Source organism: Jaculus jaculus, chromosome 2, assembly GCF_020740685.1.
Source record: "Jaculus jaculus isolate mJacJac1 chromosome 2, mJacJac1.mat.Y.cur, whole genome shotgun sequence".
Lineage (NCBI taxonomy): Eukaryota > Metazoa > Chordata > Mammalia > Rodentia > Dipodidae > Jaculus > Jaculus jaculus.
Genome location: NC_059103.1, coordinates 105,433,478 through 105,505,566, shown reverse-complemented (window position 1 = coordinate 105,505,566; position 72,089 = coordinate 105,433,478). Strand labels below are relative to the sequence as shown.

Here is a 72,089-nt window from a genome sequence, read left to right as displayed (position 1 = left end):
TGTAAAGAAACTGGGAATAGAAGGAACAAATATCAACATATTATAGACTATGTATGACAAACCTATAGCAATGTTATACTAAATGGAAAATAATTCAAAGTGTTTCCACTAAAATCAGGACCAAGACAAGGGTGTCCATTATCCCCACTTTTTTTTTATTCATTTATTTATTTGACAGAGAAGGAGGGAGGGAGGGAGAGAGAAAGAAAGAGGATGGGTGTGCCACGGCCTTCAGCCACTGCAAACGAATTCCAGATGCTGTGTCCCCTTGTGCATCTGGCTTACATGAATCCTGAAGAATCAAACCTGGATCCTTTGGCTTTGCAGGCAAATGTCTCAACCACTAAGGCATCCCTTCAGCCCCCCAAGTTTATTTGATATAGTACTGGACATCTTACCTATAGCAATAAGACAAGTAACACAAATAAAAGGGATACAAATTGGATAGAAAGAGGTCAAATTTTCACTATTTGCAAAGATATGATTCTGTACATAAGAGACCCTACAGACTCTACCAGCAACCTGTTAGAGCTAATAAACTTTGCACAAAGCAACAGTCTACAAAATTAACACAGAGAAATCAGTAGACTTCCTATATACCAACAACAAGCATGCAGAGGATGAAATCAGGATGCCATTCACAAATGCCTCAATAATAAATAAATAAACAAATAAAGCACATTGGAATAAACGTAACCAAGGCAGTGAAGGATCTCTATAATGAAAACTTTAAAAAAACTCGCCGGGCATGGTGGCGCATGCCTTTAATCCCAGCACTGGGGAGGCAGAGGTAGGAGAATTGCCAAGAGTTTGAGGCCATCCTGAGACTACATAGTTAATTCCAGGTCAGCCTAGACCAGAGTGAGACCCTACCTTGAAAAAAAAAAAAAAAACCTCGAGAGAGAAATTGCAGAAGACACTAAGAAATGGAAAGACAGGGCTGGAGAGATGGCTTAGCAGTTAAGCACTTGCCTGTGAAGCCTAAGGACCCCAGTTCAAGGCTCAGTTCCCCAGGTCCCACGTTAGCCAGATGCACAAGGGGGCACAAGCATCTGGAGTTCGTTTGCAGAGGCTGGAAGCCCTGGCGCGCCCATTCTCTCTCTCCCTCTATCTGTCTTTCTCTCTGTGTCTGTCGCTCCCAAATAAAAATAAAATTAAAAAAAAAAAAAAGAAATGGAAAGACATCCCCTGTTCTTGGATTGGAAGAATCAACATTGTGAAAATGTCAATCTTACCAAAAGAAATCTACACATTTAATGTAATCCCCATTAATATTCCAATGGCATTCTTCAAATAAATGGAAAAAAACAATACTAAATTTCATTTGGAAGCACAAAAAAAACCCCTCAAACAACCAAAACAATTTTGAGCAACAAAAATAAGCCTGGTGGTATCACCATACTCCATTTTCATGAAGCTGTATTACAAAGCCATAGTAACAAAACAAGCATGGTACTGGCACAGAGACAGATATATAGATAGATATATAGACCCAGATGTGACTTTTGACAAAGATGCCAAAAATATTCGTTGAAGACAGCCTTTTCAACAAGTGGTATGGGAATATTGGATATCAATATGTAGAAAGATGAAAATAGATCTTTGTCTTTCTTTATGCATATGAATCAAGTCCAAATGGATCACAGACCTTAATATCAGGCCTGAAACTCTGAAACCATTAGAGGGAAAGGTAGGGGAAACTCTTCAACATACTGGCATAGGTAATGACTTTCTGAATATAGCCCCAATTGCTCAGAAAAATAAAACCACTAATCAACCATTGGGATCTCATAAAATTACAAACTTTTGTACAGCAAAGGACACTGTGAATAGAGCAAAGAGACAACTTACAGAATGAAAGATCTTGCCAACTATACATCTGACAGAATTTTTTAAAAAAAAGAGCCAGTGTGGTGGTACACATCTTTAATACCAGCACCCAGAAGGCAGAAGTAGGAAGATCACCATGAGTTCAAGGCCACCTTGAGACTACATAATTAATTCCAGGTCAGCCTGGGCCAGAGTGAGACCCTACCTCGAAAAACCAAAATAATAATAAGAAGAAATCAAACAACCCAATTAAAAAAATGGGCTGTGGAACTATATAGAGAGTTCTCAAAGGAAGAAATACAGATGGCATATAAACATCTAAAAAAGTATTCTACATCATTAGCCATCAGGAAAATGCAAATTAAAACTACTTTGAGATTCCATCTCAGTCCTGTCAGAGTGGCTACCACTAAGAAAACAAATGACAATAAATGTTTGCCAGGATGTGGAAAAAGGGGAACCCTTCTGCACTGTTGGTGGGAATATAATCTGGTACAGTCATTGTGGAAATCAGTGTGGAGGTTCTTGAGACAGCTAAAAATAGATTTGCCATATGATGCAGCTATAGCACTCCTAGGCAAAAGTCCCTAATGCCTCTTCTCACTTCAAGATATTCTGAATAAGACATATGAAAGCCTACTTATTTAGATAACGGCACATCCAGAAGCCATAGAATGGTACTAGAAAATTTTCAGTACAAGGGATGGGATACCTACCAGTGAGTTATTGGCCAGGGAAGTCCCTGCTGCCTCCAAAACCTTTTGCCAAGGCCCATGGTTTCTGAGGAGGAACAGATGGTAAGACCCTATTGCTGAAGACTTCACATGCGTGGGCAGCAAGATCACAGAAAAATCAAGCTGGTGCTTAGCTGAAAACCTTCTCCCTATAGACCAGCCAAGTGTAAGCTGGAAAAAGGTGCATGGCATGCAGCCCTATGGGAGACATTATCAGCGGGAAAACAGTGGACTGGAAGCCTCAAGTTTGACCAGATAGGTCAAGTGACCAAAAAGGTGCAATAGTGGCATGTCTGCTCTAGGGGAAACCAGCTGTTCTCTAATTGGACTGACGGTCAGCTCGATTGGAGGGAATACATGCCTGGTACTGAAAACCTAATCAAAAGCCTATGGCAGGGGAGGTCATGTGCCTTAGGGGTATAAAGTCTGTTCTTGTCTGGCTAAATGCGTATATTATTCTCACCAAAGTGCCCTGAAAGCACTACACTCATTTGTTCATATTCATGTATTAATGCTACTCTCACCTTTGGTTAGAAAAGCTTCTCTTTTTAGATGGTGGTGGCCACTAGGATGACCCAAAAGACAACATAGTGCTGAAAAATGACATAGGAGTGTTCAGCACTAAAATATCTCTATCACACCCTCCAAGGCTCAGGGTCTGTTGCAGTCTGGTTCACATTGCTGGTAGAAACAAAGGTTTATTTTGGCTTACAAGCTCAAGGGGAAGCTCCATGATGGCAGGGGAAAACGATGGCATGAGCAGAAGGTGGACATCACCCCTGGCCCACAGAAGGTGGACAACAGGAACAGGAGAGTGTGCCAAACACTGGCAAGGTGACACTGGCTATAACACCTATAAGCCCATCCCCCAAAACACACTCTCTCCAGGAAGTTCTAATTCCCAAATCTCCATCAGCTGGGAATTAAGCATTCAGAACACCTAAGTTTATGGGGGGCACCTGAACCAAACCGCCACAGGATCCATTGTGCAAGAGGTGGTGGAAAGAATATGAGTCAAAGGAAGGGCACTATCGCTTACATACAACTGCCCAGACAGAAATTGGCCTCAACATCTATGACTTTGCAGTGTATAGCAAAAATAAAAAATAGGAGAAAAAGGTAATGACATCAAAATAAAAGAGACTAGTGGAAAGAGGGAAGGGATATGATGGAGAGCAGAGTTGTGAAGGGGAAAATGGGGGAGGAGAGGGAAATATCATGAGTTATTTTAAGTATAGAAGTTGTCAATAAAAAAAAATTTAAAGATATGGTATCCACATAGGGGCTGTGGTGGTTTGATTCCGGTGTCCCCCATAAACAGGTATTCTGATGCTAGGTTCCCAGATGATGGAGATTTGGGAATTCACACCTCTTGGAGGTAGTGCATTGTTGGGGCTTCATTTAGCCAGTGTCCCCTTGCTAGTGTCTGGCACACTCTCCTGTTCCTGTTGTACACCTGATGTTGGCCAGGAAGTGATGTCCACTCTCTGCTCATGCCATTGTTTTCCCCTTGAGTCTGTAAGCCAAAATAAACCTTTATTACCCACCCACCCCCCCAAAAAGAATCATTGAGTTAGGGTGTAGTGGTGCATGCCTTTAATCTTAGCACTTGGGAGGCAGTGGTAGAAGGATCGCTGTGAATTTGAGGTCACCCTGAGACTACATAGTGAATTCAAGGTCAGCCTGGGCTAGAACAAGACCCTACCTCAAAAATAGTATTAATAATAATTGACTTAAATTAGGCTGGATTATAAATTTGGGCTTCAGAATGTAGTTGATTCTCTATCACCATGCAATTTGCATAAATTTAGCCTACACTTGACAGGTGTACATGTATTTTGGTGATGACTGAACACAGGGCTTTATGTAGCCCCACTGACATTTTTTTGTTGTGTGTGTGTGTGAGAGAGAGAGAGAGGGGGGGGGGGAGGGAGGGAGGGAGAGGGAATGCATTGGCATACCAGGTCCCCTTGCCTACAAATTCTAGATGCACATGCCACTTTGAGTATGTGGCTTTATGTATATACAGGGAATCAAGCCCAAGCCAACAGGCTTTGCAAGCAAGTGCCTTTAACCACTTAGCTATCTCCTCACCCCATCACCCTTTTTAAAAGCAGGATGTCACTTTAGCCCAGGCTAACCTAGAACTCACTTTGTAACCTAGGATGGCCTCAAACTCCTCACTGGCAATTTTTTTTTTTTAAATTTATCTATTTGAGAGACAGAGGCAGATAGAAGAATGGGCACACCAGAGCCTCTAGCCACTGCAAACAAACTCTAGATGTTTCTGGATACATGTGCCGCCTTGTGCATCTGGCTTACGTAGATACTGGAGAGGTGAACGTGGGTCCTTATGGTTTATAGGTAAGGGACTTAATTGCTAAAGGACCTCTCAGCACCCCCACTGACAACTTTTAAGGCAATATAGTGGAGTCACCTGTAATCCTAGAACTCAGTAGGCTGAGACATGATCACTTAGTCTGAGGCAAGCCTATGCTACAGTGATTATCTTAACAGAAGAAAAAAATACAAGTTAGATGTTAGTAACTACATTACCTCACTAAAGTTTCCTTTTGTTTTTTCTTTTTCAAGGTAGCCCAGCCTGACCTGGAATTCCCTATGTAGTCTCACGATGGCCTTGAACTCACAGCAATCCTCCTACCTCTGCCTCCCAAGTGCTAGGACTAAAGGCGTGTGCCACCACACCTGGCTAAGATGTTTTACTAAACTTATGGAAGGCTACATTAAATGAACATGGGCTATGCACCAGGCAATATGCTATGCTAGCTATGCTAGAACACATTTTAAGTCTCACATCTGCTCTTCAATAGGTTTCACAGAAAGCTGGCAGAAATCTCAACAACCCTAAGTTTGAACAGCTAACAGAACTAGAATTTGAATTCTGTCTGGCTACTTCCAAAGCTTTTAGAGCAAGTGGTTATTTTGTACTTTAATCTTCCGGTTAAGGATCTACTGCATACTCTTCCTCTGGCACAGCTTGCTAGATTCACTTAGAGCAAATACTATGTTCGACAAATGGCAGTTACACAAGCATGCCAATTGCATCTGGGAGAAAATTGCTTTTCCTTTTCATTTGGTCACGAGAATGGGCTTATCGAATGCATTATCCAAGCTAACCTTATTTTACTTCATACCTTCATTTCCTTTTTTCTTTTTAAGTAACTTCTCACAGTAAGGCAAAAAAAAAAAAAAAAAGCCACATACTTCATATTGCTGTAGGCTTAGTAAGACAGGACTGCATAGTGAATTGCTGCATTTGGAACACACTGGAATTTTTTTTGTTTATTTTATTTTATTTGGTTTTTCAAGGTAGGGTCAGGGTCTTGCTCTAGCCCAGGCTGACCTGGAGCTCACTGTGTAGCTGGGATTAAAGGGGGGGGGGGACAACCATAGTTAAGACAAATCTTAAGCCTCTTATTTCCTATGGAGTATCCCCACCAGAACATGTATCATTATGCAAAAACCACCCTAAAATGAAAGGTTGAAAGGGGGAAAAGTAGAGAAAAATACTCTTACAAATTGAGAGCTGGGGAATGGCTCAGTAGTTAAGGAGCTTGCTTGCAAAGCCCGACAACCTGAGTTTGATTCCCCAGTACCCATGTAAAGCCAGATGCACAAAGTGGCATGTGTCTGGAGTACATTTGCAGTTTTAAGAGGCCCTGGCACACCCATTCTCTCTCCTTTACACTCCTTGCAAATAAATAAAATTTATAAAAATAAAAACATTTTTTAAAAGAGTAAAAAACAAAGTGGCCAGGCATGGTGATGCGTGCCTTTAATCTCACTCGAGAAGTAGAGATAGGAGGATGGCTGAAGGCTAACCTGAGACTACATAGTGAATTCCAAGTCAGCCTGTGCTACAGCATCAAGACCCTACCTCAAAAAGCAAATTTGTTACAACCAAGAGATTGTAAAATTCATTTTAAAATCTAAAAATGAAGTGAGGTCCAGTGTAACAGCAATTCAGTACTTTTCAACATTTCCAGATTTCAAATTAAAAGCATATACTAGAGTTCATTACATGTTTTTGAGGGAAAGTGTAATCTAGCAATTAAACTGTCTCACTTAATGCTGGCTCACTGAAAGAAATTAAAGACAATCACAAAATGTGATCAAAACTGAAAAAAACTAAAAGCTGTTTTGTAACACAAGGCAAAACAGATGGAAGGTCCTTACACATGGGACACAATGGTCTGGAGGTCAAACAGGTAGTGTCACTTCAGATAGATAAACACAAACCGCCTTCACTACATTCAAGATGCAAAGAAAACCTACTACTTTTGTCATCAATTTTTTTTTACTTGAGAGGGACAGGGGGAAAGAGAATGAACAGGCACACCAGGGCTTCTAGCCACTGCAGATGAACTCCAGAGGCTGCATTACATTGTGCATCTGGCTTATGTGGATACTGGGTAATTGAACCTGGATCCTTAGGCTCCACAGGCAAACGCCTTAACAGTTAAGCCATCTCTCCAGGCCTTTTTTTAATTTTGAGGTAGAGTCTCACTTAGGCCAAGCTGACCTGGAATTCATTGCATTCTCAGTGCGGCCTCAAAGTAACCGTAATACCTCACCCTCTTGAGTATTGGGATTAAAGGTGTGTGCCACCATGCCTGGCTGACTGTATCTTAACAGTCTTGAATAGGTCTGTGCAGGCAAGCCAACACAAATATATCCAGGCAGGGCGTATGCATACATGTGCGTGTATATGCATATACATTTTTTCCACATAATCAACTTCTAGGACCAGTAAAAATAATCTTCTGTGAATTATAACAAGTGTCTAAGACGAAACAAAATAGTGCTAATGACTGTGTCCAAAGGAAAAAAATCCACATGTGTACATATATTTAGTTTATGCACAGGAAATGTAGACATTAACAAGAAATCTAAGAAGTACCTTGAAGAATGAGAATTTTGGGACTGCTGAATGGCTCAGCCATCAAGGGACTTGCCTGCAAAGCCTAACAACCAGGTTTCAATTCCCTAGTACCCATGTAAAGCCATCTGCAAAGTGGCATATGCATCTGGGGCTTGTCTGCAGTGGCTAGAGGCCCTGGAGTACCCATTCTGTTTGTCTCTCTGCTTGCAAAATAAATAATATTCAAAAAAAGATAAAGAACTTGTTACCTTCCTAAAAAATTAAGCCTGCTATGTTTAGTAAAACATTAACAAAGAAAAATTAGTATTTTGGGGAGATGGCTAAAGAAAGGTCTGCTACTTCCAAAAGCACATCAATGCAGGCAGGCACAACTGTACTGAAAAATAAAAAATTTAAATACTGAAAACTTTCAATGTGCTTTCACAATTCAAAAAACAGCTTTATGTGGAAGTTTAGTGACATAGAACAGAAACTAGGTCTTCTTAAAGCTAGATGTACACACGTTGGCTTGCTGAATTCTGTACTATGATGCACCTTAGACTTGAGTGTTAAGGGCTCAGTCCTCAGCACATTGGCTTTGAGTTTAGATTTACCTCTGGACCACACTATTCCTAAGAATGCAAATGTTCTATTTCAGCAACAAAAGCCACTTGAACAACCTTATAGATTCAACCACTTATTTTGAACGTTGCTTAAGTTTCTTTACAACAGTGGGCTAGTCCATTTTCTAGCTATATGCATGCAACAAGAGGCATGATAAAGTGTTCAATACAAGTTTTATAGCATTGTTTTGCTTTTGGTAGGAAAAAAGTATGGAAGTCACTTGTGCAAGATGAAAAATTACAAGTTCAGAAGGGAGAAAAAAAAGGAAAAATTGAGGCTGGGGAAATTGCCCAGTGGCTAAAGGTCCACAAAGCTTGCCAGCCTAGGCTTCCATTTCCTAGCATCCACATAAAACCAGTGGCAAAAACATCCATTGGTATCAAGTGGCGAGATACTGGCCCACACAAATATTTTTAAAAGAGGTTAAATTAAAAGGTAAGTAATTCCTATTTTAAATTTCATGGGATCACATGCCTACCATTTATCTGCTTCCCAGAAGTGAAAAAAATAAGAAAGCAGAGGTCTACATTCTTACCCTAGCTACTAAGTTGCCTGATGTATTACTCTGAAATCCACACTAAGCAGGATATGTATGAAGATGCTACAGAACAGGAAATCCATTAGTTACAGACTGCAGACACAAAAGACCTCACTGTTTTAGAAAATGCCAAGCCAATCAGCTAGCCAGTGATACTGGGGAAGGCAACCTGAGAGAAGTGCTTCTCAAACTCTTTGTGATGTAGGGACAGTTTTAACTTCTCATGCTGTCAGACATAACTTTCATAATAAAAGCTTCTTGAAAGAGTAGAAAATGATGACGGGTGTGGTGGCACACGCCTTTAATCCCAGCACTCGGGAGGCAGAGGTAGGAGGGTTGCCATGAGTTCAAGGCCACCCTGTGACTCCATAGTGAATTCCAGGTCAGCCTAGGCTAGAGTGAGACCCTACCTGGGAGTGGGAGAAGGGGAGAAGAGTAGAAAAATGATAATTGCTTTAATGTTGCAGCAATGTAAAATCACTATACAAGGGCTGGAGAGATGGCTCAGTGGTTAAGGTGTTTGCCTCCAGAGCCTAACAACCAGGGTTCAATCACACAATATTCACATAAACTAGATGCACATAATGGCGTATGTATCTGGAGTTTGTTTCAAGTGGCTAAAAGCCCTGGCACATCTGTACTCTCTCCCCACCCTTGGCCTGTATCTCTTTGCTTGCAAATAAACAAAAAATATGTACTTTTAAAAATCACAAATTTCTGAACACCCAAAACTTACATTAGGCATGGTGAATAGGTTTGTTTTATAGTGTCAATCAGACGTAAAATCTTGAATTTATTGTCAAGTGAAAAACTGAAGTCCCTTCAGCCCATTCAATAATGAAGACAATCTATAAACAAACAATAGCATGGAGACATAACATGCCTATTTTTCAGCAATGCTGGAGATCAAACACAGAACACAGAACCATGTACATGCTATGCAAGAACCCTTACCTTTCTGACACAGGGTTTCCCAATATAACCCAGGCTGACTTTCAACCAGTGTTCTTCCTGCTTCAGTACTAAATTACAAGTATGCCCACAATACCTGGATGCTTAGTTAATTTAAGCTTTTAAAAATGCAACTTCAGCATTTAAGAATCTAGACTTCTATCAATTTGGGAATCTTTCTTTTTTATTTTGCCACTTGTGAGACAATAATTTAGAATATAGATTATATAAAACTGTTTATGAAAATATTCACTTACACTACAACTCCTGCATCCTGCTTTCATGCTCTCGGAACTCAAATAACAGCTGGTTGGCAACAGAATGAGCCTAAAAAATTTCCCACTATTAGCCTGATTACCAAAGAAAAAAAGAGAGAGAGAAACATTTGTCTAGATAAAACTGACTACAAGTGGATATAATTTACTAGATAAGCCTTTAGTTCTTCAAAAGTATAATGTCATTTAGGGTCACTGCAACCAAATTCCAGGATTCAAACTCACTCTGAACCTGACAGATGCTACAGTTACTTAAATCTTTATGCTCCTGTTTCATTTGTAAAATGTGACAGCACCAATATATCAAAGGATTGTGCAGGCTACTATGCATTGACTGGAACATTGCCTGATATTAATAGTATTATTTAAGTCCTTCTGTAGAATTGGTATTAAATCCTTAAAACAAAATTTCACTCTTATAATGAACTATTAACTCTCCATTATAGATTATTTCAATTTCCTATTAAGAAAATACATCTATTTGTACTATCTTGTTGGGCAGGGACAGTAAGAGTAAGATAGTAAAGTTATGCAAGTCACTATGATACTTCAGGAGCAATTAGATAATTCTGAGTAATTTATTTTCCTACCTGCCACTGGGGAAAAGATATAAAATTTATAATCAAATGTTATAACTATCTTTTAACTTTAAAACTGTATATATTTAATGTATTATACTTTTTCCAGCCCTATAAGCTGACATTTTTTACAATTAAACTACATCTTACAATTAAAGGAATATGAAAATTCACTTCTAATACAGATAGCTACTCCAATCCCATTCATAGGCAATACATTACCATCACCACCACATTTCAGGAAGTCCTTGAAATACTCATAATTATACATTTTATCAACAAAAATCAGCTAAATGAAACATCCAAGCTTAAACAGTAAACAGTAGATGCAGAATGTTATTACAATCAAGATTGGGAATTTCTAGAATATTTGACAAGAGGTGACTGGGACTAAGCAATCATCATATAGTAATCTGTGGTACTCTAAAAATTTGAATTCTAAAAATGAAAGCAAGGCTATTAACTTCATGTTTATTTTATAAGGATTTTTGTTAAGTTTGAAAAGGATTAATTCATAATCATCACTTAAAGATAACTTTCTCTCAACTAATGATTTCCATTCTGCTACCTACAGTTTGCCCTTTGGTCTACAATAGCCATACTTCATTTCACAGGATCTGAACTATACAATTACAGACAAAATTATTATAAAGTTTGCTTTCAAATGATATTAGCAAAGAGTAGATCAAGTTTTCAAGTTTACAGAACACTATGACAATTGACCAGTATAAATACATTTTAATATTTTAATACTTGTTTACTGTTTCATCTATAGATAGCAACACTAAATAAAATTCTTAACACATATGCCCCCACTACCTGTTTTATCTCTATATTATTTTGAACCTTATGTAAAAACATCTTAGCAACGTTTACAACCACTGTTCCTATCAAATGGTGATGCACCAAAATCCCAATTCTCATGAATTTCAACATATTGAAAATAATTACTTAACCTAAGACTGAAGAACTGTGCCTTAACTTTATTAAAAAAGATAGCCACATCAGTTTTAATTACATATATATATACTACCTATTCAATTTATTAAAAATTGTAATAAACATAATAATAAGCAAACTAGTGCTCCAAACTTAGGTTGTGCCTATGGAAGACACTACAAGAAGACACAAGAGACTGCCTTGCAATAAGTACAGGTTCCTTCTACAGAGATGGAGAAATAAAAGGACAAATCTAGTTGTCTAAAAGACAATTCACTGTACACATTTTATTTACAGTTTTGTACACTGTCTTAATATGAATGGGACCGCTTTTCTACTTGAGCCATTTTAACCAAAGCAAAACAACCTAAGTAATACAAAGTGTTAAAATACAGCATAAAGATACAAAACAGACATACTAATTCTAGTTAGGAATGTAATTATGGTGTTACATTTTTTATAATCCACAATTATGTTTAGGAAATCACACAAACATAGATCACTGATTTGAATGAAATGCATAAATTTGTAGCAAAGCTTTGTAGTTACAAAAAAACCAAAAAATTAGAATGCACAAAATTAATGTTTATTCCACCTTCTGTCATATTCCTGGATCCTTCACCAATGTTACATGAGAAAAAACAAAAGCAGAACAAATGAAAAACTGCAATCAGAATCACTCATGTTATCAAGTAGGGAAACAAATAAATTAAAAACTAGCAGCCATCAGCAAGAGTACAGCAAACATATGCTGTAGAAAGAGAAATTGCTAGAAAACTGTACTCATCATACTCAAACCAGCAATATGCTCCTGCATAAAGTGGAACATAAAGTATTTTTCCTGCTAAGGTATAAAAATGCAAGTTCTTTTTTGAATATGGTGGAAAGGTAAAATGTGTTTATAATTGTAATGGTAATTCAGCTAAGCTATTACAGAGTAGTCCAGGAACACATTTATGGATTCTGGGCATGGTGTATACGGTAATTCTTTGATTGGGAGAGTGGACACTCTAGCAAAAAATTAAAAAAAAAAAAAAAAAAAGAACACAGAAGTACAAGACAAAGGAGAATGACACTTCTCTTATATCTTAGCAACATTTAGATGGAATAAAATTCAAATGCAGTCCACTCTGCTGTGATGAGGCTTTGGTTCAGCTCCCAAATCTCGATTGCTTGACGCAGTCTCCTATGAGAATACTCAGAAGGTGTCTTCTTAAACAACAAACCTATTTTTAGTGGTGGAGCCGCTCTTAGTCGCTGTGTCTGCATGGGACTGATAACCAATCACTATCTTTGGAGAAAGTCCTAATCTTTCCTTGTATACCCTCCTAGAAGACAAATAAGACAATGGTTATTAACTTTTATTTTTAAAAATTCATCATTAGCCATTATATTAAAAAAAAACCCACAGAAAGTAGTAAAAAAATGTTTCTGCCACTGTCATAATCAACAAATGTAACTTAAAAAATATCTGAAATCCAATCACGTCTACATAATGCTCTACTGTAATTATTATTACATCAATAGTAACTAAAACAAGGTTAGTCCCTGAACTCACAGCATTTCATTTCAGGAAATACAATCCAATAGTAATAATGATGTAGGAACATCACATGTATGCCTATTATCTTAGCACCAAGGAGGCTGTGGCAGGACAATGGCTGAGTTCAATATACCAACCTGGGCTACATAGCAAGATACTAGCTCCAAAAAATAATATACAAGCAAATTAGATATGGACTCTATTCTAGTTTATATAATAACCGTATAGCCTAATTTCCAAAGTATATGTGTCTGAGAACAAAATCTGATGAGTATCAAAAACAAGATTAAGTATATGGGCAGTATACCTATACAAATCAAAGAATCAGCACGTGTGAAAGCCAAGAACAAAGTAAATAAAGTGGTGTACTTATGGATCATAAATGAATATGAAATAAGGCTGACAACAGGTGAAAAATACCACACAACTAGGCATGGTGACTCATGCCTTTAATCCCAGCAGTTGGGAGGCTTCGGTAGGAGGATTGTCGAGAGTTCAAGGCCACCTTGAGACTACATAATGAATTCCAGGTTAGCCTGGGCTACAGCAAGACCCTACCTCAAAAAAAAAAAAAAAAAAGGCAGGGCACGGTGGCACATGCCTTTAATCTCAGTACTTGGGAGGCAGAAGTTAGGAGTATTGCTGCGAGTTCCAGGCCACTGTGAGACTAAATAGTGAACTCCAGGTCAGCCTGGGCTAGTATGAAACCCTACCTCAAAAACCCACAAGCCAGGCATGATGGCACATGCACTTTGGAGCCAGAGGTAGGAGGATTGCCATGAGTTTGAGACCACCCTGAGGCTCCATAGTAAATTCTAGGGTGAGCCTGGGCTAGAGCAAGACCCTACCTCAAAAAAAAAAAAATCACAAAATCCCTCATACACCACCTTGGAAATTCCAATTTTTAATTCTCAGAAAGAAATACCAAAAATTAAAAAATAAGTAGAGCCAGGCATGGTGGCACACTCCTTTAATCCCAGTAATCGGGAGGCAGATGTAAAAGGATCACCATGAGTTCAAGGCCACCTCAAGACTACATAGTGAATTCCAGGTCAGCCTGAACTAATGAGATCTTACGGGGGGGGGGGGGGTAGAAGAGTAAAATAAAATACTTCTTAATAGAGCTATATTATCCAACATGATACAAAGTTTTCTTATATTTTACCATCAATTAGAATGGAGCTTCCATAAAACAAGGTATCTTAAAAAAAATTTTAAGTGATAACTACTATGAGATTATATTAAAAACAATTTCTATTACCATTAAAATGTCAAAAAGCAAAAGCACTGAGTCATGCAAACTTATAGGCATTTTTAAAAGGGGGGGGCTGAGATGGGTATGGTGGCATATGCCTTTAATCCCAGTACTCAAGAGGCAGAGGCAGGACAATCACCATGAGTACGAGGCCACCCTCAGACTACATATGAATCCCAGGTCACCTTTGGCTAGAGACCCTAGCTCAAAAAAAAAGGTGGGGGAGGGAGGGGCTGGAGGGATGGCTTAGCAGTTGAGGCACTTGCGTGCAAAGCCAAAAGACCATGTAAACCAGATGCAAAACGTGGCACATGCATATGAAGTTAGTTTGCAGCGGCTGGAGGCCCTTGATGCACCCATTCTTTCTCCCTCCCTCTCTGCCTCTGTCAAATAAATAAAACACTTAAAAAAAAAAATCTCAGGCTGGAGAGATGGTGTGGTGATTTGATACAGGTGTCCCCCATAAACTTAGGTATTCTGAATGCTAGTTTCCCTAGCTGATAGCAACTGGAAATTAAAGCCTCCTGGAGGCAGTGTATTTATTGTTGGGGGTGGGTGTTATAGCCAGATTCCCCATGCCAGTGTTTAACATACTCTGTTGCTACTGTTCATTCCCTGCTCATGCCATCACTTTCCCTGCCATCATGGAGCTTCCCCCTTGAGCCTATAAACCAAAATAAACCTTTTGTTTCCCCTACAAGCTGTTCATGGTTGGGTGATCTCTACCAGCAATATGAGCCTGATTATAATAGTAATGTTGGTACCGAGCAGTGGGGTCATTTGCTGCTAGACACCTGAATGTGTGGCTTTGACATATTGGAGCTGATTTTCAAGAGGAATGTAGGATTTGAAATATTGGCCTAAGAAACCCCTTGTAGTGATGATGTAAGTACAACTTGATGAACTTTTCTGGTCAGAGTTGAAAGACCTGAATGCAATAAGACCTGTAATAATAACTGTAATACAACTGTAAGGTTTGGCTTGTGAGGGTGAGAAAGCTTTGCCTAGACTGGGCTAGAAGCAATTTGTATGAGGGTTGCTATTATGCCCATGTCCTGATAATTTGTGCAGGGTTGCTTTGCATAGAAATGGACTGGTGTGAGCAGAGGGGTTTGGCACAGAAAGAAATGTTTAGGCCAAACTGCTGCCTGTTCAAGCTGTAACTGGGAGATGATAACCACTGAGGTTGGGCCAGCTGACCTGCACTGGGAAGGGATGTTGAACAAGCATCCTGTTCTTCAAAGTCTGCTTTATTCCCCTTCCCCTCCACCCTACCTGGCATTGTGGAGTATAAGAAATGCAGGAAAGAGAGAGAGGATCAGTGAATATGCAACATGATCTTTTGTTTTAGAAACAGCCATGGGCAGTGTAAAGCAGGTTTGCTGGATGCCTACATGGAGACTTGATGGAATCCTGAGAATGAACCATGGGTTGCAGTGGAGAGCCAGTGGAGATGCTGGAACACGAGATGGCTGCCAAGGAGAGCTGCCAGACCCAGATGGAAGTTTTCTAGGACTGTGAGTAGTCTGGCTGCAGGGGCAGAATTGGGACTCCAGTCTTGTTGATGGTTAGAATTATCAGACCTGGACACTTGTCACTGACTATAGTTGTTAAGACTTGGAGCTACAGAGTTGATGTCTGCCCTGTTTAAATCTTGTATTGGTTGAATATTTCTTTGCTATGCTCAATGTCATCTTTTGCAGTGCACTTATTCTGTGCCATTACTGGTTTTGGGGGGAGGGGGATTTTTTTTGTGTTTTGGCTCAGTTAAAGACCTGGGATTATGGGATTAATAAAAACTATGGGGACTCTTAAAGTTGGACTAAATGGATTTTATTTTACATCACAGATGGCTGGTTATCAGATTATGGGGGTTGGAGCAGAATGTGGTGGTTTGATTCAGGTGTCCCCATAAACTTAGGTACTCTGAATGTTAATCTTTCCAGCTGACAGCAATTGGGAATTAAAGCCTCTTGGAGGCAGTGTATTGTTGGGAGCGGGCTTATGGGTGTTATTGCCAGTTCCCCCATACCAGTGATGGGCACTCTTTCCTGTTGCTATTGTCCACCTTATGTTGGCCAGGGGGTGATGTATACCCTCTGCTTATGAAATCATTTACCCCTGCCATCATGGAGCTTCCTCCTTGAGCCTGTAAGCCAAAATAAACCTCTTTTTACCTACAAGCTGCCCTTGATGGGGGGATTTCTACCAGCCATGTGAACCTGACTGCAACAGATGGCTTAGAGGTTAAGGCACTTGCCTGTAAAGCCTAGGGACCCAGGTTTTATTCCCAAGTACCCATGTAAACCAGCTGTACAAGGTGGCACATGTGTCTGGAGTTCATTTACAGTGTCTAGAGGTGCGGGTGCACACACACTCACTCTGTCTGCCCCTTTTTCTCATATAAATAAAAATTTTTTTAAAAAATTTTAATCATGCAAGGTGTGGTGAAACAGGCTTTTAATCCCAGCACTCGGGAGGCAAAGGTAGGTAGGTAGGACTGCTGTGAGTTCAAAGCCACCTAAAACTATATAGTTAACTGCAGGTCAGCCTGGGCTGGAGTGAGACCCTACCTGTGGGAGGAGGGGTTGTAAGAAAATTATAGAAACTTTAGAAATATTAACATTGACACAAATAAAAACCCTAATTGCTTTAAATTAGTTTTATAAATAAATATTAACTCCCCAAATTAATTTTTGTATTATCCCACTGGTCCCGATTATATACCTAAGTATTAAAAACTATGGTGGACTATTGTCTAGGCTTTTTTTCTGGTTCCCATTTTTTGCTTTGTTTTCTAGAGACAGGGTCTAATTTTAGCTCAGGCTAACACAAGAGCCCCAGGTTGGCAGTAAACTCACAGAGATCCTCCTCTGCTTCACCCTCCCCAGTGCTGGGATTATGGCTGGGACCCACCACAGCAAGGGAGTGGGAAGAACAGTGGAGATAGAGGCTATGCTAGGAATGTTGCTTGCCCATTCATGACCTCAAAGTGACTCATCACCTGCACAATGTTAGACATTAACATTTTGTCATGGATGCAGGAAAAAAGGCATCAAAATCGAATAAGGACTAACTGGAAAGAAGGGGTTCAATGGAAGGGTGACAATGATGGTAACATTATATACATGTATGTAAAATACTAGCTACTGGGGGAGGCAGAGGTAAGAAGATCACTATGAGTTCAAGGCCAGTCTGGGGTTAGAATGAATTCCAGGTCAACCTGGGCTACAATGAGACTCTACCTCAAAAGAGAAGCAATTTTTTTTAAAAACAGCAAGAAAGAACCCCAATGTCCACCAAACAGAAACAGAAATAAGTTATGGTACATTGATAGGATAAAAAGGAACACAAGATAAATAGAAAGACTACAGGTGCAAATCAGCCATCAACTCCTTTCTTACATCAAGTAAAAGGTGGAATACCCCTAGACTTTTGAACCTGGAAAGGAACTGACACACAGAAGTTATGTTTGAAATAACACAAAGGGGCAAATATAACAGTCTTGACTTTAACATCAAATTTAATGTCAAATTTTACTTAGACTGGCACAATGGTACATGACGATAATCTGAGTATATGGGAGGCTAAGGCCCAAGAGCTGAAAGTTCAAGCCAAGTGAGCCTAAACTCCATGTGCAGGGACAGCCTGGGCACCATCGAGTTTGAGGTCAGCCTCAGATGTATTACACAGTCACAGCACATGAAAAGAACAAAAAAAAAATTTTTTTTTTTCCTAATTTGTATGTAGTTAAGAGAATTCTTGCTAATACTGTTATCTGGGTAAAAAAAAATTATAAGCCACTTTCAAAAGGAATAAAATTTACCAAAATAGAGTAAAAACTTTATATACAACATGTTAAACATTCATAGGACGTATTAGTACTCAATGGATTATTGGGAATTCCATAAATTCCTGCTTTTCAAAGTAGTGCTTTGTCTTCAAATAGCACTTTTCAAAGTAAGGAAAAATATTTGCATTTAGCAAAAAAATAAAATGCTACATGCCAAAGTAGATTGCACTAATGATTATGCACTCATTGCTGAGCAAAGCAATTTTAGAGAAATGGAAAACATATGAATGTGATAAACACAAACAGGAGTCCAAAATTATGTGTTCATGAAAACAGGGAAAGTCATAGTTGTAAAAATATTTCTGGTGATGGGCATGGTGGCACACGCCTTTAATCCCAGCACTTGGGAGGCAAAGATAGGAGGATTGCTGTGAGTTTGAGGCCAACCTGAGACTACACAGTGAATTCCAGGTCAGCCTGAGCTAGACCCAAACTCAAAAAACCAAAAATATAAAATAAAATAATATATATATTATACATAATATATATAAAATATGTATTATATGTGTAAATATATATTTCTGGTGCATTACTCTTAACATTGTCACAAAAGCTCATAGAGCAAAAACGTACCCTATATGTGTAACAGCTTCTCTGTGTTCACATTCAGTCGTCCATATTGCTATCTTATCACCTTTAGCTCTAACATTAACAACGGCTCCACATACATCATCACTGTAGTCATCAAAAGATTCTCCAATAAGGCACAGCAGCTAAAAAAGAAAGACAAATTATATTTAATAACTCATAGCAAGTCTCTCTTCTCTAAATGTGTTGATATTTATAAAACTGCAATCATTTTTAAATCTGAGTTGACATTTTAAGCTGGGCAGGCTGAGGAAGGATTCCTGAAAGTTTGAAGTCTACCTAAAAAACAAACAAACAAAAAAAAAACCCAAAAAACACACACACAGTTGATGGTTTCAAGTTTTAAAATTCTGTTTATGTAGATAGTTCTTTGCCTTGACTTTTTTTTTTTCTTTTCCTTTTCTTGTTTTTTTGGAGGCAGAGTTTCATTCTAGCCCAGGCTGACCTGAAATTCACTGTGTAGTCTCAGGGTGGCCATGAACTCAAGCGATCCTCCTATCTCTGCCTCAGAAGTACAAGGATTAAAGTCTGGTTGCCTTGACTTTTAAATTTTTCAGTGTCTATGCTGGGGGGGAGGGGGAGCCTCACACCTTTAATCCCAGGACTCAGGAGGCAGAGGTAGGAGGATCGCCATGAGTTAAGAGGCCACTGAGACTACACAGTGAGTTCCAGGTCTGCCTGGGCTACAGTGAGACCCTACCTTGAAAAGCCAAAGTAGAACTATTGAATATGCACTTTTTCTGTTGCTGCTTCTATTTGTTGGCAGAAACATTAAGGAGATGGCTGAAAGAACTATTTGTCGGTACACTAATTGTCATGTTCTTGCTTTTCATGAAAATTTGCTATTTCTTTTAGAAAGGAGTCTAAAATAAACAAAGCATAAAGTGTAGCACTTTAACAATTTTAAAAGTATGTACTTAACACTAATGAATAACTATCATTATACCCATCTCTAGAAATTATTCATCCTCCAAACTGGAAATGTCCCAATTTTTTTTTTGCATGTGTGTCCAAGTGCAAATTTGAGTGTATGTATGCACGTAGACTACAGGTCAAGTAGTGTGTCATATTTGAATACTTTTCTACCTAATTTTTAAAACTATTTTTAAAGTGTATATTTAAAAAAAGTATTATATTTATATATTATTAGAGAGTAGATATATAAAGAATGGGCATGATGCCAGGGTTTCCAGCCACTGCAAATAAACTCCAGATGCATGCATTACCTTGTGTATCTGACTTACATGGGTACTGGGGGATTGAACCTAGGTCCCTCAGGCTGTGTAGGCAAGCTCCTTAATCGCTAAGTCATCTCACCAGCCCATCAAAACATAAATTAATTAACTGATTAATTAATGTGTGTGTGGGGGGAGAATGAATGAGAAAGCCAAGACTTCTTGCCACTGCAAACAAACTCCAGACAGCATGTGCCACCTTGTACATGTGGCTTTACATAGATACTGGAGAATGGAACCTGAGTCCTTAGGCTTTGCAGGCAAGCGCCTTAACCACTAATTCATCTCTCCAGCCCTTGTCTTGTTGTTTTGTTTTTTAGGTAGGGTCTCACTCTAGCCCAGGCTGACCTAGAATTCACTATGTAGTCTCGGGGTAGCCTTGAACTCACAGTGATCCTCCTACCAGTGCCTTCCAAGTGCTGAGATTAAAGGCATGTGTCACCATATCCAGCTTGTCTTGAATTTTTAACATGGAATTCTAAAAATGACACTTACTAATGATCTCTTAAAAATAAACAGCATCACGTTTTTCTTTATTTATATATAAATTTATATATATATATATATATATATATATATATATATATATTATATAAATGCCTAACTTAATAAATGCCAACTATAAACCTAGTAGAGTCAAATGGTAAGAAAACAAATTATGAACTCTGTTCCCAAAGTTTAGTATATAGAAACTGTGGGGCTGGAGGATTACTTAGTGGTTAAGGCACTTGCCTGCAAAGCCAAAGGAACAAGGTTCAACTCCCTAGGACCCACGTAAACCAGATGCACTTGGGGACACACACATCTGGAGTTTGTTTGCAGTGGCTGGAGGCCCTGGCACACCCATTCTCTTTCTCTACCTGCCTATTTCTGTATCTCTCTCTCAATAAATAAATAATTAAAAAAAGAAACTGTGGTTATTTAAAGCAATAATTTCACAATGCACTGATATATAGAAACACAGCACAGTAATGCTTTAAGTACAGAAATCTTAAAAAAGGAGCCAGGCATAGTGGCACATGCTTTTAATCCCAACACTCAGAAGGCAGAGGTAAAAGGATTGCCATGAGTTCAAGGGCAGCCTGAGACTACATAGTGAATCTCAGGTCAGCCTGGGCTAGTTTGAGACCCTATACTCGAACGGGAAGGACGGAAGGACGGAAGGACGGAAGGACGGAAGGACGGAAGGACGGAAGGACGGACGGAAGGAAGGAAGGAAGGAAGGAAGGAAGGAAGGAAGGAAGGAAGGAAAGAAGGAAAGAAGGAAAGAAGGAAAGAAGGAAAGAAGGAAAGAAAGAACGAACTATCATGGGTTGGAGAGATGGCTTAGCAGTAAAGGCATTTGCCTGTAAAGACTAAGGAACAAGGTTCAATTCCCCACTACTCACATAAGCCAGATGCACAAGGTGACAAGGTGTGGCATGCATCTGGAGTTTGCAGCAACTGGAGTCCCTGGCATGCCCATTCTCTGCTTCTGTCTCTGCCTCTAACTCTCCTTGTAAATAAATACATTAAAAAAAAACCTAATCATACAAAACGTGAGACTATATAATTTTGAGATTGATGAAATGACCAAAGAATGGGGCCATGTCAATAGCTTCGGAAGCCAACAAGTCCTATCACGACAAGTACTTTTTAGCAACCTGGTTTCATTAGCTTCTGATGCATCAAGCAAAGCTAGTGATCAAGTTTGCACCATGATGTTAAATCTAGGTTCTACATGAGAAAACATGCTTATTTGTCTTTCTGAGCCAGGCTTATTTTGCCTAGCATTATGATTTTCAGTTGCACTGAAAAAAGATGGAACATCTCACAAATTTGCAGGTCATCTTTGTGCAAGAACCATGCTATTCTTCTCTGTATCATTTCAATTTTGGCACACATGCTGCTGAAGCAAACACCATTTTTCTAGTGCAGGCATCATTATCTCCTCTAAGTAAACCAAGTAAAATATGTTCTAAACATGGTGTATAATTGTAAAAACTTACTGTCTCTAGCCAAAAGCGATCGAGGTCACTTCGTCTCTGCTGCTTATTCAATGTAATTAGCCATCGTCCTCCCCGTTTATTTTTCTCATCTTCCCACATAGGTTCAATACCATCCTACAGGGTAAGAACAACAATATTAGACAATACCGTAACCCTGAGTTTGAGAGGTAAGCATTAGAATCAGCAAGCAACCCTGTCAACATTTTCCTTTATTCCCCACAAATCTGTCATTCAAAAACTAAAACCCAGAACTATAAGACTGCCAAAGAGTACTGACTTTGTCACTAGTAGCTATCAAACCTTGAGATTTCACATAATTGCAGGTTCTTTCTTAAACTTTTGGAAATACCTTTGAAGAGAGGAGCTAGACACTTCCATACAAAAACTTTTTTAAAATTATGTAATTTCTTGGGGATGGAGAGATGGCTCAGTGTTTAGTGCTTGCAACCAAGACCTGATGACCTGGGCTTGGTTCACCCATACCCATGTATAAAGCCAGATGAAGATGGTACATGTGTCTGGAATTCACTTGTAATAGTAGGGGGCCCTGGTGTGCCCATTTTTTCTCTCTCTTCTTGCAAGTAAGCAAAAATATTATTTTTAAAATATAATTGCTCAGGCAATAAAAACACAGATTAATCACTGGGACCTCATGAAATTACAAAGATTTTGTACTGCAAAGGACACAGTGAAAAAAGCAAAGAGGAGATGGACCTGGAAAGTATTATACTAAGTGAGGAAACCCAGGCCCAGAAAGCCAAGCGCCACATGTTCTCTCTCATATGTGGATCCTAGCTACAGATGATTGGGCTTCTGTGTGAGAATGAAAATACTTAGTAGCAGAGGCCAGTAAGGTAAAAAGGAGACATAAAGAGTAGAGAAAGGGAGGAGGATACTTAAAATACTTAAAATGTATATATGTAATTACAATGATTGTAATGGGGAGGTAATATGATGGAGAATGGAATTTCAAATGGGAAAGTGTGGGGGTGGGGAGGGAGGGAATTACCATGGGATATATTTTATAATTATGGAAAATGTTAATAAAAATTTTTTTTTTAAAAAAAGCAGAGGCATCCTACAGAATGGGAAAAAATCTTCACCAGCTATATATCTGATAGAGGATTAATATCTAGGATATACAAAGAACTCAAAAAGTTAAATAATAAGGAATCAAACAAGCCAATCCAAAAATGGGCTATGGAGCTAAATAGAGTTCTCAAAGGAAGAAATACGAATGGCATATAAGCATCTAAAAAAATGTTCTACGTCACTAGCCATTAAGGAAATGCAGATTATAACTACATTGAGATTCCATCTCACTCCTGTCAGATTGGCCACCATCATGAAAACAAATGATCATAAATGTTGACGGGGATGTGGAAAAAGAGGAACCCTCCTACACTGCTGGTGGGAATGCAATCTGGTCCAGCCATTGTGGAAATCAGTGTGGAGGTTCCTAAAACAGCTAAAGATTGATCTACCATATGACCCAGCTATTGCACTCCTAGGCATATATCCAAAGAACTCATCTCATTTCCTTAGAAGTACATGCTCAACCATGTTTATTGCTGCTCAATTTATAATAGCTGGGAAATGGAACCAGCCTAGATGTCCCTCAACTGATGAGTGGAAAATGAAGATGTGGCACATTTATACAATGGAGTTCTACTCAGCTGTAAAGAAAAATGAAGTTAGGAAATTGGCAGAAAAATGGGTGGACCTGGAAAGGATTATACTAAGTGAGGCAACCAGGCCCAGAAAGCCAAGCGCCACATGTTCTCCCTCATATGTAGATCCTAGCTACAGATGATTGGGCTTCTGCGTGAGAAGGAAAATACTTAGTAGCAGAGGCCGGTAAGTTAAAAAGGAGATATGAAAGGAAGGGAGGAGGGTACTTAATAGGTTGGTATTGTATATATGTAAGTATAATGATTGAGATGGGGAGGTAATATGATGGAGAATGGAATTTCAAAGGGGAAAGTGTGGGGGGGCAGGGAGAGGGAGGGTATTACCATGGGATATTTTTTATAATCATGGAAAATGTTAATAAAAATTGTGAAAAGAAAAAAAAATAAAATTTAAAATTGGAAAAAAAATGACATAACTTCAGAATTAACTAATGCCCGCCCCCAACTATCTAACAAAGGTCCATTTATAAATATTTCATGGGATAAACATAACTGATAATCCAAGTCTACTCAAACATATAAGGGACTACGCTGGATAACCAAAGCTCTCACCAAAATCAATTTCAAGTAACACTTTCTTAATTCTATGACTTATGGCATAGCCTACCATCCAAAACCTAGTTAAATCAATTTCCTATGTTTGTAAATTTCTTAGTGAATACCTTAGCAGTTCTGTCCTGTAACAAATATATTAAATCATTTTAAACATACCTTAAAAAGTGAGTAGTCGCATCCAGGCATTAAATTACTAGATAACTGGATATGGTTGTATAGACTAGGCAAAAGAAAATAATAATTAAAAACATAGCAGGTAATGCACACTTTGGGTGTTTATATTTTATATATACACACACTTGAAAATTTTTTATGTTTTTATTTCTTGGCTATAGCTAATTGCTGAAATGAACAAAACATATCTTAGTAATTAATAATAATGATTAAAGTTCAAGAAACTTTAACATAAAATTACTGCCAAAAACTGTTGAGATTTGAGATTTTATTCTACATTTATTTTCTAAAAAAAATTGTGATAGACCTTAATACATATAAATTTAAGAAACAAAACAAAGGTTTGCGATGAGTAAATGCAAGAATCAATAAGGCAAATAAATAGTTTTCTTTGTTTACTAACACGCCAGGAATAAAGAGAAAGACAAACTACCTATTCATCAGGATAGCTTGATTTATAAGAGTTGACATTATTATTATCCTTGGAGGTAACCAAACAAACTCCAAAACATGTTATTGGTTAGTCAGCAGTGCTAGGGAGCTTTATGTTTCCAAGGTGTACCCCTTAGACTCATAATCACATGCCAATGAGCTGGATCTATGGATTGCTAAACTATTTTCCAAATTCTAAAATAGCAAAATAACATTTGAGATACTTAGTTGCCTAAAGGTAGAAAACTAGATCATTTCTCTTAAAGTCTTTTTATTGCAAAATTGGTTTTTTTTAAATTTTTTTTGTTGTTATTTTTATTTATTTATTTGAGAGCAACAGACAAAGAGGCAGAGAGAGACGGGGGGGGGGGGGAGAGAATGGGCGCGCCAGGGCCTCCAGCCACTGCAAACGAACTCCAGATGCATGCACCCCCTTGTGCATCTGGCTAGCGTGGGTCCTGGGGAATCGAGCCTTGAACCGGGGTCCTTAGGCTTCACAGGCAAGTGCTTAACCGCTAAGCCATGTCTCCAGCTCCAAAATTGGTTTTATTTAAAGTCAGCAAAATACAGGTTTTGCCTGTCTCCAATATTGGATGGCAGAAATTAGCTCTATGTTTACAGACTTATTCCTAGTCAGGTTCTCTTGTGCTATTCTAATTTTGTCTAGGATTATTTCAGGCAGTTTAAAAAGTTTTGTATCCTTTTGAGCGTATTGTATAGTATAAGATAACTAGTATAATAGAGTATAACCCAATTTGGTTGGGTAAGATAACATTCGCAGGGTCACTGTTACCAAGCTAACTTATCAATGATGAAAGTCAAAAGGCCCAAAAATAAATAGTGGCTATCAAGTTAACAACACTAAATTCAGAAAAACACAGTGTAAGATGAGTATTTCCTCAGCACTCAGGTGCTTTTTCTCTTTTCTTCCTTCAATGCTGCTCTAAGGTCTCAAGCTTCCAACGGCTTATTTAAAAGAAGATCAGTAAGCCAGACGTGGTGGCACACACCTTTAATCCCAGCACTTGGAGGGCAGATGTAGGAGGATCACTGTAAGCTCGACGCCACCCTGAGACTACAGAGTGAATTCCAAGTCAGCCTGGACAAGAGTGAGACCCTATCTCAGAAAATAAATAAGTAAATAAAAGACTAGTAAGATTACAGATTGGGCAAACTCAGTGCTTGCTTACTAATCCTATTAGAAGAAAAAAGTGAGAAATTAAGGAGTGGCTTAAGATATTTATAGGAAGCTGAATGATTCCATCACATCCCTAAATTACAGTAAGAAATCACACTCTGCAATGAGTTCACTTACACATAACTAAAGTGTGGGGCAATGTTCTAATTAGAAGACAAGTTAAAAATACAACTATGTAAACTGGTGAAAGTTAAACAAACTAGGAAAGTCCAAATATGACTGAGGGTGGATTCAAGACTGTTCTTTTTCTACCATAGGAAATTGGAGAGTCTTTTTTTTCCTCCTATATGGTGAGGCTAAAGAGTTATTATTAAAGAGTCCTGAGTAAACACAATTAGAATACCACCACTTGATGTTTTGAGGAAGGGCAAAACAGGATAAGCCCAACTTGAACAAACAACTATATCTATGAACTAGTAGAGCCTAAGTGTAGTTGTAGTATTTTTTAATTGAACATTTATAATAAAAGTCTATTCTCAAAGTGGTTAATCCCATAGCTTACAGTTTTCTTTATTTTATGCTTTGCTTTTTCAATGATGCAATGCATACTAAATACTTTTCCCTTTGAGAAAGACCTTTTTGCCTTGAGAAAGAATTTCACGCACACAATCCATTCTTTGGTATGGACAGAATACTCAGAGGGCTCATGAAAACATAACACTCACACCAATAAAAAATAAACTTGTCAGTGTTGTGGTACATGCCTTTCATCCTACATCAGGAGGCTGAGGAAGGAGAACGAGGCCAGCCCGGAGGTACAGTGAGTTCTCGGTCAGCCTAGGACACAGTAAGACCCTACCTCAAAAAAATAAAACATGTAAGACTCACTAAACTCAATGTGTCTCTGATCCCAAAATACAGACGTATAAATTAATAATTTGCGTAATTTCAAGATCTTCAAACTGTGTTTAAGTTTTGCCTTTCATGTTCCCAAATACTACCGCTATATACACCGTCTAAAAAATTAAGTCATACTAAGTTAGCTTTGAGGAAGCTAGGAGTGCAGTTTAATGGTATAGCATTTGTCTAGCATGTGCAATGTCCTGGGTGTATGATCCTCAGAAAACTAAAAATGCTAATTTTAGATAATCAATGTCAAACCTCGAAGATGAGCCAGGCACGGTGGCACACACCTTAATCCCAGCACTTGGAGGCAGAGGTAGGAGGATCGCCGTGACTTTGAGGCCACCCCAAGAATACAAATAGAGTGAATTCCAGGTCAGCCTGGGCTACAGTGAGACCTACGGGGGGGGGGGGGGGGAACAGGGCTGGAGAGATGGTTTAGCAGTTCAGACATTTGCCTCGAAAGCCAAAGGATCCCAGTTTGATTCTCCAGGACCCATGTAAGCCAGATAGATGCACAAGGGGATGCATGTATCTGGAGTTTGTTTGTAGTGGCTGGAGGCCCTGACATACCCATTCTGTCTCTCTCAAATAAATAAATAAATAAAATATATTTTGAAAAGCAGCAACAGCAGCCTTGTCAAAAGACTTCAATTTACATTGTATTTTTAGGACATGTAAAAAAGTTTAATTCTAAGTCAACATTCTCATATACTGGAAATAAAACTGCAAAACACTTCACTTATTCTTTCTTCTTGAAGTTGATCACAAAGCTTAATAAAATCAATGAACTAATATTACAGAGAATGTCATTCTCAACCATCTTCTGAATTTCAATCACCTCAGTCTTTGGTATTTCAAAAGTCCTGGGCATGGGAAGCACCAAATACTGCACTGAAAAGTTTTGGCAGAAATTAAGAACTATTTAATTATATTCTCGAGTACCCAGTTATGAAACAAATGCACCTAGACAACAACAAAAGGGAATAATAAGCTCTATACAGTCAAAGGTACTTAGGAAATAAAGGAGGGTTCTAACAGGAAGATAAGGAAAAGGAAATGCTTTTTTTTTTTTTAGCAGTGCTAAGGTTCAAACAATAGGCCTAGTACATACTAAGCAAAGCAAAGTGCAGCACAATCACTAATTCAATCACTGGTAAGAGCCAAATGAGTATTATCTTTACCATACTTTGTGAATTTGAGATAATAAACTTAAAGTTACTTACGCCCAAAAGTCTTCAACAGTATCAAACTTAGAGATCAGTCGAAGGTTTGCTTGCCAAGTTTTGCTTTTATCATTTTTAAAAAACCAGAGTGCCCACCTAAAAATAAGTAAATGAAAAGAAAAAATTAAGTGGTTGTTTTGACTAGTCAGTTAACAAGCCCACTAGCGCAAAGATGACACAATGTTGCAGGGGTAAGATTCCCACAGAAGGAATTCATGTCTGGACCTGAAAATATAGTCTTTTGACTGTATGGCTGAGAAGGTAATAATATGTACTCGGAAGCAAGATACTACCGTTGTCTGGCTATGAATATGCTGCGCTCGTCAACCTGCTCTCTAAATATTTGTTTATACCTACATATTGGTACTGTTCTCAACTTTGGTCAGTGAAGCCTCTTTTTTGCAGCTGGTGGTGACTAATGGGGCAACTCAAGGCTCATCCAAGTACTAAAAATAAGTGGCTGTTGAGTACTCAGTGCTAAATGAGACATCTCTACCACTCCCTCCAGGGCTCAGGGAACACTGCAGAAAAGGGGACAGAAAGACTGTAAAAGCCAAAAGATGGATGAGTGGTTTGGAATACTGTTTTCTGCACATGAAGGGGTATTTTGCATTTGACCACACAATGACTGTCACCTGTGTAAGACTTACACTTTGTCAGGATGGTACAGGAGGGGAGGAAAAAAAGACATCAAATAAAGGGGGACTAGCTGGAAAAAACAGGTTCAGTAGAAAGGCACTAAGTAGAGAAAGGTGACAACAGTAGGTAATAGGAAGGGTTTATGATTTTTTTAAAAAAAGATAAATACACAAGGTACATGTATGAAAATAATAGTGCCACTTTGTGCATCTGGCTTTACATGGGTACTGAGGAATAAAACGCAGGCCATCCGGCTTTGCAAGCAAGCTTCTTTAACTACTCTCCAGCCCCAAGTGTTTAAAAAGTGGTGGTTAAAGAAAAAAAAAAAGTGATGGTTAGACCTGGGGAGATGGTTCAGTAGGTTAAAGGCACTTACACAGCCTACAAGCCCAGTACCCATGAAAAAAAGTTATACAAAGTGATGGCTATGTCCAGAGTTCATTTGCAGCAGCAGTAGAACTTCTTGTACCACACCACAGTGTGTGTCTCAATTTTTTTTAAGTACTATATAACTAGGTTCAACTGAGATACCATACAGAGCGACTGAGGAATATACCCAACTTCAACCTATGGCCATCCACCCACACATGTGAACATTACATGTATGCATGCACACCACACATGCATATACAAAAAGGTACAAGCCACCCAAGTATCAATCTTAACAGATGAATGGATGAATAAAATGTACTGCAATAGAAAATTAATCAGCCCCGTGTGACATTTGATACAACATGGACAACTTGGAGATGATACTGAGTAAAATGAGCCTATAAGAAAAATACATTATGATTCTATTTTAATTTTTCATTTATTAGCAAGTGGAAGAGAAGAGGTAGGCTTCATGAAGCTGCAAACTAATACCAGACACTTATGTTACTTTTTATTTATTTGTAAGTAGAGAGAGAGAGAGAGAATAGGCGCACCAGGGCCTTCAGCCACTGCAAACGAACTCCAGACACGTGCGCCCCCTTGTGCATCTGGCTAACGTGGGTCCTGGGGATTCAAGCCTCGAACCGGGGTCCTTAGGCTTCACAGGCAAGCGCTTAACCACTAAGCCATATCTCCAGCCCATAATTCTAAACACTTTTGCACTGAACATGGGTACTCCCAAACAAACACTATTAAACTTAAGGTCACAGATAACACCAAGCACAACTGTAGGAGGTGACTTCAATACCACACTCTCATCTACTTACTGACAGATCATCCCGCCAATAAATAAACAAAAGAGATACCTGGATTAAATGGTCATAGAGCAAGTGGACCTAATACATATCTACAGAATATTCCATTCAAATGCCACAGAATACACATTTTTCTCAGCAGCACATGGAACATTCTCTAAGAGACCATATATTAGGACACAAAGCAAATCTTAAAAAACACAGGAAAAACTGAAATAATTCCTTGTCCTCTATCTGATCACAATGGGATTAAATTGCGAATCAGCAAAAAGAAAAACTACAGAGCATACACAAAATCATGTATACTAAACAGTACTTTACTGAATGATGAATGGGACATTGAGGAAATAAAACTGGAAGTCAAAAACTTCATAGAATCAAATGATAATTAGAACACAACATACCAAAACTTTTGGGACACAATGAATGCAGTCCTAAGAGGAAAATTTACAGCTTTAAGTGCCTATATTAAGAAATTAGGACGGGTATAGTGGCGCACACCTTTAATCCCAGCACTTGGGTGGCAGAAGTAGGAGTATTGCCGTAAGTTCCAGGCCACCCTGAGACTCCACAATGAATCCCAGGTCAGCCTGGGCTAGAGTGAGACCTACCTCGAAACGCCCCCCCCCCAAAAAAAGAGGGCTGGAGAGATGGCTTAGCAGTTAAGTGCTTGCTTGTGAAGCCTAAGCACCCTGGTTCGAGGCTCGATTCCTCAGCACCCATGTTAGCCAGATGCACAAGGGGGCGCACGCATCTGGAGTTCATTTGCAGTGGCCCATTCTCTCTCTCTCTCTCTCTCTCTGCCTCTTTCTCTCTGTCGTTCTCAAATAAACAAAAACAAACAAAAATAAAAATAAAAAGGTCACAAGTAAGCAACTTAATGCTCTACCTTAAGACCTTGGAAAAAGAAGAACAAGGCAAACTGAAAATCAGTAGATGGGAGTAAATAATAAGACTAGGGCAGAAATTAATGAAATAGAAACCAAAAAACCAAAGATTCAGTGAAACAGCTGGTTCTTTGAAAGGATAAACAAGATTGATAAACCCTTAGCAAAACTGACCAAAAGAGAGAGAACAAGACATAAATTAATGAAATTAGAGATGAAAAAGGCACCATCACAACAGATACCAGAGAAATTTTAAAAAGTCATACAGACATACTATAAGAACGACTACTCCACAAAGTTTGAAAATCTGAAAGAAATGATTTCCTTCATTAATATGACCTACCAAAATTAAATCAATATGAAATTAACTGCTTAAATACACCTATAACAAGTACAGAGATCCAACAGTTATAAAAAAAAAAAAATCTCCCAACTAAAAAGTTCCAGGCCCAGATGGATTCACTGGTGAATTTTACCAGACCTTCATGGAAGAACTAATACCAATTCTTCTCAAACTTTTCCACAAAATAAAAAAGGAAGGAATCCTACCGAACTACTTCTATGAAGCCAGTATCACCATGATACCAAAGCCAGATATAGACAGGACAAAAAAAGAAAATTAGACCAACCTCCCTCATGAACATAGATGGATCAAGTCTCAACAAAATACTGACAAACAGAATACAAGAATATGTCAGAAAGATCTTTTGCCCTGATTAGGTAGGCTTTATCCCAGAAATACAGGGATGTTTGAACATATGCAAATTGATAAATGTAATACACTAAATAAATGGACTGAAGGACAAAAATCACATCATCATCTCAACAGATGCAAAAAAGGCATTCAACAAAATCCAACATCCTTTCATGGTAAAAGTCCTACAGAAACTGGGAATAGAAGGAATATATCTCAACATAATAAAGGTTATTTATGACAAACCTACAGCCAACATAACACTAAGTGGAGAAAAACTTGAAGCTTTCCCATTAAAATCAGGAACACAACATGGGTGTCCACTGTCCCCACATTTATTTAATATAGTACTGGAAGTCTTAGCTATAGCAATAAGGCAAGAGACACTCATAAAATGGATACAAATTGGAAAGGAAGGGACCAAATTATCACTATTTGCAGATGATATGATTCTATACATAAAGGATCCTAAAGACTACACCAGCAAATTTTTTGGAGCAATGTAGCAGGATACAAAATAAACACACAGAAATCAGTAGCCCTCCTATATGCTAACAAACGTTCTGAGGATGAAATCAGAGAATCACTACCATTCACAATTGCATTAAAAAAATAATAATAGGGCTGGAGAGATGGCTTAGCGGTTAAGCGCTTGCCTGTGAAGCCTAAGGACCCCAGTTCGAGGCTCGGTTCCCCAGGTCCCACGTTAGCCAGATGCACAGGGGGGCACATGCGTCTGGAGTTTGTTTGCAGAGGCTGGAAGCCCTGGCGCGCCCATTCTCTCTCTCTCCCTCTATCTGTCTTTCTCTCTGTGTCTGTCACTCACAAATAAATAAATAAATAATTAAAAAATAATAATAATAATAAAGTTCCTTGAAATAAACCTAACCAAGGAAGTAAAGGATCTCTACAAGGAAAACTTTTAAAATACTCAAGTTAGAAATTGCAGAAGACACTAGGAAATGGAAAGACAACCCATGTTCTTGGATTGGAAGAATCAATATTGTGAAAATGGCAATCTTACCAAAAGCAATCTACACATTTAATGTAATGCCCATCAAAATCACAATGGCGCCGAGCGTGGTGGCGCACGCCTTTAATCCCAGCAATCGGGAGGCAGAGGTAGGAGGATCGCCTTGAGTTCAAGGCCACCCTGAGACTACAGAGTTAATTCCAGGTCAGCCTGGACCAGAGTGAGACCCTACCTCGAAAAAGCAAAAAAAAAAAAAAAAAAAAAAAAAAATCACAATGGCATTCTTCACAGAAATAGAAAAAAAATACTAAAATTCATTTGGAAGCACTAAAAACCTCGAATATCTAAAATAATTTTGAGCAACAAAAATAAGACTAGTGGTATCACCATAGTCAATTTTAAGCTATATTACAGAGCCATAGTAACAAAAACAGCATGGTACTGGCACAAAGACAGATACATAGATCAATGGAACAGAGGACCCAAATGTCAATCCAGGCAACTACAGCCATCTTATTTTTTTTTTTTTTATAAATTTTTTATTTATTTATTTGAGAGCGACAGACACAGAGAGAAAGACAGATAGAGGGAGAGAGAGAATGGGCGCGCCAGGGCTTCCAGCCTCTGCAAACGAACTCCAGACGCGTGCGCCCCCTTGTGCATCTGGCTAACGTGGGACCTGGGGAACCGAGCCTCGAACCGGGGTCCTTAGGCTTCACAGGCAAGCGCTTAACCACTAAGCCATCTCTCCAGCCCATACAGCCATCTTATTTTTAACACAAAACACCAAAAATACTCATTGGAGAAAAAGACAGCCTCTTCAACAAGTGGTGCTGGGAAAAATTGGTTATCTATATATAGAAGGATGAAAATAGATCCTTGTCTTTCAACATGCAAAAAAAAAAAAAAAAAAGTCTAAATATACAAGGGACCTTAACTTCAGACCTGAAACTGTTACAGGAAAAAGTAGGGAGAACACTTCAACATATCGGCATTGGCTTTCTGAATACACCACAACTGCTCAGGAAATAACACCACTAACCAACCAATGCGACTTCATGAAATTGCAAAACTTTTGTACAGCAAAGGACACTATGAATGAGCAAAGAGATAACCTACAGAATAGGAGAAAATCTTTGCCAGCTATGCATCTGACAGAGCATTAATATGCACAATATACAAAGAACTCAGAAAATAAAACAGTAAGAAATCAAACAAAGCAATTAAAAAATGAGCTATGGAACTAAATAGAGTTCTCAAAAGAAGAAATACAACTGGGAGTGGTGGCACACACCTTTAATCCCAGCACTCAGGAGGCAGAGGTAAGAGGATTGCTGTGAGTTGAAGGCCACCCTGAGACTACATGGTGAATTCCAGCTTAGCCTGAGCTAAAGTGAGATCCTACCTCGAAAAAAAAAGAAAGAAAGAAAAGAAATACAGATGGCATACAAACATCTAAAAAAAAGTGTTCTACATCCTTAGCCACCAAGGAAATCCAAATTAAAACTACTTTAAGATTCCATGTCACTCCTGGTCAGAATGGCTATCAAAGAAAACAAATGATAATAAATGCTGGCAAGGATGCAGAAAAAGGGGACCTTTTCTACACTATTGGTGGGAATGCAGTCTGGTACAGCCACTGTGGAGGTTCTTGAGACAGCTGAAAATAGATTTACCATATGATCCACCAATAGCACTCCTAGGCATTACATCCTAAGGACTCTTCTCACTTCCTTAGAGATACATACACAACCATGCTCACTGCTGCTCTGTTCACAACAACTAGGAAATGGAACCAGACTAAAATGTTCCTCAACTGATAAATGAATACTAAAGATGTGGTACATTTACACAATGGAGTTCTATTTAGCAGTAAAGAAAAATGAAATAGATGGATCTCAAAAGGATTATACTAAGTGAGGTAACCCAGACCCAGAAAGTCAAACAATGCATGTTCTCTCTCATATGTAGATCCCAGCTACATGTGTTTAGACTTGTGTGAGAGCTGGAACCAAAAGGCCAATAAGCTAGAAGAAAGCTATAAGGGAGGGAGTAGAGGGAAGGATTTAAGGGGATGGTATTATATATACGTAAGCAGAAGAGATTGCAGGGACTTGAATGCCTAATGGAGGACAGGGTAAGAGACTGAGTAAGAGATGGGTGGGGGAGAGGACCAATCAAAATTCAAGATATTCTGAATAAGGCATATGAATGCCTCCTTTTTTGGATAATGGCACATCCAGAAGCCATAGATTGTTACTAGAAAACTACTAGTGCCAGGAATGGGATACCTTCCAGTGAGTTGTTGGCCAGTTAGGTTCCTGCTGCCTCCAAAACATTACAGGTTATTGACAAGGCCTTTGCTTCCCAACAGGTTGTAAGACCCTATTACCGAAGACTCCACATGCCTGGGAGGCATGATCACTGAGAAATCAAGCTGGTGCTGAGCTGAAAACCTTCTCCCTATCGAACAACCAACTGAAAGTTGGAAAAAGCTGCATTGCATGTAGCCCTATGAGAGATAGGAGTTATCAGCAGTGAAAACAGTGAACACTGAAAGCTTCACGTTTTGCCAGTCAAACCAAATGACCAAACAGGTGCAATAGTGGCATGTCTGTTCTGGGGGAAACCGACTGTTCTCTAATTGGATTGGAGGCCCACTCTATCTATGGGAGGGAATACAAGCCTGGTACTGAAAACCTAATAAAAAGCCTATGGCAGGGGAAGTATAAAGCCTCCTCTTATCTGGCTAAATGCATATATTATTCTCACCAAACTGTCCTGTAAGCACTATACTTAATGTTCATATTCATATTAATGCTACTCTCACTTTTGGTTAGAGAACCTTCTCTTTTCAGATGGTGGTGACCACTTGGATGACCCAAAAGGCAACATAGTGCTGAGAAGTGACAGAGCAGTGTTAAGCACTGAAACATCCTTTATCACTCCCTTCATGGCTCAGGGTCCACTGAAGGAGAATTGGTGGAAAGAATGTAAGAGTGAAAGGAAGGGAGGGAAGGGAGCGAGGGGAGGGGAAGGAGAAAGGAAGAGAGGGAAAGAAAAGGAAGGAAAAGGAAAGGAGAGAAAGAACTTTCTAAAAATTGTCCATCATGGGCTAGAGAAATGGCTTAGTGGTTAAGGCATTTGCCTGCAAAGCCAAAGGATCCCTATTTGACTCTCCAAGGCCCATGTAAGCCAGATGCACAAGGGGGGCACATGCATCTGGAATTTGTCTTCAGTAGCTGGAGGCCCTGGCGTGCCCAATTCTCTGTCTCTCATAAATAAATATTACATTTTTTTAAAATTATCCACCTCAACAGATATTATGCTTTATTTCACCTTTCTGGCAGGTATGCTATTTTCGGCCTATTTTAGAACAAATCATGTTCTTAAGTTTCCATAACCATCCACTCTATCATACTCTGTGTGACTACTTCAGAAAAATTATCAACAAAAGCCCTCCATGAGATGTCTTAATGTTTATCCTGAGACAAGTTTGGTTCAGACAAAGCAAACTAAACTTGCCTCAAGTCAAGTCCAAATTTGCTCTGTTTAAGACAACTACGGTTACTACTGACTTAAATTTATGAATTAATTTCAAACCAAATTCTCATCTAGTTCTTCCTGAGCAAGATTCAGACATGGGACTGTAGAGGTGGCATAGTTGTTAAAGGTGCTTGCTTACAAAGCCTGATGGACCAAGTTTGATTCCTCAGTACCACATCAAGCCAGATGTAAAAAGTGGCATATGTGTATGGGGTTCATTTGCAGTGGTGGCAAGAGGTCCTGGTGTACCCATTCTTTCTTCTCTCTTTGCTTGCAAATAGGTAAATGAAGGTATTTCTTTAAAAGAGATTCACATATTACATGATTCACGGATCTAAAGCCATGCAATGAAAATGGAATGTTCAACCTGAGCATACTTAAAACCAGTCATTTTCCTTTTCAAACTCATTCTTTTCACCACTACTTTGGTTACTTAAGTCAGAAAACCTACATGCCATAAAGCTTACCTGTTCTGTAAAGGATGTTTAATATAGTGTTCTGGGTTAGCAACCTCCTGATTCGATTCTGTTTTTTCCTCTTCTGTAGGTGGGGGATTAGGAGTAGGGGTGGTTTCCTAGTGGAAAATAACATAAAACATGATTTTAAGTTTTTTAAATATAACCATGACCACAACATTGTAAATAAATCTGAGCAACTGACTGATAATAATTTCTAAGGAGTAAGAGCAAGTTTCATAAAATAAGTACTAACCCATCTCTAAAAAGAACCTCTTTCATCATGAAAAATAAAAAGGCTTCTCAAGTATAAAAGTATGATGTACAGGCATAGGAAATAGAAGGACAGCAGTTAAAGGAGCTTACTTTCAAAGCTTATGGGTCAATTCCTCAGTACTCATGTAAAGCTCCCAGATTCTTTTGGCTCTGCCTACTATTGTCATGGGCATTATTGGGATCACAGACACATGTACCACTTTGGTCTGTCTACCTGACTATTGAGGAATTCAACCCAGGTCAACACACTTGTAATACAAGCAAGTGCCTTTAACCACTGAGCCACCTTCCTAGACCCATTAATCTAAAATATTTTGATCTCTATGTTTAATATTATTGAAACACATAAGACAAATGCTCTAAAACCCATAAAGTGTTTCTTGGTCATATTATTTTCATAATAATAATTTATAATAATGGGCTGGAGAGATGGCTTAGCGGTTAAGCGCTTGCCTATGAAGCCTAAGGACCCCGGTTCGAGGCTCAGTTCCCCAGGTCCCACATTAGCCAGATGCACAAGGGGGCGCACGCGTCTCGAGTTCGTTTGCAGTGGCTGGAAGCCGTGGCACACCCATCCTCTCTCTCCCCCTCTATCTGTCTTTCTCCCTGTGTCTGTCACTCTCAAATAAATAAATAAAAAATGAACAAAAAAATTTTTTTAAATAATTTTTAATAATGTAAGTGCAGCTTTTAAAAGCATACATTGAAGTCTTTCTTTCAGCCTTTTAAGTTACTATTTACAGTCTAATCACACCATGTTAACACTTCAAACTTACATGAATTTCTCAACTTAACTTAAAATAAGTACTTTAAAATATTTATTTGCAAGCAGAGAAAGATAAACAGAGAGAGAATGGGTGCACCAAAGCCCCTAGCTGCTGCAAACAAATTCTAGATGCATGCACCACTTTGTGCATTTGGCTTTATGTGGGAAGTAGGGAATCAAACTGGTCACTAGGCTTTGCAGGCATGTGCCTAAACTTCTGTGCCATCTCTCCAGCACACAAAATAGTTTTCATTCTTTCTTGGGGGCTTTGTTTATTTTTATTTATTTGAGAGTGACAGAGAGAAAGAAGCAGATAGAGAGAGAGAATGGGCATGCCAGGGCCTCCAGCCACTGTGTCCTCTTGTGCATCTGGGTAACGTGGGTCCTGGGGAATAGAGCCTCGAACCAGGGTCCTTAGGCTTTACAGGCAAGCGCTTAACTGCTAAGCCATCTCTCTAGCCCACAAATAGCTAGCTGTTTCCAATATAAAACATGAAAATACTCTACAACACACTTGTTTACATGGTATTAAAAATTAATATTGAGCCTGGCATGGTGGTGCACGCCTTTAATCCTAGCACTCAGAAGGCAGTAGTAGGACTGCCATGAGCTCAAGGCCACCCTGAGACTACATAGTGAATTCCAGGTCAGTCTGGGCTAGAGTGAGACCCTACCTCAAAAGAAACAAAAAAAAAAATTAATATTGACCTAAAAATTACATAATGATTACCAACAAAAGCATCAACATTAAAACTTATATATAAAGGAAGATGTTTTCTCAGTACAAATTTTCTTGTTTAGGAAATATTTTTCAAGTATCACCTAACTGAACTGGGGAGGTAGCTCGGAAAGGCACTTGTTTGCAAAGCCTGCAGGCCTGGGTTCAACTCCCCAGTATCCACACAAATGCAGATGCACAAAGTGGCACTTATGTCTGAAGTTTTGTTTGCAGTGGCAGGAAGACGTGGTGCATCCATTCCTTCTCATTCTCTCTCTCATAAATATTTAAAAAATAAAAGAAAGAACGAAAGAAAAGGATTTATCTACATATCTGAACAATACATTTTGTGGGGTTTTTTTGGGGGGGATGGTCTCATTATGTATGCAGCCCAGACTGTACTCAAACTTCTGATCCTACACTAGCCTACACAGTGCTGGGATTTCAGGGCACTACAATGCTAGACAATCCATTCTTAATCAGTACAATTTAGACTGAAAGGCTATTTATCTATTAAGCTTTTGATTTTCTATTAACAGTATCATAAATTATTGCTAGAGGGTAAAATTTTAAGACTGATAAGTGAGACATGCTTTATAAAAATCATCTTCGCTGGGAGTGGTGGCACAAGCACTTGAGTGGCTGAGGTAGGAGGATTGCTGAGTTCGAGGCCAGCTTGAAACAAACGGCAGGTCAGCCTGGGCTAGAGTAAGATTTTACCTTAAAAAACACAAAAAAAATCATTTTCTATTCATTTCCTTTAGTAATTTTTGTTGCTTTGCAAGCTCTTAGCCTTGAATCAAGTAAAGTGTTTTCCCCTTATATTTAACTGGCATAAAACAAGCAACTTCCAGCTGAGCAGGCACTATAAAATACCTATAATCCCAGCAATCTAGAGGCTAAAATGGGAAAACTATACATTCAAAGTCAACCTGAGCTACATACTGAGACCTTAGCTCATGAAATTTGAAGGAGGGGAGGGGAAATCTGGCTGGTTGCATAAGAATGGTCTAGTATTTTAGTACCATATGTTTTCAAGTTGACAGTACAAAGAATAAGAAATGAGATGCAGAATGATGGTCATCATGTATCCAATTTTTTAACCAGAAAATAGTTTATAGGATGGATGGATGTGGTAATACATGCCTATAATCTCAGCACTTGGGCAACAGAGGCAGTAGAATCATTTCAAGTTTGAGGCCAACTTGAGCTACGTAGTACATCCAGGCCAGCCTGGACTATATTAAGATACTGCCCCCATCACAAAAAAAAATTATTTCTTCTTCACTGAAGTTACAAAATATATTTAATATAAATTGCAAGTAAAAATAATCCTTAAATATTTTGAAATTGGACATCCTCGTAAGACTCTTTGAGCAGGTGTAGTGACGTACGCCATTAACCCCAGAACTTGGGAGGCAGAGGCACATGAACTGCTGTGAGTTCGAGGCCACCCTAGAGCTGCAGAATGAGCTCCAGGTCAGCCTGGGCTAAAGAAAGATATTACTTAGAAACAAACAAAATTAAAAAAAAAAACAAACCAAAAAAAAGGAATGGAGAGATGGGTCAGTGGTTACAGGCACCTGCTTGCAAAGCCTGATAGCCTGGGTTTGATTCTTCAGTACCCACATAAAGCCAAATACAAAGTGAAGCATGCATCTGATCTGGAATTAGTCTGCAGTGGCAAGAAGCCTTGGTACACTCAGACACACTCCTTTACTCTCCCCCCTCCCTCTTTCTCAAGCCCAACTGCAAACAAATAATTTTTTTTAAAAAAGTTTCTTGGAAAGGTTAATTCAAGCAAGATTAACAAAGTGCCACATGGGTCTAGAGTTCATTTACAACAGCAGGAGGCCCTGGTATGCCCATACTTACTGTCTCTCATAAATAAATAATTTTTTTAGGGAAGGACCCAAGCCAACCTGAGCTACATATCAACTTTGAGGTCAGGCTGGGAAACTACCTCAGAAAACCAATATTAAATAAGTTTTTTTGTTGTTGCTTTTTTCAAAAAAGACTTTAGTAGGCTAAGCCTTTCCGCTCGGCCGCTCTCCTACACAGGAGGCAGCCATGGCGCCCAGCCAGAATGGCATGATCCTGAAGCCCCACTTCCACAAGGACTGGCAGCGACGAGTTAGCACCTGGTTCAACCAGCCCGCACGGAAGATCCGCAGGCGCAAGGCCCGGCAGGCGAAGGCGCGGCGCATCGCCCCTCAGCCCGCGTCCGGGCCCATCCGGCCCATCGTGCGGTGTCCCACCGTGCGCTACCACACCAAAGTCCGAGCCGGCCGCGGCTTCAGCCTGGAGGAGCTCAGGATGGCCAGCATTCACAAAAAGGTGGCCCGGACTATTGGTACCTCTGTGGACCCGAGGAGGCGGAACAAGTCCACGGAGTCTCTGCAGGCCAATGTGCAGGGCCTGAAGGAGTACCGCTCCAAGCTCATCCTCTTCCCCAGGAAGCCCTCCGCCCCCAAGAAGGGAGACAGCTCGGCTGAAGAACTCAAATTGGCTACTCAGTTGACTGGACCTGTGATGCCCATTCGCAACGTCTATAAAAAGGAAAAAGCCAGAGCCATCACAGAGGAGGAGAAGAACTTCAAGGCTTTCGCAAGTCTTCGCATGGCCCGTGCCAATGCCCATCTCTTTGGCATCCGAGCAAAAAGAGCCAAGGAAGCAGCAGAATAGGATGTTGAAAAGAAAAAATAAATTTCTAATAAATCAGGTCATTGACAAAAAAAAAAAAAAGACAGACTTTAGTAGGCTAAGGAAGACAGCTCACATGGCAAAGTGCTTTCTCTGCAACCATATTAGATCTCCAGTACCCATGTAAAAATGCTGCTCTGATGGTGTGAGCGTGTAAACTCCCAGGATTGGGGAGGATGAAACAGGAGGACCTCTGGCTCACTGGCCAGGCAAAGCCAGTCTAGCCTAATTGGAAAGCTATAGGTCACTGTGAGAATCTGTCTTTAAAAAAATGGTAGTTGGTGTTTCTGAGGATGAAATCTGAGGTCACCATCTGACCAGCACCCGTGTATGTGTGCACACGTTTTTAAAAAATCCTCCTTGCGGGTACTTAATAGGTTGGTATTGTATATATGTAAGTAGAAGAATAGATTAATGGAGATGACAAGGCACAAAATGAGGTCAGGGGAGGAGATTGAGTAAAGGTGGAGGGAGGGCTAATCAAAATCTGAAGGATATAAATAATTCAAATGGAATCCTTCAGTTCTGAACAATGGAACACTCAGGAGCTGTAGATGGTTGCTGGAAAATTTTCAGTGCCAGGGATGGGATACCTTCCAGTGCATTGTTGGCCAGGGAGGTCCCTGATACCCCAAAAAATATTATAGGCCACTGACAAGGCCCTTGGTTTCCCACCAGGAATCGATGGTAAGACCCTATTGCTGAAGACTCCACATACTTGAGCTTTAAGGCCCCTGAGAAATCCTGCTGAAATTGAGCTGATAACCTCCTCCATGTAGACCAACTAACAGAAAGCTGGAAGAAGCCATTCTACATGTAGTTCAATGGGAGAAAGACATACCACCAGTGAAGATACTCAACAGTGGGCACTGCAAGCCTTACAACTGGCCAGCCAGCCCAAATGAGCCAACGGGTGCAATAGTGGCACGTCTGTCATGGTGGAAACCAATTGCCCTCCAATTGGACTGGAGACCTGCTCCAAGGGAGGGAATACATCACTAATACTGAAAACTTAAAACAGGGGTAGTCATGAGCCCTAGAGGTGTAACATCTGCTGATGTCTGGATAAGTGTATATACTATGCTTATCAAACTGCCCAGTAAGCACTTCTCTTAATATTCACACCCTTATATTAATGCTACTCTCACTTTGGATAGAGAATCTTCTCTTTTCAGATGGCCGTGACCTTGGGACAACTCAGAAGGTATCATGGTGCTGGAAAGAAGTAACTAGAATACCAAGTAACATCTCGATCACACCTTCCAAGGCTCAGGGTCTAATGCGGAAGAGGTGGCAGAAAGAATGTAAAAGCCAAAGGAAGGGTTGGACTCCTTACAACGTGCTCCCTCCAGACAAAAACTTGGCCTCGATATCCATGACCTCATAGTGCCTGACACTACCTACACAAGACCATCATAAGAGTAGGGAAGAATCATGGCATCCCATTAGAGATACTTATTGAGACGGGGAGTGGATGTGATGGACAATAGAATTTCAAAGGGGAAAGGGGGGGGAGGGGGTATTACCATGGGATACTTTTTATAATCATGGAAAATGTTTAGTAAAATTGAGAAAAAAAATTTAAAAAGCTGGAATAGGTTGATACTGTATATATGTAAGTACAATGATTGAGATGGGGAGGTAATATGATGGAGAATGGAATTTCAAAGGGGAAAGTGTGGGAGGGGAGGGAATTACCATGGGACTTTTTTTATAATCATGGAAAATGTTAATAAAAATTTAAAAAAATTTTTTAAAAGCTGAAAAAAGTCACACTACATACAGTTCAATGCGAGAGAGAGAAATCACCAGTGGAGATCTCAACAGTGGACACTGCAAGCCTTATATTTGGCCAAACCAAAGGAGCCAGAGGGTGCAATAGTGCCATGTCTGTTATGGGGAAACCAACCGCTCTGTAATTGCACTGGAGGCCTGGAATACATTCCTGATATTGAAAACCTACAACAGGGGTAGTCATGGTGAGCCCTACTGGTGTAATGTCTGCTGCTGTCTGGCTAAACGTATATACTAAGCTCACCAAACTGTCCAGTAACCACTTCTCTTAACGTTCATACCCATATGTTAATGTTACTTTCACTTTTAGTTAGAGATGCTTCTCTTTTCAGATGGCAGTGACCTTCGCATGACTCAGAAGGCACCATGGTGTTGAGAAGTGACAGAGGAGTAACACAGAAACATCTCTATCACATCTTCCAAGGCTCAGGGTCCATTGCCGAAGAGGTGGTGGAAAGAATGTAAGAGCCAAAGGAAGGATAGGACTCCTCACAACATGCTCCTCCAGACACAAAATAGCCTGGATATCCATGACCTCAGAGTGCCTGACACTACCTACACAAGACCATCATAAAAGGAAGAAAATATGATGACATCAAAATAAAAGAGAGACTGATTGAGAGGGGGAATGGGTATGATGGAGAGTAGAGTTTCAAAGGGGAATGTGGGTGAAGGGGGGGGAATTACCATGGTAAATCAATAAAAGAAAAAAATAAGAAATCCTCCTTGCTTCACAAATTTGCCATATCCCTCCCTATTCTTATAGGCTGGTAGTCTCTCAAAAACATAATTTCACTTTAGGGAGAAAGGTTAGTAAAATAGTTGTATATCACCCAGGCTGGCCTCAAACTTGCTTTGTAGCAGAGGATGACCTTAATCTCCTGATCTTCCTGCTCCACCTCGAAAGTATAAGGATTACAGGCATGTATAATCATACTAGTCTTGGAAATTACCTCTTAAATGTGTATGTTTTACCAGTATTTTTAAGTTTATAGATCATTTGTACAAAAAAGTGAAAGCTAATTTAAAAGGTCATGGCTGGGCTGGAGAGATGGCTTAGCGGTTAAGCGCTTGCCTGTGAAGCCTAAGGACCCCGGTTCGAGGCTCGGTTCCCCAGGTCCCACGTTAGCCAGATGCACAAGGGGGCGCACGCATCTGGAGTTCGTTTGCAGAGGCTGGAAGCCCTGGCGCGCCCATTCTCTCTCTCTCCCTCTCTCTGTCTTTCTCTCTGTGTCTGTTGCTCTCAAATAAATAAATAAATAAATAATTTTTAAAAAAAGGTCATGGCTACTCTTAAAGTAATGTAATATATTTTTAACCTAACAGACAATCTACTCTTACAAGGCTGCTGTATGCATGTGGGTGGGTGGGTGGGATAGGGTAAAACAACAAAGCCACAGGACGAAGCTATGTTTTCTCCAGAGGATGGTAACCAGGGTTCCTAAAGAGGTTTAGAGTGGTAGGTTGCAGTGACTGTGAAAAGGCTTCAAAGGTCAGGCTAAAAGTGTAGCTGTCATCTTGTGGGCAGTAGAAGCCATTAACTGTCAGGTCAAAGAGATTAAATAACTGATGTCAAAGGAAATAAAAAGTAAAACCAATTTAAGTGAAAAATACTAAATTTAGTTTTAGATTTGCTCAGTTTACAAGGTTCAAATAAAATATCCAGTGTTATATTTAGGAATTCAGAGCTCAGTAAGTTGCCATAGCATTAGCATAAAGTTGTTACGAAAGAAAAAGGATACGCAAGAGTAGGACAAATCTGGCAGTCAGCTAGAGTCATAGCTAACTTTTTATAATCTGTGAAAAATTAGAACATATTATCAAGTATAACATTAATCTTGTGTGATAATCCTAATAGTGTTTCCCAGATCTAGTATTATTTTTGTGGTGCTTCCTCATACTAATATGAAATTTTAAATTCTTCTTACCAGGGCTGGAGAGATGGCTTAGCAGTTAAGTGCTTGCATGTGAAGCCTAAGGACCCTGGTTTGAGGCTCTATTCCCCAGGACCCACATTAGCCAGATGCACAAGGGGGTGCATGTGTCTGGAGTTCATTTGTAGTGGCTGAAGGTCCTGGGCATGCCCATTCTCTCCCTCCCTCCCTCTCTCTCTGCCTCTTTCTGTCAGTTGCTCTCAAATAAATAAAATAAACAAAAAAATAAAAAACATTAAAAAATTCTTACCAGTTTCACATAGATTCTGACTAAATTCTAAAACCTAGGTATTTTTCTTGGTTTGAATATTTAAGTCTGCCATCAACTTTCAGCCGAAACATAGATTTAAGGTGGGTATTGTGAACTACTGTTGTACAAATAGAGATCAGCCCTCTTCAAGAATACTCATTTCTGGACTGGCAAGCTGGCTTAGCAGTTAAGGCACACACTTGTGAAGCCTAAGTACCCAGATTTGATTCTCCAGGTCCTACATAAGCCAGATGCACATGGTGGCACATGTATCTGGAGTTCATTTGCAATGGCTAGAGACCCTGGTGTGCCCATTTTTTCTATCTGCACCTTTCTCCCTATATCAAACAAATAAAATTGTTTTCTTTAAAAATAAATAAAATAAAAAGAGGGCTGGAGGGATGGCTTAGCAGTTAAGGTGCTTGCCTTCAAAGCCAAAGGACCCAGGTTCAATTTTCCAGGACCCATGTTAGTCAGATGCACAAGGGGGCACAGCATCTGGAGTTCATTTGCAATGGCTGGAGGCCCTGTCATGCCCATTTTCTCTCTCTCCCCCCTGCCTATCTAATAAATAAATAAAAATTAAAAAATTTTAAAAAGAATACTCACTTATGTTTTCCGTTACTGTCATACAACATATATGTAGTTCTAGGATGTTTCTTTCCCAGAAGGAAACATGACCTAACCCTTGAAGTATGTAAACAACAGTAGTTTCTTGAATACATAGATTTGGCACTAATTCTGATTTGAAGCAATAACTCAAAAATGTGGCCCACAGATTATACTGACGGCCCTCACATTGACAATGCTCTTCAAATAACAGCAATTATATATCTACTGAAACTAATCATATATATTTTTTCAACTTTACCATTTTTACATTATTAACTTTTTATTTTTTGAAAGAGGGTCTTATGTAGCCCAGACTAGCCTAAATGGCCATGTAGACAATAACCTTGATGTTTTGATCCTCCTATTTCAACCTTCCAAACACCAGGTGTGTACCACCATGTCTGGCTTAAACTGGTAATAACTTTTTAAAAAAAAAGTTTTTAACTACTATGTGATATACACTGGTATCAAATTACAAATCCTAGTTCCATGTTATTCACACTGGAGTTCCAATTTTTTCATTCAAGAGCTCTGTAATTTTGAGCATGTAACACTTTTCTTGTGCCTCACTTTCCTCACAAAAATGGGCTAAAGGCATTCATCTCAAAGCATTCATTGCTGGGGCTAGAATAATATATGAAACACCTCAGATTGTTCAGTACAGACCAGGCGTGCTGGCACACGCCTTTAATCCCAGCACTTGGGAGGCAGAAGTAGGAGGATGGCTGTGAGTTCAAGGCCATCCTGAGACTACATAGTGAATTCCAGGTCAGCCTGGGCTAGAGTGACACCCTGCCTCGAAAAACCAAAAGTTCAGTACAAAATGAATGTAGGCATTACTAAGGAATAATCTGAAAAAAAAAAATACGTGTTTTGATTTGGCATAGTTTCATAATCATAAGTTTTTCCATGTTTAAAAGAGGACCTAAATATTTTAACTATATGGTTGCATGGTTTCCCATTCTGTGAATATTGAGGCATACTCCATGGCTAAAGACTTTGATGGACATGCTATTTTACAGAGTTAAAAAAAAAAAACTACATACACATACATACTTTCTTCTATTCTCTATATCATTTCTTTTTTAAAAAAAATTGTTTATTTATTAGAGACAGAGAGGAAAAAAATGAGTAAGAATAGGTGCACCAGGGCCTCTAGGTACTGCAAACAACCTCCAGACGCATGCGCCGCCATGTGCATCTGCTTACTTGGGTCCTGGAGAATCATACCTGGGTCATCAGGCTTCACAGGCATGTGCCTTAACTGCTAAACTAACTCTCCAGCCCTCTCTATATCATTTCTATGTGATACTTCTAGGTAAAAGAAATAACATCCCAGAGCAAAGTTGTGACAATAAAGTCATTTTAAAGCAGCACTGAAGAGGTGATATTAACCAAGTCTACCTCTGAGGGAGGATTAATTCCCCTTTCCTGAACAGAAATAATCATACATTTGGTCTCAATAGATCAATGAATGGCTAGAACACTGTATTGAGGCTACTTATTTCCAAGGAATGGTATAAATAATGGTGAAATCATGGGCTAGAGAGATGGCTTAGTGATTGAAAGCACTTGCCTGAAAAACCTAAGGATGCAGGTTTGATTCCTCAGTACCCACATAAGCCAGGTGCACAAGGTGACCCATGTGTCTGGAGTTTGTTTGCACTGCCTGAAGGCATGCCGCCAAGAATGCAATTTTTTTAAATGATAAAGAATGGGGGCTGCAGAGGTGGCTTAGCAGCGAAGGAGCTTGCCTGCAAAGCCTAAGGATCTGTGTTCTACTCTCCAGGTCCCACGTAAGCCAGACACACAAGATGAGCAAGCGTGCAAGGTCACACATGTACACGAACTGGCATGTGTCTGGAGTTTGAATGCAGTGGTTGGAAGCCCTGGCATGCCACTTCTATCTCTCTCTCTCTCTGTCTCACTCTCATAAAAAAAAAAAAGAAAAAAAGAAAAAAAAAGGAGTGGTGAAATCAAAACCAAAATTAAAGGGCTAAAGAAAGATTATCAGTCCTCTGAGGTCATAAACAGTGCTGCAACTGACAGACTTTGTAAGCCAGGCTCTGCCTTCACTATTGTTTTTTTGCTCTGATAAGCAGCAAATGCCACCCCAGATTTACCAATCTCTGATGTACTGGTAAGAAATACTACAATATGTTTAAAAAAAAAAAAAAGTGCCCAGCCTGGGTCTACTTACTGCACCTATTCTACCTGCCCTTTAAACTTCAAGATAAATAAGGTAAAACTTTTTAAGAGCTAGGTTACAAATGACTTAGGCCGAGACCGAAAAATTCCTGTAAGCATGGATTTCTATACTGTGAGAGGTTTTATTTATAACATAAGACTCTGGCAACTTAACTGATCAGTAGCTGTCAATCACCATCTGCAATCAGTATTATCAGGTACTATAATACGATAAATTAAGAGAGGATGGATAAATGGGACATACTGAACCAGATTTCCAAACTGCACATCTGGCCACTCTTTTCAATTACCATAAAGTTAAACTGAATCACTAACATTCATATCTTAGTAACATAATATAGGAGGGGAAACCTAGACTACCTGGGTGGGGCATGTCCTCTAAACTACAGTCCTTGACTCAACAGCTTCACCTATCTATCCTCAATCCTTATATAAGACCTTCCCAGCCCTCCCCCAATCCCATCACTCATGTAATTACTGTGGACACAGCAAGAAACAAATGCTGGTAACTAGTTTGGAAATAACTACCCACATGATTACCACACCCAAATTCCAATGCTTTTTTTCTGATGACCAAAATAAATGAACAAGTAAGTTTGAGCACCGGTTAATGAACAAGGCTAGTTCAGTATCTCTATATCTACCACTTCACTACTTCTGTAAATGGCTGTATTGGACATGCAAATGCTCTTATAAGCAAAGACAGCTGCACCTCTATCAGTTTACTAACCCAACCTCAGAGTATGCTAAAGGCACTACGTTAATTAAACGTATGTAAAAGGAGTAGAAAGAGAGGTAAGGAAAACCATGGTTCGTGAAAACAGCCAACACTTACGCATCCAAACTAAGTTTTCTGTTTTGAGATAGGGTCTCACTCTAGCCCAGGCAGACCTGGAACTCACTATGTAGTCTCAGGGTGGCCTTGAACTCACTGCAATACTCCTATCTCTGCCTCCTGAGTGCTGGGAAGGCATGCACCACCACAGCTGGCTCTTTTTTAAAAAGTGTTTTAGTTTTTATTTATTTATTTGAGAAAGAGAGAGGCAGATACAGAGAATGGGTGTGTCAAGGCCTCTAGCTTCTTCAAATGAGACACATGTGCCTCCTTGTGCATCTGGCTTACGTGGGTACTGGGAAATTGAAGTTTGTTCCTTATGCTTTTGCAGGCAAGTGCCTTAACCACTAAACCATCTCTCCAGCCCCTAAACTAAGTTTAGTTACTTGGTTTTTATTGTTGTTTGTTCAAGATAAGGTCTCACTCTAGGCTGGTCTGGAGCTCACTGCTGGTGATACATCTGCCTGCCTCTCCAATGCTGAGATTACAGGCATGAGACACCATTACTGCCTTGAGTTTTTGCTTGATAGGTGCTGGTTACTCAACAGTTACCAGGTAACTATTTGTTTTTGTTTTGGGTTTTTTTTTTGGGGGGGGGGGGCTTTCGAGGTAGGATATCACTCTAACCCAGGCTGACCTGGAATTCACTATGGAGTCTCAGGGTGGCCTCGAACTCATGGCAATCCCCCTACCTCTACCTCCCAAGTGCTGGGATTAAAGGTGTGCGCCACCACGCCCGGCTCCAGGTAACTATTTGTCTATACTTTATCCCTAAACAGTCAATCTTCACAAGGCTGTGAAGCCACTGGTCTCTTCACTCTTTAGACAAACTTAAATTATGAAAACTTCACAAGCCCTAGCTACATTCTGGACCATTTATGTGTTTATGGAGAGAAACGCCATTTTTAATTAGCTATAATAAAGACTTATCACCAGGTAATCTTGCTCTCTTCTCCCTGTGACCTCTCTGTTGGAACAAGCAATGTGACTCTTGTCTCAGCTTGAGACACGGAAAAGGCTCAGCCTATTTCCCAGTTTGCCATCCATCTGTGTCATGCTTTGGGGTAATTTCTCACTTTGGTTGCATATACGGTTTATCTTTGATCTGAATCCTTCATTATTTCAAAATCCTCACTGGTCTTCCATGTGAAGACAATCTTGGTTCCTATGCTTTGGCTTCCACATGTGGGTGTCCCTGTCTTCCCTCTCCCTTTCCAGGCAAACAAGGAGAATATTCCTCTGGAGCTATTTCCTCCTTGGGTTTTTATTCCTCCTAAAATAAATCTATGTCATGTTTTGGCACAACTTCTCACTCTGATTACAGGTAGATATAACTTTCACTGTCTTTACTACTCATTTCTCATCAGAATTAACTGAAATATCTGCTTTGGTGCCTTCCGTTTTCCTACTTAATCTCTTAATTTCCTTCTCTGTGGAGGTACAGGACTGATGCCTTTATGCTTTACACCCAGAGTGCATGTTTCTTCTAAATATTTTTGCATGGGCTTCTAGGTCCTGTCTTCCACATGTGTAACTGCTCCAGCCTTTTTGTAGATACCAAGTTTCCCTAAATAAGCCTCACAATTTGTGATTTCTCCCTAATAAACTTGGTAATTCAACAATGGGCATGACAGGGCCTCCAGCCACTGCAAATGAATTCCAGGTGCATGGTCCTGGGGAATTGAACCTAGGTCCTCTGACTTTGTAGGCAAGTGCCTTAACCACTAAGCCATATCTCCAACCTTGCCCTTTTAAAAATATTTTATTATCTATTTATTTATTGGGGAGGGGGAATAGAGAATGGATGTGCCAGGACCTCTAGTCACTGCAAACAAACTCCAGAAACGTGTACCACCTTGTGTATCTGGCTTTACACGTGGTTATGGGGACTTTAGGTTTGCAGGCAAGCGCCTTAACTGGTAAGCCATCTCTCCAGCCCCTTAATTAAAGGTTCTTGAGCCCATTTTTATAAAGTTTTTGGACTCTGATGTTAACAGCTCTGTCACTTGTAACAAATGTATCAATATGAAGCAAGGTATTCACAGCAAGAAAGCTGTAAGAACTCTACTTTCAGTTCAATTTTGTTTGGAATCTAAAACTGACCCCCCCCCAAAGGAACAAAACAGCAAATAAGGATTTTGGGGGTCAGCCTGGGCTACAGCGAGATCCTACCTCGAAAAAAAAAAATTTTAAGGCTTGTGGCTGGGGGACGTCATAAGGAGTGGAGGACACAGAACAAAAACTACTTCTGTTGCTTGACTTAATGGATATATTATTCCCATCAAACTGTTCTAAACACTTGTGTTTATGCCCATATATTAATGCTACTCTCATTTTTGGTTAGAGAAGGTTCTTTTTTCAGTGGCCATGACTCACAACTCACTAAAGTGCTGGAAAGTGACAGTATTCAGTACTAAACTCTATCTCTATCACACCCTCCAATGTCCAGGGACCAATGCAGAAGAGGTAGCACAGAATGATTGTAAGAGCCAACGGAAGGGGAGGAGTGCTTTTCCAAAAGCAAAGTGCCCTAGACATTCATGACCCTGCCATGGTGGATAATAGGAGGGAAAAAAGGATGACATCAAAATAGGAGAGAGACTAGTTAGACAGAAGAGGGACGGTTTGGAAAGGGGGAAAATGAGGGTTAAAGAAGGGAATTATAATCATGGCACATTATTTATATCTATGGAGTTTGAGCCAGGTGTGGTGGGTGGCGCATGCCTTTAAACCTAGCACTCAGGAGGAGAGGGAGGAGACTATATAGTGCATTCCAGGTCAGCCTGGAAAAAAAGGAAAAAAAAAAAGAACAAATTTTCCTGAAAGCAGTGGTAGCACATGCCTTTTATCTCAGCAAAGGTAGAAGGATCACTGTGAAGCCAGTCTGATACTAGAGTGGGTTCCAGGTCAGCCTAGGCTAGCCCCCCCAACCAAAAAAAAAAATTGTAATTAAAAAATCTTTCCCCATGGAAGGGCAAAATCCTACTTCTTTTCAATTCAAAAATTTAATGCTGGGCTGGGGAAGTGGCTTAGTGGTGAAGGCGTTTGCCTGTGAAGTCTAAGGACCCAGGTTCGATTCCCCAGGTCTCAAGTTAGCCAGATGCGCAAGAGGGCACACATGTCTGAAGTTCGTTTGCAATGGCTGGAGGCTCTGGTGTGCCCATTCTCCCTCTCTCTTTCTCTCTCTCTCTCTCAAATAAATAAATAAATAAATAAATAAATAATACATTTCTTTAAAAATTACTGCCTTTTATCCTAGCACTCAAGGAGGCAGAGGTAGGAGGACTGCTGAGAGAACAAGCCAGCCTGAGACTACATAATGAATTCCAGGTCAGCCTGAGGCTAGAGTGAGACCCTACCACAAAAAAAAAAAAAAAAACACCACTTTCCTATTTTATAAGGCACATATTGGCAAACTTTCTATAAAAGGCTAAATCTATCATTTATTCATTATTTTTGTTTATGGTCCTTTAAAACAATAAACACTACTGGGTAACAAGACACACTATGCAGATCCCAACATAGAATGTGGTATCCAACTTTACCTGAAAAGATTTTGACATTTTGATTCAGTTTACACTTAGGGGTATTCTCCAATATTAAAACTTTTTCAAAAGAAACTATGAGGTTTATAGAAGTCTCTCATATTCCTCCTTAGTATAGGTATACAGTGCTCTTACTTTTTTTAAATTTTTATTTATTTGAAAGCAACAGAGAGATAAAGAGAAAGAGAGGGAGGGAGAGAGGGAGAGAGAGAGAGAGAGAGAGAGAAAGGGCGCACCAGGGCCTCCAGCTTCTGCAAACGACTCCAGACATGTACGCCCCTTTGTGCATCTGGCTAACATAGGTCCTGGGGAATTGAGCCTTGAACTGGAGTCCTTAGGCTTCACAGGCAAGTGCTTAACCACTAAGCCATCTCTCCAGCCCAGTGCTTTTACTTTTGAACTAACAAACTGATTGTCAGGGTTATAAGTCCTAGGCAGTGAAGAAGGCACTTGCACTTAGGCATGTTAATACTGCAAATTACTTGCTAGGTTTATCATTCCTGGTACTATTTGACAAGAGTATAGAAAAACTGTACTATATCATCAAAATGTAATTTACTTATAGCTGCACAGTGGCACACATCCATAATCCCAGACCTCAAGAGGTAGAGGCAGGGACTGGAGAAATGTCTTACTGGCTAAAGTACTTGCCTGCAAAGCTTAATAACCAAGGTTATTAGTAACCCAATTCCCCAGTACCAGGTAAAGCCAAATGCACAGAGATGCATGCATCTGAAGTTTGTCTGCAGTAGCCAGAGGCCCTGGCACACCCATTCTCTCTGTGTCTCTTCTCTCTCTCTGCTTACAAACAGATACAACTTTAAAAAAAGACGGGGCTGAAGAGATGGTTTAGCAGGTAAAGCACTTGCCTACAAAGCCAAAGGACCCAGGTTCAAGTCTCCAGGGCCCATGTAAGTCAGGTGCACAAAGTGGCACATGTGTCTGGATTTTTTTTGTAGTGGCTGAAGACACTGACACACCCATTCCCTCTATCTGCTTCTTTTCTCTCTATTATAGGAAAATAAAATAAATTTTAAATAAATTCCCCACAGGAATCAGTTATGAGTTTGCATGCATATAAAATAAATACAGGAAGCTCAAAGAATAAGCATTTAGAAGACCTGAGGGTGGGACAAAGGGGGAAAATACAACTAGGAAATTAAAAATCAGATGTAAAAAATAAATTAAAAAAAAATCCATGAACTTTCCCAAATAACTAATCTAAGACATCCAAACTCTGAATAACTGCTTACAAGAGAACAAGGGGAGAAGGAATATAGGAAGGAAGCTAACTTGGGAGGGAGGGAGGGAATAAATCACCAATAAATCTGTCAGAAGTGAGGCCATATGAGCTGCTATATTTAAAAGTCCAGCCTTTTGGCTTGGAGAAGGCCAAGGTCCAACTTTTTTCAGTTGTCCCAAATCTCAGTTCATCAGACTCCAGCTGAACTTTATGCCAACCCAGTTCAACCCCCAGATCAAAGTTGTTTATCTGAGGTACACCAGTGATGAAGTCAGCACTGTTTTCTGCTCTGGCCCCCAATATTCACCACCATCCGGACTCTGTCTCCAAAAGGGGGAAAACAAAAGGATGGTGATGGTACTGCCAAGGCAGATGGTAACTATGACAGGAGAATTACACAACTGACCAAGCCAAGCTGAGGTGGTACTTTGGCTTTTGCCCTATCACCAAAGTCGTTGAGGAAATTGCCAATGGACAAAGAGTGCACAGTGGAAAGTATCACTTCTAATAGGACTATCAGCATTATTCCAGAGAATTTTCTGGAACCACTGAAGAGATGATGGGAGTTTGTGAGCTGTGATGATACCAACAGTAGAAAAGTACAATTAGTTAATAAATACAAGAAAAAATATTTTAATAAAGGATCATCTGACAGCCAGAAATAAAACTGTAAATAAAAACCCCAACACAATGGATGAAAACACACTGAAGACAAGGAAAAATAAACTTCTACATAGTGGAAGTGCTCAGAGAACTGCCTACATTACAAAAATAAAAGCCATCAGAGTAACTGCAAACTTATTAACAGCTACAAGAGATGTAACCTCCACGTGTGCACCATGACATACACACACACACACACACACACACACACACACACACACTCCCCCCCCCTCTCTCACAGACAAATTAAAAAAAAATAATGCTGGTTGCCTTAAGGGCTAATATGTCTGAATAGAGATCAGTTTGAGATTTCACTGTATGCCCTTGTTCAAAAGTGTGTTTTCAACAATGTGTCTAAAACTATTTATTCAGCTTGAAAAAAATCAGAAAATGACTAACCTACAAAACAATTTTCATTTCATGAATCTTAAAACACAGAATTGTTTCTAGAATATATTTAAGTAATTCACCCAGTAGTTAAGGATGTAGCTCCACTGGTAGAGTTCTTCAAAGCCACAAGATAGACCCTTAGCACTACATAAACTATGTGAGCCCATCTATAATCCCAGTACTTAGGAGATAGAGGTAGGAGAATCAGAAGTTCAAGGTAAGCCTGGGCTACATAGATAGGATGAGAGGGAGAAAGGATATGAATTTATCCAAAGGGGACATCTTGTTTTATACCTTACAGAAATAAATGAAATACAGAATGAATACATGTGTTTGAATACACATTGGATTCTAGAGCCATAATGTGAAATTTGGAAATCACTAAACTGGAGATAGCTAATTAAATTTGAAGGTAAAAATAAATAAATTTGAAGGTAGGATTAGAGAGATGGCTGAATGGTTGGAAGCACTTGCTTGTGGACCCAGGTTACACTCCCTAGTCAGTACCTATATAGAGCTAGATGCACAGACTGGAGCATATATCTAGAGTTATTTTGTAAGTGGGGGAGGGCCCTGGCACACCCATTCTATCTAGTAAATATTTAAAACAAATAAATTTGAAGGCATTAAAATTTGAGCTGGAGCCGGGCATGGTGGCACACGCTTTTAATCCCAGCACTCAGGAGGCAGAAGTAGGAGGATCGGCGAGAGTTCGAGGCCACCCTGAGACTCCATAGTGAATTCCAGGTCAGCCTGGGCTAGAGTGAGACCCTCCCTCGAAAAAGCAAATTTGTGTGTGTGTGTGTGTATAAAGCTAAATACCATTATCTATAAACCAAAAATCCAAAAAATTTGACAATCCAAGACATATAAACTTCACAAGTTCAAATGAAAACATATCACTCAGAATCCCATCATCTTACCCATCTTCCAGAGGAATAATTTTATATTCTATTGATTAGTATATAATGATGACCTCTATATCCATTTTATGCCTAAAGTACAAATTAAACAGAAAGTAGTGTGGATTTTTAGTTTGTATTTTAGTTTTTACTTTGTTGTATAGGACATCAATAAAACTTGAGATTTGAATTGAATTTAACTCTCACAAGACTTACGTAGCCTTGGTAGAAAGAAAACTGCTAAATTTGCTAAATTATAACTTAGCAATAATTTTTGCTAATTTGTTAATTTTGCTAAAATATAATTTTTCAATACTTTTATTTATTTGAGAAGAGAAAGAGAATAGGCATACCAGGGCACCCTGCCACTGCAAACGAACTTCAGATTCAACACTTTGTGCATCTGGCTTTACACAGGTACTGAGGAATCAATCATGACTATCAGCTTTTGCAACTAAGAGCCTTGTGGTAGTTACTGTGTCTGGTTTGGATGCTCATCCCAGCAACATGGAACTGTTGTTTTATTATAAGCCTTTAACCACTGGGCCATCTCCCCAGCCCTAAAACATAAAAATTTTTAAAAATACTTTTATTTATTTAAGACAGAGAATTAGTTGACTATAAGCATGCCAGGGCAAACAAGCTCTGGACACACACCACTTTGTGCATCTGGCTTTCAGTGGGTACTGGGGAATCAAACCCAGGCTGTCAAAACTTTGCAAGTAAGCACCTTTAACTGCTGTGGCATCTCTCCTGCCCCAAACACAAATTCTTTGCCTACATTCATTCTTTTTGTTTTGAGATAGGGTTTCACTCTAGCCCAGGCTGGCCTGGAATTCACTATGTAGTCTGAGGATAGCCTCGAACTCATGGTGATTCTACCTCTGCCTCCTGGGAAATGGGATTAAAGGTGATTAAAGGTGTCACCAGGCCTGGCCATATTCATTCTTTAAAGTGTGCGCATTTTATTTTTCCATTAAGACATCAAATATTCTTTTCATTTTTTTTCCTGAGGTAGGATTTCACTCTAACCCAAGACCTGGAATTCACTATGTAATCTCGGGGTGGCCTTGAACTCATGGCAATCCTCCTACCTCTGCCTTCCGAGTGCTGGGATTAAAGGTGTGTGCCACCACGCCTGGCTAAAACATCAAATATCCTTGGGCTAGAGAGATGGCTTAGTGATTAAGGCGCTCGCTTGCCTGTTAAGCCTAAGACCCAGGTTCAATTCCCCAGTAACCATGTTAAGACAAATATAAAGGTGATGCATGCATCTGCCCCCTCAAATAAGTAAAACATTTAAATGATATCAAATATTCTTGACTTTGCTAGTACTTGTAATTACCAATTATTATGACACTATTGTCCATAAGAACTTATACAGCAATACTAAAATGTTTAAAAGGTTTACAACCATATTGACTGTCAATGTAAAGGTAAAGAAATAGAAACTGCCGGGCATGGTGGCACAGGTCTTTAATCCCAGCACTGGGAAGGCTAAGGCAGGAGGATCTCTGTGAGTTTAAGGCTAGCCTGAGACTACATAGTGAATTCCAGGTCAGCCTGCACCAGAAAGAGACCCTACCTGGGTGGGAGGGGAGGAACAATTTAGCAAAACATCCTAATAGGGAAGAGGCAAGTAACACAAGAGACCAGAAGGGAAGCAATCGTTCATGTTCTCTAGAAATATACCTATAAAGTTCTGGACCATTTAGTAACACACCATCAGTACAAATAGTCCTCCTTCTTAGCTGTGGGTTTGTCAGCAGCACATGCAACCAACCTCAAGTGGAAAATATTCAGGCACTTGTACTAACACATACCAAATTCTTTTATCATTATTCTCTAAATAATACAAGGAACTATTTATTTAGCATGTTACCTTAGGTATTATAGGCAATTTAGAGATGACTCCAAGAACACAGCAGGATGCATGTAGGTTATATCCAATATACCCAAGCTATCTACAGATTTTTTGTGTCTGTGAGGGTTTTAGAACCAATTCCACCTAACAACTACTAAAACTGTCTGTCTAGTCTTCAGATCAAAAATGGATGCTATTGGGCTGGAGAGATGGCTTAACGGTTAAGCACTTGCCTGTGAAGCCTAAGGACCAGGTTTGAGGCTCAATTCCCCAGGACCCACATTAGCCAGATAGATGCACAAAGGGGCGCGTGCGTCTGGAGTTCGTTTTTGCAGTGGCTGGAAGCCCTGGCATGCTCGCGCGCGCGCGCTCTCTCTCTCTCTCTCTCTCTCTCTCTCTCTCTCTCTCTCTGTCACTCTCAAATAAATAAATAAAAATAAAACCAAAAGAAAAAAGTTTTTAAAAAATGGATGCTATTGTCTTAGAATTCTTTATTTTTATCCAACATGATTGTATAGTAGCACCTAAAAAAATTAACACATTTTTAAATTTCACAGTTGTGGCAAAATTCCTGGTAAATTTATCAAAAATAACCCCCCTTGCTGATGTTACCCAACAATGCACACTACATGACTATTAGCAAGACAGCGTCATAGTTATGAGCACACACTCTCTGGAACTTGGCTGCTTTACTTTGAACTCCATCCACCTCATAACTCTTCCAAGCTACATGATCTTGGACAAACTGGTCATACAAAGTTTATGTCTACACTTTGGTTAGCTCATCTATGATATCATATCACCTATCTAGAAGAATTGCTATAAGGACTAAATGAATATATATAAACTTGTCACAAAAAAATTTTCTACATTTTTTAAAAAGCATTACAAGCTAGACATGGTGGTATACACCTTTAATCCCAGTACTTGAGAGGCATAGTAGGAAGATCACCATGAATTTAGGGCCACCACAAGACTACAGAGTGAATTCCAGGTAAGCCTAGACTAGAGAGAGACCCTACCTGGGGGAAAAAAAAAAAAAAATCACCCAATGTCTACAGAAGGGTATATGCAAGAAAAATTCATGGCTCTTTTTAAGTGCTCTTAATTGAACATACATACAAGCATTAAAGAAACTTCAAGTTAGCTGAAAATACCAATGACCAAATATGATTTTTTACAGGCTCCAACACAATACCTCAACTAAAATCCCACCGTATTCAGTTGTTTCAAAAAAATATTCAGACAACTGGTGAAATAAGCAAGGGTGATGTTTTCCTGTGAACTGGATACCAGCACAAAGGGGAAGGAGATCAACGCAGAGAAAAATCAACTCCTACCAAATCAGAGAGCCAAAGCCTCAGAGGTCCCCAACACCTCAGCACTGAAGCAGACCAAAAATGAACCCAACATGGCTCAGGGAAATCTTGCGGAAGAGGGGGCGGAAAGAATGTCAGAGTTACATGTTGGGTCATGATTTGCAGAGACATTTATCATACTAATAACTGGGGGCTATCTCCACAATGCACGACCCATTTTCATTAACAAGGAGGGTCTAATGGGAAGGGGTAGATCACAGATGAGCCTAAATAATGGTACCAAACTGCCTGTATTCACTGAAATGAAAACTAATAAATTAAATTAAAAAAAAATTCAACTATTTTAAAGTGTACAGGCTAAAAGTGTAGTTTAGTGGTGCCAGTGTACTTAACATGCACCAGGCCCTGGACTGAACACCAGCACCAAAAAACAAATTCAATAACTTTTTTTCCTTCTCTCAATAATTTTTTAAATATTTTATTTCCTTATTTATTTATTTGAGAAACAGGGAGAGAGGTACAAAGAGAATGGGAGCCCCAGGGCCTCCAGCCACTGTAAATGAACTCCACAACTCCAAACGCATGAGTCACTTTGTGCATCTGGCTTACAGGGGTCCTGGGGAATCACACCTGGGTCCTTTGGCTTTGCAGGCAAACGCCTTAACTGCTAAGCCATCTCTCCAGCCAAAATTCAATAAATATATAACAAAAGTATCAAAAAAATACTGCATGACCAACCTGTGGACAAGGGCACTTTAAAATTAAATTTTTGCATTTCTCATTTAAAAAAGCATGTCAATACTATTTTACATCCATCCCAAAGTACTGATTATAGCTTCAAAGTTTTTTATTTTTTATTATTTATTAGTCAGAGTGAGAAAGAGAGCACGCGAGCAAGTGTGAGAATGGGAGCGCCAGGGCTTCCAGCCACTGCAAAGGAACTCCAGACGGGTGTGCCCCTTGTGCATCTGGCTAATGTGGGTCCTGGGGAATTGAACCTGGGTCTTTTCGCTTTGCAGGCAAGCATCTTAACTGCTAAGCCATGCCTCCAGCCCTTGTTTCCGTTTTCACCTTTACACATTTTAGGTTCCTCTTGTCCCTTAATTTAAGAACACTATCCCAGACAATTCCAGTCATCCATGGAACTGCCCTCATTTGGGACCGCAACACTAGCAGTTAAGGCCTTAAAGGTTAGAAATGAAGTATAACTTTGTACCCTAAAGAGCACTCACCATTCTAAACATAACTGGGGCTATAAATACATACTGTCTCACTCTCACCTACCACTCTAGTTTGTAGCTTAACAAAATTCAAAGACCAACTGTTACAATACATTACTACCTGCTTAAACTAGAACTGTTTTTAGCTTTGCCTCTATTACTACCTGTGTATTTTCCCTAGCACTGGTAGAGGTAGATCCAGCCAAAAGTAGCCATCCGCCGGGCGTGGTGGCGCACGCCTTTAATCCCAGCACTCGGGAGGCAGAGGTAGGAGGATCGCCGAGAGTTCGAGGCCACCCTGAGACTACATAGTGAATTCCAGGTCAGCCTGAGCCAGAGTGATACCCTACCTTGAAAAACCAAAAAAAAAAAAAAAAGTAGCCATCCAGAACTTGTCACAGGGTTTAACTTTTAAGTATTTATCCCTCTTTGCTCCTGTGTGACATTAATATTTTAAAGTTGGTTTCTTTTAGTAGTAACTAATGGAGCCAGCTTTGCAGAGAACCTAATTCCAAGGAAAACTAACAATAACACAAAAACTGCCTTAAATTCTCAAAGGTAAGGGCATTTGAAAGCATTAACCTAATCCAAACACGTCATTCTGTAGTGCATGGGAGAATTTTTTTTTTTTAAGTTACATACACCTTTGTCTTTAAAAGCCAAAGCAAACTGGCAAACCTTCACCCAAACCAAAAGCTACCACTGAAGATACACAAAAATACTCAGCGAAGAAGTTCTACAAATGGTTCCTGAATGTCACAGGTTTTGTAGTTGCTAAATATACTTCATTGTGCACCTGAGATTTTTGTCACGTAGGTGTGACATTCCTTAAAAAAAGAAAAAACAGCAAGTTGGGCCCACAAGTTTCAGACAGGCAGTTTCCGGCAAAACCAAACTATGACAAAAATACCCTCCGCCTTGGTGTGGCTAACCATCATCGTTCTGGCCTGTGCGCAGCTCGCTCCAACAAGATTTCAAACTGGAGCCTTCACGGCGATGTGGGCACGAGAGAAAAAACTCAGATGGAAACGCAATCTTGAAAGTTTTGCTTGCACTGAAGTGTTCGTTGGAAATCCTCCCGGTGATGCCGCCAGGGAAGCAGGGAGGCAGGCACCCGGGTCCGATCGTGTGCTGGGCGTGCGTGCGTGCGTGCGTGCGCGCCGCGCGGAGACAGATGAATGAATGGAAGGCCAGCGCGTGTGAAAGACGGCCGGGCCGGCGGGCCAGCCGGCAACCAGACCGCGGACCGAGCGCTAGGCCTCGCTCCTCCCCCTTCCCTCCTCCATGACAGCCCCGTTCCGGAGCATGGTCGAGCAAGGACAATGTGATGCCCCCTTCTCGCCGCTGCCACCCCCCTCATCCAGCTCTAGGACCGGGACCCCCGCCACACGGGAGTGTCCTCCCCACCCCCAATCCTCTCCCTCGCTTCCCCTGCCGCCGACCGGGCCACTCGCGGTCGGGCGGGCGACGCCGGAGTAGCACGCGCTCGCCCCTCGGGCTGACCGCCGCGCGCGCCGCGGCCCCTCTCCGAGCCCGAGCGCGGCCCACCGGCTCCCCGCCACCCCGGCACCGGACTCCCGAGGAGCAGCGCGGACCGCACGCGATGCCCGCTGGAAGGGGGCGCCGCAGCGCGGGGAGGGCGGCGAGGAAAGGCTGCCCCGGGCTCCCGCCTCCGGCTCACTCCCGGCCGGCTTCACCGCCCACCCTCGCCGGCGGCGCGGTACCCGCGAGCAGCCGGCCCCCTACCCGAGTACGCCGCCGCGCCGCCGCCCTCCCTCCTACGGCCTCGGCCGCACCCCCGGGCAGCGCGGAGGCCGCCGCCCCTCCCCCACCGCGCGGGCCGGGCCCCCAGCAGAACGTGTGCGCTCCACGCTGCCGCGGCCGCACTCCCGGGCAGCCCCGGTTGCCCGAGGAAGGTCAGGCCCGGGGCGATGGGTGGGGGGGAGGGCGAGGCAGAGGGTAAGCGAGCGCGCCGGGAACGCCGTCCCGCGGGGGGCCCCCTGAGCGATGGGACACGGAGCGCGGGGACCCACGGGGGTGGGGGCCGAAGGCAATACTCACCGGTTCCACAGTCGCCATCTTAGATCGATCTGCTCGCACAACCGCTCCTGAAGGGGAGGGGTGAGAGGAAAAAAAATGAGATTCAAACCGGATTGGTCGGCGGCTGGCCACGTGACGGACGTGTCCGTTTGGCTCTGGCGGCGCCTGCGCGAGACTGCGGCTGCGTGGGTGACGAGAGACTTCTGGGAAATGGAGTCTTTTTTTTTTTGGTCGTCCTTAAGGCAAAGTTTTTTTTGTGGGGTTTTTTCCTCCCCCAAGGCTGATCACGTGGCCGTGGGGTCTGGTGCGCGGGGCTGAGCGCCTTGTGCTTCTCAGACCCGGGCGCCTCCGCGTGGAGAGCGGCGGCCGCTCTCAGTGCCTGGTGTGCCTGCAGTGCCCTCCTTTGTAACGCAGTCCACCCATCTCCTCCTGAAGGTTGGCAGCGGAAAGCTCGGCACGCTCAGCAGGGCTGCATATGCTTAGCTGAGATCCTGGGACAAGTTGCGTGTGTGCTTTATCTAGTTTTCGTTTCCCCTCCCACCATTGTCCCTTAGTTTCACACGGGCGGCGATGGAGCGTGGTCCCCGCGCTCCGCTAGCGCTGGTGGTCACTTGTGGCCATCCCTGCCGAAGGGGGCGGGCGCGACAGCCCGCAGGACACGCTCCCTCGTGGCCAGCGGCTGTTCCCGTTCGCGATCCCGAGGCTGAGCTCAGGGGTCAGTGCACCTTGCTGGAAGTGAAATTGCGTGGAAGTTCTGTCCACGGGGCTCCAGTATTCTGCTTAAACGTGAACGGAAACAGCCCACGTCCAGGTGCCAGCCAGGGAAGCCACTCGGGGCTCCGCTGACTCAGCCCTGGACTGACGGTCAGGAGTCGTCGAGTCGGGTCAACTATGACTCTTGACGTTGACTCACCCTCCCCAGGCGAGTGACTTCATCGCTCCGTGCCTCGGCGTTTTCATTTATGAACCAAGGTGGGGATACACTTACCTCACAAGGGTAAAGCCCTGCACTCTGCGGACGCCCCATCAGGAGCAACCGCGGACCTTCCTGGGAGGCGCCGCTCTTCTTAATATTTTTCTTACTTTTTTTTTATTTTCTTTTCTTTTTTTTTTTTTTTTTTTTTTTTTGGTTGGAGTTTTTTTTTTTTTTTTTTGGTTTTCGAGGTAGGGTCTCACTCTGGTCCAGGCTGACCTGGAATTAACTCTGTCATCTCAGGGTGGCCTTGAACTCATGGCGATCCTACCTCTGCCTCCCGAGTGCTGGGATTCAAGGCGTACGCCACCACGCCCGGCTGCCTTATTTTTTCTTTTGTTTACTTTTTTACATGTTTATGTGTATCGGTTCAATTTGAAAGTCCCGGGACCATTCATTTGTCGTTTTAAAAATATTTTATTTGAGGCAGGCCTGGTGGTCCACGCCTTTAATTCCAATACTCTGGAGTCAGAGGTAGGAGGATCGCCTAGCGTTGGAGGCCAGTCTGAGGCTACATAGTGAGTTCCAGGTCAGCCTGAGACCATATCTCGGAAAACAACATTTTTAAATTTGGGCTGGAGAAATGGCTTAGCGGTTAAGGTGCTTGCCTGTGAAACCTAAGGACCCAGGTTCCATTCCCAAGTGCCCACATAAAGCCAGATGGACAAGGTGGTTTATGCATCAGCAGTTCCTTTACAGTGGCTGGAGGCCCTGGCATGCCCATTCCCTCCCTCAACCACCCCCCTCTCTCTCACATAAATAAATTTAAAGAAATGTTATTTATTTGAGAGAGAGGCAGGTAGAAAAAGAGAATGGATACACCAGGGCCTCCAACCACTGCAAACAAACTCCAGACACATGTTCTACTTTGTGCATCTGGCTTACATAGCTGGCGGGCTGGTTCACCTAGGCCAAAAGACAGCCCACCACCCTAAGGTTATAAATACCTTTGCAAGGGTTGGGCAGTCGCTTTCTCTCTGATCACTTGGAAACTTCCAGCTGTGGGTGAGTTTATCCCTCCACTGGGCCTGAGCAGGTTCTGTCCAGGCCCTACCCCAGGTCCAGCTGGAAGTGTCCCATAGCCCTTACTCTCTGCATGGGTTCTTTATCTCCTTCAGTTTCCCACATGGCAGGAGCTCCCTGAACTTTCTTTTCTCTTTTCTTTCCACGCTTTTTCCCCAGATCCTTATTTGGTCACATGGACTTCTGAGCTACATGTGGCCCAACATGGGCTTTTGGGTTCCACCTGGTGTACTTCTACTCTCCCCACTTTATTTCTCCTTACCTCTCAGCCTTCCCCTTTCCACACTCCTTTGTAAAATATGAATAAAATGTAGTATTTTTAAAATCATTGTCTTGAATCTGGAATTGCCAATTCTTTGGTTAGTTTGCAGATATAAACTCAAGAGCTTGGGGTTCTACGAAGCACTCCAGAACCCTAATTTCCCCATTACAGAGCCATCTCACCAGACTTTTTTTTTTTTTTAACAAGGGTAGCTGCCCTTGATAAAAGCGTTAATGTTCAGGAAAAATATGTTCATAACAATCACTGGTAATTAGAAATCTGACTCCAATCTGGCATGAGACATTTTCTTCTAAGTTGCTGGGCTGGCAGTTCTGAAGGTTGGTATTATTGATACAACAGAGATGAAGGGATGTAGCATAGCACTACCGAAAGGTTCTAATGACAAGGAGAGGAAGAAGGCTGCCTAAACCTGCCTCCTTATGGTGTTGATGTCCAGAGCCATGTCATCACTATTATTGAGTGCATAATGGACGCTTGAGTTGACTAACACATAATTGAGGCTGAGGCCGTAGAAGTCAAAGCCAATGCCAGTTCATATGTTTTGGTTTACCAGGATGGCAGAGGTGATTAATGAAAGCTTTTGTTTAGTTAGCCTAGCTCCAGTAGATTCTAAAGTAGATAGAAATATAAAACTTAAACAGATAAATGACACACAGAGCCTGTTATACTATCCAAAAATAATTATGGGTGATCTCTTGATTATTTTCTACTTGTAAGACTTGACATCTGGTTACCTTTTATGAAAAGACAGCATGGTGGGATGGGAGCCGAGGATGTAGCTCCATAGAGTGCTTTCCCAGCATACAAGAAGCCCTGGACTGGATCCCCAGCATTCCAAAAGCATGAGCTGGGAACACATGCCAGTAGTCCCAGCACTCAAGACAGGAGAATCAAAATTTTAAGGTCATCCTTTACTACATAGCAAGTTCAAGGGCAATCTGGGCTACATGAGATCCCCTGTTTCAAAACAAAAATGGCTTAGCAGTTAAGGAGTTTGCTTGTGAGGTCTAAGGGCCAGGGTTCAATTCCTCAGGACCCATGTAAACCAGATGCAGAAGGGAATGCATGATTCTGGAGTTCATTTGCAGTGGCTGGAGGCCCTGACCTGAGGAGCACATCCTGTCTTTTTCTCTGTGAAGTAAAATACATTAAAACAAAACAAAAACAGCAAACTGCAAGATAACATAAAAAAAAAAAAAAATCAAGCCAGCCGAGCTGTAGGCCTTTAATCCCAGCACTCAGAGGCAGAGGTAGGAGGATCGCTGTGAGTTCAAGGCCTACCTGAGACTATGTAGTGAATTCCAGGTCATCCAGGGTTAGAGTGAGGCCCTACCTCAAAAAGCAAAAAAAAAGGTCATAAAAAAGAAAGCTTATAAAATACGGTAAAATGCTATTCTATATAATTGTGTTGTCTAAATTATACCTAACTACATGGTCCAACACGGCATCCTTATAACTATGATGTTTAAGCCAGGATAATTGGACATTTGTTAACATGAGTAGATAACAATGTCCTTTTCTATATACAGCATATCCCTCCAGGTAGTATGTTACTGGTCTTTTTGGATTTAACTCATAATAAGACTAGGTAATTTGATAGAACACATCAGTTTTATTATATACTTAACACTTTGTCTTTTGAATTGTTTCATGGAACTTTTTTTTTTTTTCCAGGTAGGATCTCACTTTAGCTCAGGCTGACCTAGAATTCACTATGTAGTCTCAGGGTGGCCTTAAACTCACAGCAATCCTCCTGCCTCTGCCTTCCAAGTGCTGGGATTAAAGGCGTGTGCCACCACACCCAGCTGTTTCATGGAACTTTTTTAATTGCTTCCTCTCTAGGTTTATGTAAATGTAAAATTTTTCTTATGTAAGTGAGCTTTAGAATTTAAATATTCTGCTGGTAAATACCTAGCAACTATTTTTCTTTTCCTTTTTCTTTTTCTTTCTTTTTTTTTTTTTTTTTTTTTTGTTATTGTTTTGAGATAGGGTCTCATTCTAGCCCAGGCTGACCTGGAATTCACTATGTAGTTTCAGGCTGGCCTCGAGCTCAAAGCAGTTCTCCTATCTCTACCTCGTAGATACTGAGATTAAAGGTATGTGCCACCATCCCTGGCTATTTTTCATAAAATAAGTAGTTTTGAGGCAGATGATATGAAGTTTCATAACCAAATAAATGATCCTTAATATTGTAATGTTGGGTGGTAAATAAAACCAAGAATTTATTTATTTATTTATTTTGACAAGCAGGATTTATTTTAGGAAAGAAAGTAAAAAAAAAAAAAGTAAATAAATAAAATTCCTCAGGTGAGTATGGTGGTACATGCCTTTAGTTTCAGCTCTTGAGAGGGGAGGCTGAGGTAAGAAGATTGCAGTGAGTTTGAGGTCAACCTGAAACTACAAAGTGAGTTCATAGTCTGCCTGGGCTAGAGTGAGATACTGTCTTAAGAAAAAAAAAAAAAAAGAAAAATTAAAGCCAGGCATAGAAGCACTCCCCTTTAACCTCAGCACTTGGGAGGCCAAGCTAGGAGGATCACTGTGAGTTCAAGGCCAGCTTGAGTCTACATAGATGAGTTCCAGATCAGCCTGGGCTAGATATCATACCAAAAACAACAAAAACAAAAACAAAACAAAAAAAACCTGAGTTGGGAGAGGTCCGAAATTGGTTATCCCTTGTAAATTAAAATTTATTTATTTATTTATTTATTTGAGAGAGAGTGAGAGAAAAAGAGGCAGATAGAGAGAAAGAGAATGGGCATGTCAAGGCCTCTAGCAATTGCAAATGAACTCCAGATGCCTGTGACACTTTGTGCATCTGGCTTACATGAGTACTGGTGAATTGAACCTGAGTCTGTAGACTTCACAGTCAAGCATCTTAACCACTGAGCATATCTCCAGCCCTAGAATTTTAACTCTTCTACATCACTTTTATTATCAGATGAGAAAATAATATTTGTTTTGTTTGGTTGAGGAATAATGAAATAGTTCATGTAGCATGCTTGAAATACTTCTCAGAGCATTAAATATTTGTTACTTGTTATTAGTATGATGAACTACTATGTTGACATACATTGTTTCTTTGTTGTTGTTTTTTTTTTCCTTTTTGTGGGGGTGGAGGAGGGTACATGGTAGGCAAGTGTTCTACCACTGAGCTATATCTCCAGTACTCTTTCTACTTTTTTCTATGAGAGAGAGAGAGAATTGGTGCACCAGGGCCTTAGCCATTGCAGATGAATTCCAAACACATGTGCCACCTTGTATACATGCGCCACTTGTGCACATGCATCACCTCGTGCATCCGGCTTATGTGGGTTCTGGGGAGTTAAACCTCAGTCCTTCCTTAGATTTGCACCTTAACCACTAAACCATCTCTCCAGCCCCTCTTTCTACTTTTTGTTTTGAAACACAGTCTCACTAAGTAGTCCACGCTGGCCTAGAACTGTCATTCCTTCTGCATCAGCTTCTGAGTAGCTGGCATTACAGGCCCACGCCACTAACCCTTCTTTTTTGTTTTTGAGTCAGGGTCTCACTATGTTGTCCAGGTTGGTCTGAAACTGATCTTCTGTCACCCAAGTGCTAGAATTTAGGTGTATGCCACCATGCCTGGCAACATAAATTTCTTCTTTTTAGTTACAAATAATATGCTTAAGAATTTCTTTAGGGCTGGAGAGATGGCTTAGCAGTTAAGCGCTTGCCTGTGAAGTCTAAGGACCCCGGTTCGAGGCTCGGTTCCCCAGGTCCCACGTTAGCCAGATGCACAAGGGGGCGCACGCGTCTGGAGTTCGTTTGCAGAGGCTGGAGGCCCTGGCGCGCCCATTCTCTCTCTCTCCCTCTATCTGTCTTTCTCTCTGTGTCTGTCGCTCTCAAATAAATAAATAAATAAATAAATAAATAAATAAAAGAATTTCTTTATCCTTAGAACCAACACCAGCCTGTTATCTTTTTAGCTTATTTCAAATGTGTACAAACTCAAAATCAACTAACTGATAAGCCTCCTGTAACATACCAGACAAATATTTTTCATATTCATGACTTCATTTGACTTTTGCACTTATGTGAACTAAGCATCATTCCTTTTTATTTTTTAAGATGAATAAATAGTCCCAGTAATGTTAGGTGGCATGTTCAAGTTCTCACAGACAGGGAGGAGCTAGAATCTAAATCCAGTTTTTTGACTCCCAACATTCATTGCATACCGTAGCTGCTTTCCTCTGATTGGGTCATCCAAATGCCTGTTTCTCTTCAAAGTACTTCTAACTACAAGTTTATTTATAGAACTGTCAAAAACCATCCAAGAGGTCCTAAGGAACGGGAACTGTGTCATCAGTGAAGGATATTTAAAGGACACAGGAAGTATAGGCACTTCCTTCCCAGACTTTCAAATCTGGTTGGCATACCAAGTCATAGCATTATAAATAGTTCAGCACCTACATAAAGCAGTGTGACTAACAACAAAGAGGATGAAGAGACGCAGCTAGCAAACACCACGAGGACCACTCACACATAATGAATGCTGGTCACACCATTGTTCTGAATTTCATTCAAGCCTCTGATCCCTGTCATCTCTTGAGGTACCCGTCTTGCCACTCTGTCTACACTAGTGTCCCATTACTCTGTCCCCCTACCCTAGCTTTACTTTCCTCTCAAGATCACTGGAAGCTCGATATTATACTAATTATTTAATTCATCATCAGTTGTCTCTGCTACTAAAATATGAGCCCCTTAATGAGCTATAGGCACATTGCTAACAAATATTTAGAGAAGCTGGGTGTGTTGGTGCATGCCTTTAATTCCAGCACCCCTGAGGCAGAGGTAGAAGGATCATGGTGAGTTCAAGTCCACTTTGGGACTACAGAGTGAGTTCCAGGTCAGCCTGGGCTAGCTAGTGTCAGACTCTTCCTTGAAAAATATCCAAATAAACAAAAAAATATTTATAGAAAATTCAAGTTTGTTTTCTTTAAAAGTTTAATTTTAAGCCAGGCATGGTGGCACACATCTTTAGTCCCAGCACTCCAGAGGCTGAGGTAGGAGGATAGCTGTGAATTCAGGTCAGCTTGAGTCTACATAGAGAATTCTGTGTCAGCCTGGGCTAGAGTAAGACCTTACCTCGAAAAAAAAAAAAGTCTAATCTCAAGGAGCTGAGGAAATGGCTCAGTCATTAAAGCACTTGTCTGCCAAGCCTGCTGACCTGGGGTTTGATTCCCAGTCCGCATAAAGCCAGATGCACAAAGTTGCACATACATCTGGAGTTCCTTTGCAGTGGCTAGAGGCCCTGGCATGCCCACTCTTTTTGTCTCCCTTCTCTCTGTCTGTCTGTTTCTTTCTCAATCTGCTTACAAATAAATAAATATATATTTTTAAAATTTATTTATTTTTATTTATTTACTTGAGAGCAACAGACAGAGAGAGAAAGAGGCAGAGATAGAGAGGGAGTGGATGTGCCAGGGCCTCCAGCCACTACAAACAAACTCCAGATGCATGTGCCACTTTGTGCACCTGGCTTACGTGGGTCCTAGGGAATCAAGCCTTGAACCGGAGTTCTCAGGCTTCCCAGGCAAGCGCTTAACCTCTAAGCCACCTCTCCAGCCTGAAATATATTTTTGTTCTGTTTTGCTTTTGAGTTTATGGGGGACACCTAAATCAAACCACCACATTCTGCTCTGGCCCCCATAAACTGATATCCATACATGATGTAAAATACAATGTATTCAGTGAAACTTTAAAAGTCCCCATAGTTCTATCAATCTTAATGATGCTCAAACATCCCCATAGTCCAAGATCTTCTAACTGAGCCATAATACCAAAAAATCCCCCCCACCAAAACCATAATGGCACAGAATAAACACACTGAAAAAGATGGTGCATAGCAAAGAAATAGTCAACTGATATAAGATTTAAACAGGGCAAACATCAAACTCTCTAATTCCAAGTCCAACAACTCTAGCCAGTGACAAGTCTCCAAATCCAATAATTCAAACCAGCAACAAGTCTCTGGCATTCCAATTCTGCCTCTCTAGCTCGGCTACTCACAGTCCTGGAAAACTTCACTGGGGCCAGCAGCTCTCCTTGCCAGCCATTTGGTGGTCCCAGCATCTCCACTTGGTCTCCACTGCAACCCACAATTTATCCTCATGGCCCCATGGGGGTTTCCATGCAGGCATCCAGCAAATCTGTTTCACACTGCCTGTGGCCATTTCCAAAACACAAGACCTTGTTACAAACTCAATGACCCTCTCTTTCCCGTGTTTTTTATACTCCACAATACCAGGTAGGGTGCTAATTTTGTTATTCCAAGGGGTATGCAGCCAACTTTGAAGAACAGGACACTCACTCCTTGAGCACTCAGTCCCCTTCAAAAGAGTCTACATTCTTCCTGTTGTCCTAGTACAGGTCAGGTGGCCCAATCTCAAAGGTTGCAATCTCTCAGTTGCAGATGAACAAACAGCAATTCACTCAAAGACTGTTTTTTTTTTTTTTCTATGCCATATTCCTCTGCTCACACTAGTTCATTTCTATGCAAAGCAACCCTGCACAACTCTCAGAACATGGGCATAACAGCAAGCTTTTCACACAAACTGCTAGCCCAGTCCAAGCAAAGCTGTTTTTCACCCTCATAAGCCAAATCTCTCAGTCCATAGTTCTTACTGCATTCAGGTCTTTCAATTCTGACCAGAATAGTCCACCAAGATGTACTTACAGGACTGCAGGGTTTCTCTGAGGCCAAGGTTTCAAGTCCTTCCACATTCCTCTTGAAAATCAGCTGTGAAAGGCCAAAGCTATACAGTCAGGTGTCTAGCAGCAATCCCACTCCTGGTAGCTCTTTACTGTTGCAGTCAGGTTCACATTGCTGGTAGAAATCACCCAACCAAGAGCAGCTTATGGGAAAAAGAGGTTTATTTTGGCTTACAGACTTGAGGAGGACGCTCCATGGTAGCAGGAAAAACAATGGCATGAGCAGAGGGTGGACATTACCCCCTGGCCAACATAAGGTAGACAACAGCAACAGGAGAGTGTACCAAATGCTGGCATGGGGAAACTGGCTATAACACCTGTAAGCTGGCCCTCAACAATACACTGCCTCCAAGAGGAGTTATTTCCCAAATCTCCATCAGCTGAGGACCTAGCATTCAGAACACCTAAGTTTATGGGGGACACCTGAAACCACCACACTCCCCCCTTTTTTTTTTTTTTTTTTTTTTTGGTTTTTCGAGGTAGGGTCACTCACTCTAGCCCAGGCTGACCTGAAATTCACTGTGGAGTCACAGGGTGGCCTCGAACTCACGGCAATCCTCCTATCTCTGCCTCCCGAGTGCTGGGATTAAAGGTGTGCACCACCACGCCCAGCTCACACTTCCCTTCTTATTTATTTATTTATTTGAGAGAATGCTGCTGGAAATAAATTCTAGGCACATATGCCACTTTGTGCATCTAGCTTTACATGGGTACTGGGGATTCAAACCTATGCCAGAAGACTTTGCAGGAAGTACCTTTAACCACAGAGCCATCTCCTCAGCCTCCCTCCCTTTTTTGAGAAAGAATCTTGCTATGTAGCTCTGTCTGACTTGGTAGCCCAGGATGACTTCAAACTCACAATAGTCCTATCTCAGCCTCCCTATTGCTGGGATTTCAGGTGTATGCCACCATGCTCAGCTCAAGAAAATTTTCAAGAATTTAATGTTGAAACTTAGAACTTTCTGAGGTATAAATCGAATTACTACTTTGAATACATCTAATGAAACTATGAAATATTAACCATAGTATATGAGGAAATATGTTTATGTGATTAACTTAAATCAGTGTTGATTTCTAGCCTAAAGAACATAACCTTCTCACTGTGAATCTGCTCATTGCATATTATCAACCACACACTATACATTGTCCTTGTTTCCTTGGTAACAGGAAAAATATTGTTAGTTGAACCCCACTGATTCTGCATTGGAACTCCCTAAAGGAAAAACATCTGCATTTACAATTTTTGAGGTTCAACATAGAAAAAATAAAGTTCTGACTGGCTTGTGTAAATTTAGTGACATAGCTCAAAATGTTTTGTTAACACCTAAACAAAAAATATGTTAGATATGGGAGGGATTAACTAAAAGTCTTCTTAAACTGAAGAGGATTTGTCACTTAGGGAAAAGGAAGAATTACTCATGTATCTCTAAATGGAAAGAACTTGAGAAAGACAGGGATGTAACTGAGACAAGGAACCTGAATG

The 72,089-nt window shown here is 40.6% G+C and overlaps 2 protein-coding genes and 2 non-coding genes across 5 annotated transcripts; 1 reads left to right on the top strand and 3 right to left on the bottom strand.

Annotated features, from left to right (window-relative positions):
- Positions 1 to 11,613: 11,613 nt before the first annotated feature.
- On the bottom strand, positions 11,614 to 61,706 carry Eif4e (eukaryotic translation initiation factor 4E). Of its 2 annotated transcripts, none has more exons than XM_045143810.1 (7): positions 61,617 to 61,706; positions 36,326 to 36,432; positions 27,933 to 28,028; positions 24,216 to 24,279; positions 21,814 to 21,927; positions 18,576 to 18,715; positions 11,614 to 12,679 (listed from the first exon to the last, which is right to left on the bottom strand). In XM_045143810.1, the coding sequence occupies exons 1-7, from the start codon at positions 61,632 to 61,634 to the stop codon at positions 12,565 to 12,567; spliced, it is 654 nt and encodes a 217-aa protein (XP_044999745.1). In that variant the 5' UTR covers positions 61,635 to 61,706; the 3' UTR covers positions 11,614 to 12,564. The 2 variants fall into 2 exon arrangements, with proteins under 2 accessions (XP_044999745.1, XP_044999746.1); XM_045143811.1 differs by lacking the exon at positions 61,617 to 61,706 and adding an exon at positions 60,488 to 60,508.
- On the bottom strand, positions 21,387 to 21,521 carry LOC123459112. Its single transcript, XR_006636027.1, has one exon. It is a non-coding gene; the product is annotated as a small nucleolar RNA SNORA66 (small nucleolar RNA).
- On the bottom strand, positions 21,620 to 21,722 carry LOC123459016. The gene has a single exon (XR_006635948.1). It is a non-coding gene; the product is annotated as a U6 spliceosomal RNA (small nuclear RNA).
- LOC101599553 (60S ribosomal protein L13-like) lies at positions 40,112 to 40,824 on the top strand. Its single transcript, XM_045143812.1, has one exon. It carries the CDS (start codon positions 40,144 to 40,146, stop codon positions 40,756 to 40,758), a length of 615 nt encoding a protein of 204 aa, XP_044999747.1. The 5' UTR covers positions 40,112 to 40,143; the 3' UTR covers positions 40,759 to 40,824.
- Positions 61,707 to 72,089: the final 10,383 nt, after the last annotated feature.

Coding starts and splice junctions, on each gene's coding strand:
- LOC101599553 (XM_045143812.1), top strand. CDS start 40,144: ATGGCGCCCAGCCAGAATGGCATGATCCTGAAGCCCCACTTCCACAAG.
- Eif4e (XM_045143810.1), bottom strand. Junction 28,029..36,325: donor AAACATCCTTTACAGAACAG/GTAAGCTTTATG, acceptor ACTTATTTTTAG/GTGGGCACTCTGGTTTTTTA. Junction 12,680..18,575: donor GAAGCTGTTACACATATAGG/GTACGTTTTTGC, acceptor TTTGTCTTCTAG/GAGGGTATACAAGGAAAGAT.